The following is a 66,048-nucleotide window of genomic DNA, read 5'->3' as shown; positions in this document are numbered from 1 at the left end:
GTTGTTAGATACATAAGTTGGTCAAACTATATGATATAATGATATGATATGCTATTTTCTTTCCTTAAATAAAACCTACGGAATTACCATAAATGACTAATATATATATGACAATTAATGATTTTAATAATAAAGATTTGATAACAATTTATATATCCTCCATCATTTTTTGTTTAATTTTATATTATTAAAATAAATTAAACAATCAAATTAGCTATAAAAGTAAAATTTAGATTTTTTCGTATATGTTATATTTTGAATTTTTAAAAACAACAATAAATGACTATAACTATTAAAATTATTATGTTAAAAATTAATGATCAATGGTTTAACATTTTTATTATAAGAAGATACACATGATTTTAAAACCATATGAGTAAAAAATATCATTTAATAATAAAATAAAAAAATATATATATATATAGATTAAACACTATATACCATAAGATTACATAAATATTTTAATATTAAAACTTTCAATGAATTTTCAAGAACATTTATAAATTATAAACTTATTAAAGATTTCAGATTGAAAATTTTGTTATCGATGATTTAAATATTTTGTTATAAAATGATATGAATGATCATAGAACCGTATGATTATAAATTCTTATTTAATAAATAACTATATAAAATATACTATTCTTAGAAAAATAGGTTGGTCCTTCTTAACTTATTTTACACTTTTTATTAAACTAACTATCGAATTGATAAATAATGTACCAAAAAATGTTTTGCACTTTCCTTAAATAAAAGCTACGAAATTACCTAATATGATTAACATATATGTGAAAATTAATTATTATGAATAATAAATATTTGATAACAATTTTTGTATCTTAGTTCTTTTTTAAAATTTTATATTATTAAAAGATATTAAAAATCACATTAAATATATAATAAAAAAAAATTATATTTTTTTTATATGTTATATTTTGAATTTTTCAAAACGTCTATAAATTATTAGAAATTTGAAGATCCCCACTCTTAAAATTTTGTGATCAATAGATTATTTTTTTTGTCATAATAAATTACAAATGATCATAAAATTGTATTAATATGAACTTTTATTTAATATTATAAGAAGATACACATGATTTAAAACCATATGAGTAAAAAATATCATTTAATAATAAAACATATATATATATATATAGATTAAACTATATACCATAAGATTACATAAATATTTTAATATTAAAACTTTCAATGAATTTTCAAAAACATTTATAAATTATAAACTTATTAAAGATTTCACATTGAAAATTTTGTTATCGTTGATTTAAATATTCAGTTATAAAACGATATGAATGATCATAGAACTGTATGATTATAAATTCTCATTTAATAAATGACTATATAAAATATACTATTCTTAAAAAAATAGGTTGGTTCATCTTAACTTACATTATATTTTTTATTAAACTAACTATCGAATATTCGAATTGATAAATAATCTACCAAATTTTGTTTTTGCACTTTCCTTAATTAGAAGCTACGAAATTACCTAATATGATTAACGTATATATGAAAATTAATTATTATGAATAATAAATATTTGATAACAATTTTGGTATCTTAGTTCTTTTTTTAAATTTTATATTATTAAAAGATATTAAAAATCACATTAAATATATAATAAAAACATTTATATTTTTTCTTATATGTTATATTTTGAATTTTTCAAAACGTCTATATATTATTAGAAATTTGAAGATTCTCACTCTGAAAATTTTGTGATCAATAGATTATTTTTTTTGTTATAATAAGTTACAAATGATCATAAAATATAACGCATATGAATTTTTATTTAATAAATATTCAAACTAAATAATATATATATATATATATATATATATATAAACTAATGATTTAAAGCAACAAGATTGGCTGATCAATTTAGTTGTCCAGTTGAAATCTTTCAAAAGTATGTGAAAGATTAAAGTCAAAGTAAATATGGATTTAGAATAGTAGTTATATTTTACTAACCAAAATACCGAAAAAAACCGAACCGAACCGAAACCAATATGATATCTGGATTGAACACCCCTAATCCAAATGAAGCAAAACTATTGTTTCATTCTCCAAAATATAATAAAAATAATAACTTAATTCCGCGCAAGGCGCGGGTCTTATCCTAGTATAGTATAAAACTATAACGACTATAGACGATAGAATTATGATCGGGGGAGAAGGACGTCAACTACAAAGTCAAAAGGTTAATTTGACCATGCTTCTTTCAGTCTTTCTTGGTTGTATTTACTTGCCCTCGAAGATCATGATCTTGTGAGTGGACCGACTGCTTTGCTTCCACAAGTCCATTATATGCTTGGGCTTAGTTATCATTATACTGTTGTAGTTATCAGAGCCTAATATATTGGGCTCTCTGTTCAAGCAAAGTTTCCAAACCCTTCAAAAATGAAATACCAATTTTATAGCACGATTTGCTTCTTTTTTTCATAATATATATATAATCAGTTTCCAATCCAATCCCTTCATAATAGTTATTTGTTTTTTCGAGCCTCAAAATTTTCATAGCTAAGCGGTAGCGGCCCTGGACATAAGCATTAGAAGCATCTGATTCCGACTCTTGATAATTAACAGAAATTTCGGTCTATTTATAAAATATCTCAGTAGGTTAGATGGTCAAGCTAGGTAAAAAATCTCTTCAACGTGATGGGTTCGACACCACCAGGCGACCGATTTTTTATTTTTGGGCTTCCAACCTTTGTTTTTGTAGAGCTTTTCAGGACCGGGCCTGTAACTGAGAATGTGTATCGGCCAGACATGAACATGAACACGAACATGAAGACGTACAAGTTAAAACTAAAAGATGGATGGGTCTAAAAGAAAGTGCATTCATAGTATATGATAATTGGTATTATGTGTGTAAGTATCAACATGTAAATACTTAGTTACATAGTATATAACAACCACATGTATAGAGATACATCTAACATTCATCTAAACTTATGAATACGCTGTATATAAATGATTGTACAGCCTCATCTTCAAATTAATGAAAACAATATCTTACATAACATCTAATATAGAATCAGACCAATGAAGCTTCTCGTTCTCTGACTGACGTCTCAGAGAACTTAACTTTCTGGAAAAATCCTATCTTCAGCATCAAATTTTCTGAGAACGTTACTTCACAAACCTAATAAAAGATGTGTCTCAACAGAGTAGAACTCCTCTAGCATTAAAATCATCAAAATTCACAACAAATCTTTAAACCATCATAAAATGAATGGTGTTAGGACATTTCAACCCACTTCTATATTTGACTACAAATGATATTATATAGACATGTTTTTTTCTACCCAACCTCACTACTATTTTTTTTTTTTGATATTTCTCTATCGGCTGATCCGACCGGCTCCATTAGGAACACACTTAAAGCTACATAGTGGAATAGTTTGAAAGTGTACCACACTGCATGATCGAAATACCTCCGATTAATGCCAAAAGGTTGACCGATCGTTTGTTATGGCCCACATATAAACCATTTGGATCGAAACCCAAGTTTAGACTGGTCAAGTAACAATAATTTTAGTTCTCAGTAGAAATTGAACTCATGACAAACATGGATATACACCGAGTCCCAAGCCTATTTTCTATATTAGAATAAAAATAACATCTTTCTATTCTAAAAGCATACATTAGAGATAAATCTCTATAAAGGAATTTTTTGTTTTGAGAAATATATTAGAGATTCCTTCCTTACAACCTTTTCCGAACTATGTAAAGAGTGCAACGCTAGTCTTCAATGTTAGATAACCAGAGAAGGCTTGCAGATAATGCGGAATATACCGTCTAAGTTTCTATCTTCGGTTTGCGGTAACTCGACTTTGAGTGTGATGATGATAACTTCTTCCGATCCAGTGATCACTCTCTTGCAGCTAAGTTATCAAGTGTTAACAGTATTATGTTTATACTTTTACAATATTTTTCATTGTTAGAACAAAAGTAACACATTTTAATCATCATAAAGTAAAGTTTGGTGGTGGTGAATCTATAACGGACCAATTTTTGTATATATCAAAACACGTGTAAAGTTGAGGGCATGCACGTGTAGAATTGCACAAGCAGCACGACGTCGCGAGGAAGAAGTGCTAAACATTACAATTACACACAGACTTCTAATTTCCTTGTTGTTTGTACTTTTAATATGATCAGTTTGAGTCATTACAAGTTGACATCGATATCTAGAACTAAAACACAAATTGTTATACGTATACATGTATGATTGCCAATCATTACAATATAATTACAAGTTTCATGTTATGCCACTTACTTATCATAGACCCCCATTTCACGTCAATGTTTTTAAACTTAACCTTCTCTCCGATGTATTTACTTATATTTGTTTCCGTATGTACAAAGAAGAAGAAGTACGTACGTGTGCTGATTTTGATATGGAGGTGGGAGGCATGGGTTACTCGTACTGTCACACATCTTTTAGTACTTTTTTTTGTCGTCCATCTTTTAGTACTTTATTGCTAAGAAGATGACCTCATAACAAAAACAAAAAAATATGACCTCACTCAGAAAAAAATATTTAACCCCACTCAGAAAAAAATAAGACGACTTAGTTAAGACAACTTAATAAAAAATGAAATTACCTGCATTAATTAAACCTATATCTATATATATTAGAATGACATATATACTCAAAGTAAATAATTATACGGATCGATGATGCAAATTTTTAGATCAATGGGTTCTTGAACCATCTTTTTGAGAGTCTGGTGGCGTGAGTTTGAAGTCTAACCATGCCATGCCATATTTTAATCTATGGAAAACACTGATATATATATATATGTAAATTATTCAACTGTAGTTATTATATTCAATGCTAATGCATCAAAATTTATATTTTTATCGTCACAAATAAAGTACCATGTCATGTTTTGGAGGTACAGCGTCCTGTCAAACTTTGAGTTCCAGAAGGAATCCTCATGCTCATCCATCCATGATATTTTAGAATAATTTCTGGGAATTTCAGAAACACGTATATTACTATATTGGGATTTGATTTTACATACACTATTAAAAAACAACTTTGGTCTTATGTGTTATGTATCACATCTTGTCATTATAAATATTTAGTCAAATTTTCATAATTCATTAAGGTTAATTGTGTCATACTTAATTTGGTTACAAAATATGAGTAATAATTAAAAAATTTCAAAACAGTACAACTTAAAATATTCTTATATATATTCTAAGCTTTAAAAAATTTAAAATATTTTGATATCTGATTATTTGAAATTTAATTAAATATTTCCTTTTTATTAACAACATTTTTAAAAAAATATTATTCACTTTTTAAATAGGAAAAATAGTATTTCAGTTCAAAATATTGTGAGAAATTAATTAATAAGTCATTTTTATTTACTTAACAAGAAATCAAAATTCAATAATATTTTATATTAATCATTTATAAATCTAATAAAAAAGACAATTAATAAATATTAAAATAACTTAATATCCGTATTACTTATAAATTATAAAATCGAAGTAAATACATATACAAAATAAAATCAATTCAGAAATTCTACAATATACTTCAACTTAATAAAATCAAATATGTCGTTCATATGGATGCAGAGCTACCAGTGTGGTTTGCAGAATCTTCGTGAATCTGCTAATGTTGCTGACAAAAAAATAATCAAATATTAGATTTTAGATATTAATAAATCATAATTAATTTTATAATCTAAAATATATATTTTCAAAAATAAATCAATTTATTTTGATTGATAAAATAAAATATTATATATTATCTAATAGAGTAAAAATCTATAAATTAATAATTTTGGACTTTTATAATATTAATTTATCGAGTTATTAATTTACAGAAATTTTATTTTAAAATTTATTTATTTTGAAGTATATTATTATGTAAAAATAGGAAAATAATTAATTTACGATATATATATTAATTAAAATTTAAAATTTTTATATTGTTGTTATTCGGTTATTTGGTGTATACGAAATATTTTCTGTAAATGTAAATATATTTTTAAGTGTAAAATGAAAAAAAATAAAAATCAATATATTTAGAAACTTTTCAAAAAGTTAAAGAGAGTTCAATGTGAATAATAACAAACTATACAATATATACATTAATCATTTATTCTAAAAATGATTATCTTATTATCTTTTCAAATTGTGTCATATTTTATACTGATCCAATTCGGGCCTACTAAAATATTATTAATTTATTATGTTTATTAATTTACCGAATATTAATTTATGACTGTATTCAGGTTATTTGATAATAAGATGGATCATATAATATTTGATGATTTATGATTACGTTTTATGTGGGTTATTTGATCGAATATGTAAAATATTTATAAAGTATATGAGGTGGGTTAAATGAAGCGTATAGTTAATTAATATTACAAACCCTTGAAACAAATTTTAAAATCTAAAACAAGTCAAATAAGTTATTTTGTTTTAATTTTAATCACTACAATTAAAAAATATAATTAATCAGAGATGGGTTATATAAACATAATAACCTATCTTAGTTTTCATACAGTTATATTTATATAAATTAATTTAATTATCTGTAATAATTAAAACAAATAAATATTTTAATAAAATATGTAAATTATGTGTAAAATTATAATGTTTTAAATAAAAATATTTGAACAGGCGATTCCCATGCTTTGAAATGCATGTCAAAATCTAAATTGATTAAGGTTCAAGATTAAAAAACCCTTAATTTTTTTTAATTATATAACGTTAACTTACATCTCATTTCACAGAGGCTTCATTGATGTTTATTAATGAGATATCTCATATGTTGTTAATTTAACATATAGATGCAAATTGAAACTTTATTTATGTTTATTATAGTTTGTAATAGCATAACTAATCAGATATTTTTTTTAAAAAAGTTATATCAAAAACAAAAGCTTTAAATATATATGTTGACGATGTTTTATTGATAAGTAATAGTGTGGATATCTAAATATATGTATAAAAAATACTGAAAAGAGTACAAGAAATTATGAAAGTTGAAGAAGAAGGTTATAAAATTCACATATAAACTAAATTTTAAATAGTAAAGGTGTCGTATTAATTATAAACAACAAATAATGGATCTGAAATTGATTATCTTACTCCTATTGGTGTAACTTTTGTTTGTGGCATGGCCCTTGTGGTTCTTCTGTCATGCTTGTTATACTTATACACAATAACATAGTATTTTCTCCACTCTCAATTTTAGAATCTTCGGATCCGTGGATGCACTGTAGCCTAATAGTTAAAGGTTAAAATCTTATACATTCATGTTTGAGATTTAATTTCCAGACTATGCAATTGTAGTAGATTATATGATGTGAAGTTTATTGAAGGTTCCGGAGTACTGTTGGCAAAACCGTTCGTCTGATGCAGAGAAAGCATGTCCATCGAATATGTCATACATGTAGAAGCGTTTGTCGATCCAAGTGTTTCAAAAAGAGCTTCATCGTGGAATCCTTATCCGTGGAGCATCAATATCGCATATGTTGTAGATAGTTGGTTATAATATCTAATAAAGTTAGAGATTATACAATGATGTAATGTGTTATCCAGTGTTAAAAAAAAATTGCTGAGATCAAAATTCTAAACTCAAAAATCTTATTTGCATAATATATATATAAGATAATAAAAAGTAAAGATATAAAATATTTCAATGATGCTCATACCGATATTTTTTTTTAAGTCATCATCAGTTAACCTCGCTGGTTGTTTTGTTTTCTTTTCACAAGAATACTTGTACATGTGTATCAAAAAAAAGAAGCGTATTCACAATGATCACTTGGATGGCAGTTCACATCCGTACTTTCCATGCTTTGGTTCTGTGTACGAATGAAGTGCCTTAAGTTAATTAATAAAAGAGTTTTATTGAATGGAGTGGAAAAACTTAAATATAGTTTTTTTTTTTTGAACATTTTGTAACTTATATATAGTTAATAACTATATCGTATATAGTTGGTCCCTTCGTGGACACCCAATAAAATATAACATCTGACGCAAGGGTTATATCTATGATCATATATATAGGATCTCCTAGTAATCAAATCATAACACACAACAATTGTATACACCAAGTATAATTATATAGAGAAAGTGGGACGTTAAGAATGGGGAAAGGAAGAGCACCATGCTGTGACAAGAGCAAAGTGAAGAGAGGGCCATGGAGCCCAAAAGAAGATCTTACTCTCATCACTTTTATTCAGAAACATGGCCATCACAATTGGAGATCTCTTCCCAAGCTTGCTGGTCAGTATAGTCTCTCTATATATTCGTACATGTTTCAGTGATAATATATAGTAAAAGGTCGGAGTTATAATTAATTAAATGAATGATAGGATTGATGAGGTGTGGGAAGAGTTGTCGACTGAGATGGATAAACTATCTGAGACCGGACGTGAAGCGAGGGAACTTCAGCAAAGAGGAGGAAGATGCCATCATCCACTTCCATCAAACCCTTGGAAACAAGTTTGTCTACACAAATCTATAGCTAGCTACCATATATCTTTCGTGCTTTGCGATAGAGATTAATTAATTTGACATATATATTTGATCAGGTGGTCAAAGATCGCGTCCTTCTTACCTGGAAGAACCGACAACGAGATAAAAAACGTGTGGAACACTCATCTCAAGAAACGACTCTTTCCCAACTCATCTTCTTATTCATCCATCTCTTGCCCTAATGATCGACCCACAGAAGCAGATCAAAAGAAGAACTATGCCATCGTCCAAGAAGAACGAAATTCTAGGGATAATGAGAGCCAAGACCCACCTTCGTCGTCTCATCTCCACGGCAAACATATGCACACAAAGCCAGAGCTTGATGAGGTTAATGAACTCCACGAGATCCAACTCCTTCTCGACCATGACGACTTTGATGATATAACCTCAGCGTTTCTTCAAACAACCGAAACGTTATTTCCAGTGCAACCACTAGACTCGCTTCTTCAGACTCCCACCTTAACCGGGTTTCACAATACAGGCGGAGCGACTCAAGAGGCAACCGAACCACAATCATTTGATCATTCTCAACCGGAAATTCCATGCGGATTTGAAGAAACAAACGGAGAATTTGACTTGTGGTCGCAGCCTAGTCCTAATAGTGAGGAGTTCGACGAGTGGCTCAGCTTTATGGACAACCAAACTTACTTTGATGACTTTACTTTGTTCGGAGAAGTATGCCTATGAATATATGCACGACCATAATGCATGATGAGCGTTGTCTTAACTTTTGCATATTGCAAATATCACCTGTATTTATAAACCTATATGCATCATATCTTCAACTATGACATTATACGTTGATGACTTCACTTTGCTAAATTCATCAAAATAACTAAACGTTTCGGTGTAAACCAAACCCTACAGAAGGTGAGGAGAGTTGTGAAGCTTCGAGTTATATACATATATGACTCAAATTGACTTCTAATCTTTAATTGATTTTACGTATAACTTTAAAAATATTAAGAGTAATTGTTTTGTCCGCACATGCGAATATAATCTTCTGAGTTATTTTTGGGTTAACCAACCAATAGAATTTCATTATTTCAAATTTGATATCTTTTAAAATAAGAAACAAAATATTGTCAAATTATATTACTTTAAAAAAAAAAAAAAAAAGTAAAACAAAATAGTATTTAGCAAACACTAAACCCTAAATCCTAATCACTAAACCCTAAATCATAATCCCTAAACCCTAAACCCTTGGATAAATCCTAAACCCTTGGGTAAACCTTAAACCCTTGAATAAATCCTAAACTCTAAATAAAAAAACACTAAAACTCTAAACCGTAAAATCCTAAACCCTAAACCCTTTTGTGTTTTAGCGTTTAGTGATATTGATTTTGAGTTTAGGATTTATCCAAGGGTTTAGGGTTTACCTAAGGGTTTAGGGTTTAGTATTTAGGGTTTAGGATTATGATTTAGGGTTTATTGTTTTGCCGACGACGTTAAACATATATTTTTTGTAATTAGTATTATTATTTTATTTCTTTTTACCTTTTAATTTAAAAAACATAATATAATTTGACAATATTGTGTTTCCTTTTTTAAAATATATCGAATATGAAATAACATAATCCTATTGGTTGGTGAACCCAAGAATAAGTCTAATCTTCTTATGAATATTTATTGGTTCAAATCAAACCAGCACAATAAGTTATTATATATGTCTTCAGAAAAATTAAATCAAACATCAAATTATTTATATTTGTTAAAGTTTTTCATTTAAAACACTCAAAGATTAAATATATTTTGGAAAATATCTCTATGCAATTGTTTTTACTTGATTAATATTTGATTATAAATTAATGTTGTATATCTTAATTAAAAAAATTATAATAGAAAAATATTATTTCAAGATAACAACACAACATATAAGAAATATCTTATTTTTTTAAATATGATATTATTAATATAAAAACCATTTTAATTATATAATAAAAAAAAAAATATATATATATATATATATATATATATTCATTAAGAAAACAACACAATATATAAGAATTGTCTTATTTTTATTAAAAAAATATATGATATTATTAATATAAATTCGTTTTTAATTATGAAATAAAAATATATAAATTTGTAATAAGGGTAACTATGACATTAACCAGTTTATCTTTTAATGTGAGAATTATCTTGCAAAAAATTACTTCGCAAATACTAGTATAGATTTGGGCGCAAGTGTTTTCACTTTATATGGATCAAAATTATATTTGTACGGCAAAATATTAAATAGTGCCTGAGACTCTGTGGTAGAATGGGAAGGGACGGGTTTGGGACATTCACATGTTTTAGGTTTGATCCGTCTGTTTTGCGAAACTAAGTAACATTGCTCCACGACACCATATGAATATGAAATTTTGCTTTCGGTCATTATCTATCCATAAAATGCACATTCCATTGGAAATTAGTTTGGATTCTTCTATAAGCATGCATGTGATACCTTCATGTTAAATTGTTAATAAAAAAATAAATAGTTATTCGGCAATTAATGTTATATACTGTATAATTTTATGACATTATTATTTATTTACTCGACTGTCACACAATAAAAAATGTTCATAAAAAAACTTTCAAGAATTTTTTTCACTATTCTGGAAAACAAAACAAAAACCATTTAAGGTGGGATTCTACATAGTAAAAATGGCGGGCACGCATGTATTTTCAACTTTTATATGGATCAAATTTTATTTTATATAAAGAATTATTAGGTTTGACCGGTAACCATCGTAAGAACAATAAGAACGGGTAGAAATAGAATGAGTAGAAATAACATTTTAGGAATGATGAAGAATTAATGATGGTTCATTATCAAAATTAATAAGGAATAAATTGTTTTAATTCTCTACAAACAAAGAAATGAAAAGGAAAACATATTTCTCATGAATGGTAAAAAATTTAATGAATGCTAAGGAACATAGTGTTCTTCCTCGTTCCCTTCGTCACCATTCAAAGCCATTGTATTTGGTATTTAATGTTTTGTGTTATATATTGTTTATGTATCTTGTAACTTTATAACATTGTTGCTGCCAAAAAATGTATCTTGTTTAAAATATTATTTTATAATTTTTTTTCATCAGGTATTAATCAGTACCAAAATATTCTTTTAACATTTGGTAAACGAGTATAATTATCTGAAATTTAGATCGTTTATTTTTGGTATCACGTAGTTCAGATAGGGGATTTTAAGATCTATTAAGAACCAAAAAAAAATGGTTTGGATAGATTGGGTAGTCCTCGGTTCAACTTTTATATGGATCAAAATTTATTTTATATAAAGAATTATTGTGTTTGTTATTTAATGTTTGGTATTATATATTGTTTATGTATCTTGTAACTTTATAACTTTGCTATTGCCAAAAAAAATGTATCTTGTTCGAAATATTATTCTACAATATTTTTTTATCAGATATTAGATAGTACCAAAATATTCTTTTAACATTTGGTAACCAAGCATGCAGGGCCGGCTCTGAGATTTGGGAAGCCCGTGGCTGTATCTATATAAATATTTTTTTTTATAAATTTGGGGGCCTAAAATTTTTTTTGGAGTCCTATTTATATGTAATTTTTTCAGAAAAATTGGGGGCCTGTTGCAAATATTTCACTTAGAATGGTCCAGGACCGGCCCTGCAAGCATGTTTAACTGAAATAATTAGATGTAGATCTAGGCATTAAGATATAGATGCAGTTTGGATCGTTTAATTTTGGTATCATATACTTCATATAGAGGATTTTAAGATCTATTTAAGAACCAAAAAATTGGTTTGGATAGATTGGGTAGTCCTTGGTCCCGTTGGGTGATAGTAAAGAAGGAACATGTATACTGTATAGTGTATATTAGAAAAATTCAGGTTAATTTTGGTTTGATTTTATCGGATAATTCAAGTAAAATATCAGGTAATTTGAGTGCATCATATGTATAACATTTTTAGATATTTAGATATTTAAAAAAAAAAAAAAAGATATTTAGATTTCAATTTCTATTTGCTACGTAAAATATATTATGCTAATTTATAATCAGTTAGCACATTGGTTATAACACAATAATTTCGGTAGATTTTTATTTACAACCATATTGTGGGTTTTGGTAACTTTTTTAGATCAAAATAAATATTATATTTTGTATTCAATATATTTTGTATTTTATTGAATATATTGCATGTTTTTCAGAGCTTCCAGATATGGTCGTCGGTTAGACGCATCTTAATGCGAGCTAAGGTAAGAAAGTGGTGTTATAGTGGAGGTCTTTGTGTCGGAGCTAGAGCGGGGTTGCAGGTCAAGTGGAAAATCATACATCTGATGACACTAGTATACTCGCTACCACTTTTCTCGCACCAGTCTACAGATTGTTAAGCATTGCGAATGTGTACGTTTTATTATACACTGCAGATGTCGAATCAAGCCAGATGGTCTGTCCTTCAATCTTACAATCTGCTCAAGTGGCACAAGGCGGCACATCGGGCCGCTGTTGAAGCTTTGCAAGTGGGAAGTCCTCTTAGCATTGTGATAAGAAGGATTGAGGAAGCTATGTCTCCAAGCAGGTGACTAAAGCACCAGCGCTTTCTGTTATTCAATTACTCATAAGGACGGCACCATAATTTGGAATTTATCGAGACAGAAGCAGATAAACTACCTGGCTGCAACCGATGTTGTATTTTTGGATCCATGTTCAAGTAAGTTAAGTTTTTATCCACTGAGGGAGATGTTGAGGACGTGATAATAGTAGTTCTCTTGCCTTATTCACATGTTCTAGCAAGCTTTTGATAGCTTCAAGAAATTGGTTGTAGATTAACAATCACTTGAAAACTGTGTAGTTAGTTGCATTATTGTATCTAAACATAAAGTGTGCTAATACAAGCAGGGACCTCTATTATTCTTGTTGTTGCTTTTATTTAATTTTGAGAAAGGAAACTTGCATTGCTGTTTAATCTAAGTTCAGTCAAACGATTATTTATATGTTTTGTGGGTGTTAACGAAGACGTTTTATTTAAGTTATCGGATGAGTTGCAAGAGTTCAGGTCTGGAAACGGGAAGAAAAATCTAATACTTTGGTCGAAACAATGATCGAAGAGATAAATCCTAGTTCTAGCCGTTTTAGTGTTGTGTGCTTGATTTCGGATGCCGTTCTCTTTTCTCCTCGTCCTCTCTTTATATTCGATGTCCCAAAGTGCTTCTCGGTCTTGACCTAGTTCGGCTGGACCAAAATGGTCTCGGCCGAAATGTCATGGGCGAGATGTCCTAATCTGGACCGGAAATCAATATCTGTTGGACCTTGACAAGGGAATGTAACTCTCCTCCAACAATTGCCGTACACACTTTGATGATGATATGCACCATTATACTAGAAATGGAAAACACCATGAGGACAGTGTTAGGTTAGTTGATGGATAAAGAGAGTAACCCAATAGTTGCCAGCACAGCAGAGGAGATCTACGTTTCTAGGATACAACCAAGCTATTACGTTCATGGTGTTGCTCTGGATTCACTGGGGACGAAGGCATCATCATCCCCTCCTGCTGCAGTAGTATGGCAGAGAGCCTTCCACCGTTGGTATGGTCCCTTGGTTACCCCTAATCCCGCTTCTTTCAGCTCATCCCTGGGGATTATGTCAACCAAGAAATCAAACACGTCTGCTCTCTATTAAATGGAAGTTGGGGATTCATAAACTTGCATAAAAATGAGCGCATGCATGCATGCCCGAAGGCAACTTGCACAAACAGAACTTACAAAAACCACAGCAGCAAAAATGAGTTGGGAAAAAGAGTAAAGATAAAATACTAAATTTTATTATAGTTTTTAATAAAAAATATTTAAAATATTAATTTTTTTTTAATAAAAATATTAAATTTTATTATTATTAATATTATTCGTGGGTCTAGCGGATCACCCGCATATTTAAGCGGGACAGGTGCATGTTTCATATTTTCTTTTTGCGGGTTGATGGTTCAATTTTTTGAGTCAAAAAATCACTCAACCCGCGGGTTAGCGGGTCAAGCGGACGGTTTGACCTGCAACCCCGCTCTAGCTCCGACACAAAGACCTCCACTATAACACCACTTTCTTACCTTAGCTCGCATTAAGATGCGTCTAACCGACGACCATATCTGGAAGCTCTGAAAAACATGCAATATATTCAATAAAATACAAAATATATTGAATACAAAATATAATATTTATTTTGATCTAAAAAAGTTACCAAAACCCACAATATGGTTGTAAATAAAAATCTACCGAAATTATTGTGTTATAACCAATGTGCTAACTGATTATAAATTAGCATAATATATTTTACGTAGCAAATAGAAATTGAAATCTAAATATCTTTTTTTTTTTTTTTAATATCTAAATATCTAAAAATGTTATACATATGATGCACTCAAATTACCTGATATTTTACTTGAATTATCCGATAAAATCAAACCAAAATTAACCTGAATTTTTCTAATATACACTATACAGTATACATGTTCCTTCTTTACTATCACCCAACGGGACCAAGGACTACCCAATCTATCCAAACCAATTTTTTGGTTCTTAAATAGATCTTAAAATCCTCTATATGAAGTATATGATACCAAAATTAAACGATCCAAACTGCATCTATATCTTAATGCCTAGATCTACATCTAATTATTTCAGTTAAACATGCTTGCAGGGCCGGTCCTGGACCATTCTAAGTGAAATATTTGCAACAGGCCCCCAATTTTTCTGAAAAAATTACATATAAATAGGACTCCAAAAAAAATTTTAGGCCCCCAAATTTATAAAAAAAAATATTTATATAGATACAGCCACGGGCTTCCCAAATCTCAGAGCCGGCCCTGCATGCTTGGTTACCAAATGTTAAAAGAATATTTTGGTACTATCTAATATCTGATAAAAAAATATTGTAGAATAATATTTCGAACAAGATACATTTTTTTTTGGCAATAGCAAAGTTATAAAGTTACAAGATACATAAACAATATATAATACCAAACATTAAATAACAAACACAATAATTCTTTATATAAAATAAATTTTGATCCATATAAAAGTTGAACCGAGGACTACCCAATCTATCCAAACCATTTTTTTTTGGTTCTTAATAGATCTTAAAATCCCCTATCTGAACTACGTGATACCAAAAATAAACGATCTAAATTTCAGATAATTATACTCGTTTACCAAATGTTAAAAGAATATTTTGGTACTGATTAATACCTGATGAAAAAAAATTATAAAATAATATTTTAAACAAGATACATTTTTTGGCAGCAACAATGTTATAAAGTTACAAGATACATAAACAATATATAACACAAAACATTAAATACCAAATACAATGGCTTTGAATGGTGACGAAGGGAACGAGGAAGAACACTATGTTCCTTAGCATTCATTAAATTTTTTACCATTCATGAGAAATATGTTTTCCTTTTCATTTCTTTGTTTGTAGAGAATTAAAACAATTTATTCCTTATTAATTTTGATAATGAACCATCATTAATTCTTCATCATTCCTAAAATGTTATTTCTACTCATTCTATTTCTACCCGTTCTTATTGTTCTTACGATGGTTACCGGTCAAACCTAATAATTCTTTATATAAAATAAAATTTGATCCATATAAAAGTTGAAAATACATGCGTGCCCGCCATTTTTACTATGTAGAATCCCACCTTAAATGGTTTTTGTTTTGTTTTCCAGAATAGTGAAAAAAATTCTTGAAAGTTTTTTTATGAACATTTTTTATTGTGTGACAGTCGAGTAAATAAATAATAATGTCATAAAATTATACAGTATATAACATTAATTGCCGAATAACTATTTATTTTTTTATTAACAATTTAACATGAAGGTATCACATGCATGCTTATAGAAGAATCCAAACTAATTTCCAATGGAATGTGCATTTTATGGATAGATAATGACCGAAAGCAAAATTTCATATTCATATGGTGTCGTGGAGCAATGTTACTTAGTTTCGCAAAACAGACGGATCAAACCTAAAACATGTGAATGTCCCAAACCCGTCCCTTCCCATTCTACCACAGAGTCTCAGGCACTATTTAATATTTTGCCGTACAAATATAATTTTGATCCATATAAAGTGAAAACACTTGCGCCCAAATCTATACTAGTATTTGCGAAGTAATTTTTTGCAAGATAATTCTCACATTAAAAGATAAACTGGTTAATGTCATAGTTACCCTTATTACAAATTTATATATTTTTATTTCATAATTAAAAACGAATTTATATTAATAATATCATATATTTTTTTAATAAAAATAAGACAATTCTTATATATTGTGTTGTTTTCTTAATGAATATATATATATATATATATATATATATTTTTTTTTTATTATATAATTAAAATGGTTTTTATATTAATAATATCATATTTAAAAAAATAAGATATTTCTTATATGTTGTGTTGTTATCTTGAAATAATATTTTTCTATTATAATTTTTTTAATTAAGATATACAACATTAATTTATAATCAAATATTAATCAAGTAAAAACAATTGCATAGAGATATTTTCCAAAATATATTTAATCTTTGAGTGTTTTAAATGAAAAACTTTAACAAATATAAATAATTTGATGTTTGATTTAATTTTTCTGAAGACATATATAATAACTTATTGTGCTGGTTTGATTTGAACCAATAAATATTCATAAGAAGATTAGACTTATTCTTGGGTTCACCAACCAATAGGATTATGTTATTTCATATTCGATATATTTTAAAAAAGGAAACACAATATTGTCAAATTATATTATGTTTTTTAAATTAAAAGGTAAAAAGAAATAAAATAATAATACTAATTACAAAAAATATATGTTTAACGTCGTCGGCAAAACAATAAACCCTAAATCATAATCCTAAACCCTAAATACTAAACCCTAAACCCTTAGGTAAACCCTAAACCCTTGGATAAATCCTAAACTCAAAATCAATATCACTAAACGCTAAAACACAAAAGGGTTTAGGGTTTAGGATTTTACGGTTTAGAGTTTTAGTGTTTTTTTATTTAGAGTTTAGGATTTATTCAAGGGTTTAAGGTTTACCCAAGGGTTTAGGATTTATCCAAGGGTTTAGGGTTTAGGGATTATGATTTAGGGTTTAGTGATTAGGATTTAGGGTTTAGTGTTTGCTAAATACTATTTTGTTTTACTTTTTTTTTTTTTTTTTTAAAGTAATATAATTTGACAATATTTTGTTTCTTATTTTAAAAGATATCAAATTTGAAATAATGAAATTCTATTGGTTGGTTAACCCAAAAATAACTCAGAAGATTATATTCGCATGTGCGGACAAAACAATTACTCTTAATATTTTTAAAGTTATACGTAAAATCAATTAAAGATTAGAAGTCAATTTGAGTCATATATGTATATAACTCGAAGCTTCACAACTCTCCTCACCTTCTGTAGGGTTTGGTTTACACCGAAACGTTTAGTTATTTTGATGAATTTAGCAAAGTGAAGTCATCAACGTATAATGTCATAGTTGAAGATATGATGCATATAGGTTTATAAATACAGGTGATATTTGCAATATGCAAAAGTTAAGACAACGCTCATCATGCATTATGGTCGTGCATATATTCATAGGCATACTTCTCCGAACAAAGTAAAGTCATCAAAGTAAGTTTGGTTGTCCATAAAGCTGAGCCACTCGTCGAACTCCTCACTATTAGGACTAGGCTGCGACCACAAGTCAAATTCTCCGTTTGTTTCTTCAAATCCGCATGGAATTTCCGGTTGAGAATGATCAAATGATTGTGGTTCGGTTGCCTCTTGAGTCGCTCCGCCTGTATTGTGAAACCCGGTTAAGGTGGGAGTCTGAAGAAGCGAGTCTAGTGGTTGCACTGGAAATAACGTTTCGGTTGTTTGAAGAAACGCTGAGGTTATATCATCAAAGTCGTCATGGTCGAGAAGGAGTTGGATCTCGTGGAGTTCATTAACCTCATCAAGCTCTGGCTTTGTGTGCATATGTTTGCCGTGGAGATGAGACGACGAAGGTGGGTCTTGGCTCTCATTATCCCTAGAATTTCGTTCTTCTTGGACGATGGCATAGTTCTTCTTTTGATCTGCTTCTGTGGGTCGATCATTAGGGCAAGAGATGGATGAATAAGAAGATGAGTTGGGAAAGAGTCGTTTCTTGAGATGAGTGTTCCACACGTTTTTTATCTCGTTGTCGGTTCTTCCAGGTAAGAAGGACGCGATCTTTGACCACCTGATCAAATATATATGTCAAATTAATTAATCTCTATCGCAAAGCACGAAAGATATATGGTAGCTAGCTATAGATTTGTGTAGACAAACTTGTTTCCAAGGGTTTGATGGAAGTGGATGATGGCATCTTCCTCCTCTTTGCTGAAGTTCCCTCGCTTCACGTCCGGTCTCAGATAGTTTATCCATCTCAGTCGACAACTCTTCCCACACCTCATCAATCCTATCATTCATTTAATTAATTATAACTCCGACCTTTTACTATATATTATCACTGAAACATGTACGAATATATAGAGAGACTATACTGACCAGCAAGCTTGGGAAGAGATCTCCAATTGTGATGGCCATGTTTCTGAATAAAAGTGATGAGAGTAAGATCTTCTTTTGGGCTCCATGGCCCTCTCTTCACTTTGCTCTTGTCACAGCATGGTGCTCTTCCTTTCCCCATTCTTAACGTCCCACTTTCTCTATATAATTATACTTGGTGTATACAATTGTTGTGTGTTATGATTTGATTACTAGGAGATCCTATATATATGATCATAGATATAACCCTTGCGTCAGATGTTATATTTTATTGGGTGTCCACGAAGGGACCAACTATATACGATATAGTTATTAACTATATATAAGTTACAAAATGTTCAAAAAAAAAAAACTATATTTAAGTTTTTCCACTCCATTCAATAAAACTCTTTTATTAATTAACTTAAGGCACTTCATTCGTACACAGAACCAAAGCATGGAAAGTACGGATGTGAACTGCCATCCAAGTGATCATTGTGAATACGCTTCTTTTTTTGATACACATGTACAAGTATTCTTGTGAAAAGAAAACAAAACAACCAGCGAGGTTAACTGATGATGACTTAAAAAAAAATATCGGTATGAGCATCATTGAAATATTTTATATCTTTACTTTTTATTATCTTATATATATATTATGCAAATAAGATTTTTGAGTTTAGAATTTTGATCTCAGCAATTTTTTTTTAACACTGGATAACACATTACATCATTGTATAATCTCTAACTTTATTAGATATTATAACCAACTATCTACAACATATGCGATATTGATGCTCCACGGATAAGGATTCCACGATGAAGCTCTTTTTGAAACACTTGGATCGACAAACGCTTCTACATGTATGACATATTCGATGGACATGCTTTCTCTGCATCAGACGAACGGTTTTGCCAACAGTACTCCGGAACCTTCAATAAACTTCACATCATATAATCTACTACAATTGCATAGTCTGGAAATTAAATCTCAAACATGAATGTATAAGATTTTAACCTTTAACTATTAGGCTACAGTGCATCCACGGATCCGAAGATTCTAAAATTGAGAGTGGAGAAAATACTATGTTATTGTGTATAAGTATAACAAGCATGACAGAAGAACCACAAGGGCCATGCCACAAACAAAAGTTACACCAATAGGAGTAAGATAATCAATTTCAGATCCATTATTTGTTGTTTATAATTAATACGACACCTTTACTATTTAAAATTTAGTTTATATGTGAATTTTATAACCTTCTTCTTCAACTTTCATAATTTCTTGTACTCTTTTCAGTATTTTTTATACATATATTTAGATATCCACACTATTACTTATCAATAAAACATCGTCAACATATATATTTAAAGCTTTTGTTTTTGATATAACTTTTTTAAAAAAAATATCTGATTAGTTATGCTATTACAAACTATAATAAACATAAATAAAGTTTCAATTTGCATCTATATGTTAAATTAACAACATATGAGATATCTCATTAATAAACATCAATGAAGCCTCTGTGAAATGAGATGTAAGTTAACGTTATATAATTAAAAAAAATTAAGGGTTTTTTAATCTTGAACCTTAATCAATTTAGATTTTGACATGCATTTCAAAGCATGGGAATCGCCTGTTCAAATATTTTTATTTAAAACATTATAATTTTACACATAATTTACATATTTTATTAAAATATTTATTTGTTTTAATTATTACAGATAATTAAATTAATTTATATAAATATAACTGTATGAAAACTAAGATAGGTTATTATGTTTATATAACCCATCTCTGATTAATTATATTTTTTAATTGTAGTGATTAAAATTAAAACAAAATAACTTATTTGACTTGTTTTAGATTTTAAAATTTGTTTCAAGGGTTTGTAATATTAATTAACTATACGCTTCATTTAACCCACCTCATATACTTTATAAATATTTTACATATTCGATCAAATAACCCACATAAAACGTAATCATAAATCATCAAATATTATATGATCCATCTTATTATCAAATAACCTGAATACAGTCATAAATTAATATTCGGTAAATTAATAAACATAATAAATTAATAATATTTTAGTAGGCCCGAATTGGATCAGTATAAAATATGACACAATTTGAAAAGATAATAAGATAATCATTTTTAGAATAAATGATTAATGTATATATTGTATAGTTTGTTATTATTCACATTGAACTCTCTTTAACTTTTTGAAAAGTTTCTAAATATATTGATTTTTATTTTTTTTCATTTTACACTTAAAAATATATTTACATTTACAGAAAATATTTCGTATACACCAAATAACCGAATAACAACAATATAAAAATTTTAAATTTTAATTAATATATATATCGTAAATTAATTATTTTCCTATTTTTACATAATAATATACTTCAAAATAAATAAATTTTAAAATAAAATTTCTGTAAATTAATAACTCGATAAATTAATATTATAAAAGTCCAAAATTATTAATTTATAGATTTTTACTCTATTAGATAATATATAATATTTTATTTTATCAATCAAAATAAATTGATTTATTTTTGAAAATATATATTTTAGATTATAAAATTAATTATGATTTATTAATATCTAAAATCTAATATTTGATTATTTTTTTGTCAGCAACATTAGCAGATTCACGAAGATTCTGCAAACCACACTGGTAGCTCTGCATCCATATGAACGACATATTTGATTTTATTAAGTTGAAGTATATTGTAGAATTTCTGAATTGATTTTATTTTGTATATGTATTTACTTCGATTTTATAATTTATAAGTAATACGGATATTAAGTTATTTTAATATTTATTAATTGTCTTTTTTATTAGATTTATAAATGATTAATATAAAATATTATTGAATTTTGATTTCTTGTTAAGTAAATAAAAATGACTTATTAATTAATTTCTCACAATATTTTGAACTGAAATACTATTTTTCCTATTTAAAAAGTGAATAATATTTTTTTAAAAATGTTGTTAATAAAAAGGAAATATTTAATTAAATTTCAAATAATCAGATATCAAAATATTTTAAATTTTTTAAAGCTTAGAATATATATAAGAATATTTTAAGTTGTACTGTTTTGAAATTTTTTAATTATTACTCATATTTTGTAACCAAATTAAGTATGACACAATTAACCTTAATGAATTATGAAAATTTGACTAAATATTTATAATGACAAGATGTGATACATAACACATAAGACCAAAGTTGTTTTTTAATAGTGTATGTAAAATCAAATCCCAATATAGTAATATACGTGTTTCTGAAATTCCCAGAAATTATTCTAAAATATCATGGATGGATGAGCATGAGGATTCCTTCTGGAACTCAAAGTTTGACAGGACGCTGTACCTCCAAAACATGACATGGTACTTTATTTGTGACGATAAAAATATAAATTTTGATGCATTAGCATTGAATATAATAACTACAGTTGAATAATTTACATATATATATATATCAGTGTTTTCCATAGATTAAAATATGGCATGGCATGGTTAGACTTCAAACTCACGCCACCAGACTCTCAAAAAGATGGTTCAAGAACCCATTGATCTAAAAATTTGCATCATCGATCCGTATAATTATTTACTTTGAGTATATATGTCATTCTAATATATATAGATATAGGTTTAATTAATGCAGGTAATTTCATTTTTTATTAAGTTGTCTTAACTAAGTCGTCTTATTTTTTTCTGAGTGGGGTTAAATATTTTTTTCTGAGTGAGGTCATATTTTTTTGTTTTTGTTATGAGGTCATCTTCTTAGCAATAAAGTACTAAAAGATGGACGACAAAAAAAAGTACTAAAAGATGTGTGACAGTACGAGTAACCCATGCCTCCCACCTCCATATCAAAATCAGCACACGTACGTACTTCTTCTTCTTTGTACATACGGAAACAAATATAAGTAAATACATCGGAGAGAAGGTTAAGTTTAAAAACATTGACGTGAAATGGGGGTCTATGATAAGTAAGTGGCATAACATGAAACTTGTAATTATATTGTAATGATTGGCAATCATACATGTATACGTATAACAATTTGTGTTTTAGTTCTAGATATCGATGTCAACTTGTAATGACTCAAACTGATCATATTAAAAGTACAAACAACAAGGAAATTAGAAGTCTGTGTGTAATTGTAATGTTTAGCACTTCTTCCTCGCGACGTCGTGCTGCTTGTGCAATTCTACACGTGCATGCCCTCAACTTTACACGTGTTTTGATATATACAAAAATTGGTCCGTTATAGATTCACCACCACCAAACTTTACTTTATGATGATTAAAATGTGTTACTTTTGTTCTAACAATGAAAAATATTGTAAAAGTATAAACATAATACTGTTAACACTTGATAACTTAGCTGCAAGAGAGTGATCACTGGATCGGAAGAAGTTATCATCATCACACTCAAAGTCGAGTTACCGCAAACCGAAGATAGAAACTTAGACGGTATATTCCGCATTATCTGCAAGCCTTCTCTGGTTATCTAACATTGAAGACTAGCGTTGCACTCTTTACATAGTTCGGAAAAGGTTGTAAGGAAGGAATCTCTAATATATTTCTCAAAACAAAAAATTCCTTTATAGAGATTTATCTCTAATGTATGCTTTTAGAATAGAAAGATGTTATTTTTATTCTAATATAGAAAATAGGCTTGGGACTCGGTGTATATCCATGTTTGTCATGAGTTCAATTTCTACTGAGAACTAAAATTATTGTTACTTGACCAGTCTAAACTTGGGTTTCGATCCAAATGGTTTATATGTGGGCCATAACAAACGATCGGTCAACCTTTTGGCATTAATCGGAGGTATTTCGATCATGCAGTGTGGTACACTTTCAAACTATTCCACTATGTAGCTTTAAGTGTGTTCCTAATGGAGCCGGTCGGATCAGCCGATAGAGAAATATCAAAAAAAAAAAATAGTAGTGAGGTTGGGTAGAAAAAAACATGTCTATATAATATCATTTGTAGTCAAATATAGAAGTGGGTTGAAATGTCCTAACACCATTCATTTTATGATGGTTTAAAGATTTGTTGTGAATTTTGATGATTTTAATGCTAGAGGAGTTCTACTCTGTTGAGACACATCTTTTATTAGGTTTGTGAAGTAACGTTCTCAGAAAATTTGATGCTGAAGATAGGATTTTTCCAGAAAGTTAAGTTCTCTGAGACGTCAGTCAGAGAACGAGAAGCTTCATTGGTCTGATTCTATATTAGATGTTATGTAAGATATTGTTTTCATTAATTTGAAGATGAGGCTGTACAATCATTTATATACAGCGTATTCATAAGTTTAGATGAATGTTAGATGTATCTCTATACATGTGGTTGTTATATACTATGTAACTAAGTATTTACATGTTGATACTTACACACATAATACCAATTATCATATACTATGAATGCACTTTCTTTTAGACCCATCCATCTTTTAGTTTTAACTTGTACGTCTTCATGTTCGTGTTCATGTTCATGTCTGGCCGATACACATTCTCAGTTACAGGCCCGGTCCTGAAAAGCTCTACAAAAACAAAGGTTGGAAGCCCAAAAATAAAAAATCGGTCGCCTGGTGGTGTCGAACCCATCACGTTGAAGAGATTTTTTACCTAGCTTGACCATCTAACCTACTGAGATATTTTATAAATAGACCGAAATTTCTGTTAATTATCAAGAGTCGGAATCAGATGCTTCTAATGCTTATGTCCAGGGCCGCTACCGCTTAGCTATGAAAATTTTGAGGCTCGAAAAAACAAATAACTATTATGAAGGGATTGGATTGGAAACTGATTATATATATATTATGAAAAAAAGAAGCAAATCGTGCTATAAAATTGGTATTTCATTTTTGAAGGGTTTGGAAACTTTGCTTGAACAGAGAGCCCAATATATTAGGCTCTGATAACTACAACAGTATAATGATAACTAAGCCCAAGCATATAATGGACTTGTGGAAGCAAAGCAGTCGGTCCACTCACAAGATCATGATCTTCGAGGGCAAGTAAATACAACCAAGAAAGACTGAAAGAAGCATGGTCAAATTAACCTTTTGACTTTGTAGTTGACGTCCTTCTCCCCCGATCATAATTCTATCGTCTATAGTCGTTATAGTTTTATACTATACTAGGATAAGACCCGCGCCTTGCGCGGAATTAAGTTATTATTTTTATTATATTTTGGAGAATGAAACAATAGTTTTGCTTCATTTGGATTAGGGGTGTTCAATCCAGATATCATATTGGTTTCGGTTCGGTTCGGTTTTTTTCGGTATTTTGGTTAGTAAAATATAACTACTATTCTAAATCCATATTTACTTTGACTTTAATCTTTCACATACTTTTGAAAGATTTCAACTGGACAACTAAATTGATCAGCCAATCTTGTTGCTTTAAATCATTAGTATTTATATATATATATATATATATATATATATTATTTAGTTTGAATATTTATTAAATAAAAATTCATATGCGTTATATTTTATGATCATTTGTAACTTATTATAACAAAAAAAATAATCTATTGATCACAAAATTTTCAGAGTGAGAATCTTCAAATTTCTAATAATATATAGACGTTTTGAAAAATTCAAAATATAACATATAAGAAAAAATATAAATGTTTTTATTATATATTTAATGTGATTTTTAATATCTTTTAATAATATAAAATTTAAAAAAAGAACTAAGATACCAAAATTGTTATCAAATATTTATTATTCATAATAATTAATTTTCATATATACGTTAATCATATTAGGTAATTTCGTAGCTTCTAATTAAGGAAAGTGCAAAAACAAAATTTGGTAGATTATTTATCAATTCGAATATTCGATAGTTAGTTTAATAAAAAATATAATGTAAGTTAAGATGAACCAACCTATTTTTTTAAGAATAGTATATTTTATATAGTCATTTATTAAATGAGAATTTATAATCATACAGTTCTATGATCATTCATATCGTTTTATAACTGAATATTTAAATCAACGATAACAAAATTTTCAATGTGAAATCTTTAATAAGTTTATAATTTATAAATGTTTTTGAAAATTCATTGAAAGTTTTAATATTAAAATATTTATGTAATCTTATGGTATATAGTTTAATCTATATATATATATATATATGTTTTATTATTAAATGATATTTTTTACTCATATGGTTTTAAATCATGTGTATCTTCTTATAATATTAAATAAAAGTTCATATTAATACAATTTTATGATCATTTGTAACTTATTATGACAAAAAAAATAATTTATTGATCACAAAATTTTAAGAGTGGGGATCTTCAAATTTCTAATAATTTATAGACGTTTTGAAAAATTCAAAATATAACATATAAAAAAAATATAATTTTTTTTATTATATATTTAATGTGATTTTTAATATCTTTTAATAATATAAAATTTTAAAAAAGAACTAAGATACAAAAATTGTTATCAAATATTTATTATTCATAATAATTAATTTTCACATATATGTTAATCATATTAGGTAATTTCGTAGCTTTTATTTAAGGAAAGTGCAAAACATTTTTTGGTACATTATTTATCAATTCGATAGTTAGTTTAATAAAAAGTGTAATATAAGTTAAGAAGGACCAACCTATTTTTCTAAGAATAGTATATTTTATATAGTTATTTATTAAATAAGAATTTATAATCATACGGTTCTATGATCATTCATATCATTTTATAACAAAATATTTAAATCATCGATAACAAAATTTTCAATCTGAAATCTTTAATAAGTTTATAATTTATAAATGTTCTTGAAAATTCATTGAAAGTTTTAATATTAAAATATTTATGTAATCTTATGGTATATAGTGTTTAATCTATATATATATATATTTTTTTATTTTATTATTAAATGATATTTTTTACTCATATGGTTTTAAAATCATGTGTATCTTCTTATAATAAAAATGTTAAACCATTGATCATTAATTTTTAACATAATAATTTTAATAGTTATAGTCATTTATTGTTGTTTTTAAAAATTCAAAATATAACATATACGAAAAAATCTAAATTTTACTTTTATAGCTAATTTGATTGTTTAATTTATTTTAATAATATAAAATTAAACAAAAAATGATGGAGGATATATAAATTGTTATCAAATCTTTATTATTAAAATCATTAATTGTCATATATATATTAGTCATTTATGGTAATTCCGTAGGTTTTATTTAAGGAAAGAAAATAGCATATCATATCATTATATCATATAGTTTGACCAACTTATGTATCTAACAACATATAAAAATCGAATGTGGACCTACTTATTTTTCAATTGAATGTAATTGACTACCTAATTGAGTGCCACCTATGCATTGGGGCCTATTTTAATTAATACAAAATTGAGGTTACATCTTTTCAAATGTTTCTCAATTAATATATAGGGGATTCCCCCGATTTGATTGCATCATTGTGTGGATATATACAACGACAACTAATCGAATTCAAAACATACATCTATTTTATTAATTTAAAGTCATTTGAAAATATATTAGTCTTTTTTTTTTTGTAACACATTCATTCATTCATTCAAACTTTAAAGACCCCTAAGGGTTGAGTTCAATACAATAGTTTCAAGGCGCAAAGCTTTCTTAGCCAAAGCATCGGCAGCTTTGTTTTTCTCCCGTGGGATCCACCTGAACTGAATCAATTCAAACTCTGAGATTAAGGCAACAATGTCAGAAATAATGCCATAAAGTTCTGGACTTGGTTTCCTTGAGGTAATTGCTTTGACAAGCAAACCTGAGTCTGTTTCACATCGGAGGCGTTGGATCCCCAACTCTCGACATTTCTGGACTGCTTCGCGCATGGCTAGTGCCTCCGCTACCAGAGGAGACGCCACGTAGTAGCAGTGTGCACCAAATTCTGAACGCTCTGAGTTCTTTTGGACGGTCCATCCAAGGCCTGCAAGTCCTGTGTCTGCTCCCCATGCTGCGTCTGTTTGTAAGCAGTGGCAATTCTCTACTGTTGTCTCCACTCTAGAGTTTCTTCGGGGGTTGTTGACAGTTGGTTCCTGTGCATTTAGCCATTCTCTCGCAGCAGCTACAGCCCGGGTGATGACATCTTCTGGTGAGGCCGTTTTCTTGTTGAAAAGGAGGTTGTTGCGTGCAATCCACAAAGACCAGAGAAGCCAAGGGGTAAGTAGAGCAGACGTGAGGCCAATTGGAGGAAGGCAGTTCAGCCTTAGCATGTTCGCCCAATCCACAGGAAAGTCTATCAATCCGCTACCTTCAACGTTTGGGGTGATGGGAGCTAGTGCCCATACCCTTTGAGTGAACTCACATTGAAAGAGTAGATGATGGATAGATTCAGTGAGACCGCATCGCACGCATTTTGGATCACCGGCTATATTCCTCGAGATTAATCTTTCTCCCACTGGTAATGCTCCTTGGAAAACCTTCCACAGAAACAGTTTGATCTTAGGGGCAATTTCCAGTCCCCAAATCCCTTTATTCAAGTCAAACTCCGCCTGGTGGTGCTGTTCTTCGTGTTGTCGCATCCTTTCATACGCTGTCCAGTAGCCAGACTTGGTAGTGTAGTCGCCCGTTGCGGTTTTGAGCCAGCTAAGTTTATCAGCCGCCCCTGTTTTGCTCAGTTTTATTCTGAGGATAGTATCTTCGTACTGAGGGATGGTGGCTTGGATCTTTGCTCTGTCCCAATCATGTTGGATAGGGTCAATCAGGTCCGCAACCTTTAGATGAACTAGGAGTTCGGGTGCCGGTCCAATCGGACGCAGTTGGTTTGCATTATCCAACCAGGGGTCGTTCCATACTTCTATATCCTCACCCGTACCCACTGTCCAGCCAGTGTTTGCTGCGAGGAGGTCACGACCTATCATAATTCCACGCCACCCATGGGATGCGTTGGACCTTGTCTCAACTTCCAAGAAACTCTCGTTGGCGCAATACTTGCCAAGAAGTACTTTGCACATCAGGCTTTCCGGGTGGTTTAAGACTCGCCAGCTTAACTTAGCCAGAAAGGCGTCGTTGTAGCATTGTACGTCACGGAAACCTAATCCTCCTTCCGAGGCATGTTTTGTCATTGTTGACCATGCGACCCAAGCCATTTTCCGTGTCCCGTCATTGCTGTCCCACCAGAAGCGCGTAAATGCGGATTGTATTCTTTTGCAAAGAGAGACAGGGAGCTTGAAGCAAGTCATCGAGTGGGAGGGGATTGGCGTTAGGACGCTTTTCAGCATGGTGAGTTTCCCGGCTGTAGAGAGGAATCTATTTGACCAGCTCTTTGCTTTCTGTTTTATTCTCTCCACAATCGCAGTGAAGAGATCTTTTTTCCGTCTACCGAAGTGTTCGGGCAAGCCAAGGTATTTGCCAATACCTCCCTCTTTCTGAATCTGCAGCACGTCTTTGATGGCTGTCTTTAAAGGTCCCGGCGCTTTGGAAGAGAAGGTGACAGTCGACTTGTTTGGGTTGATTGTCTGACCCGACGCTAACTCGTATTGTTTCAGAATAGAGACCAGAGCCGAGCTGCTGTCCTTGTCCGCTTTAATGAAGAACATAGTGTCATCGGCAAAGAGGAGGTTGTTAACCTGAGGGCAGCCCCTGGCTACTCTGATCCCCTCTATGCTGCCGTCCGCTTGCGCATTGTTACACAGCCCCGAGAGCACTTCACTACACAAGATGAATATGTATGGTGATAGTGGGTCTCCTTGTCGGATTCCCCTGCTCGGTTTAACTCTTCCTCTAGGCGAGCCGTTGATGAGGAAGGCGTAGGTAACAGATGTGATGCAAGCCATGATCAGGTCGACCCATTTTGCGTGGAATCCCAGCCGCAATAATACTCTCCGTATGAAGCCCCATTCGAGTCTGTCATATGCTTTGCTCATGTCAGTTTTCACCGCCATTGAGACTCTCTGTTTTGCTTTGGACGTCTTTAAGTAGTGGAGGACTTCATGTGTAATAAGGACGTTATCCGAAATCGCTCTCCCAGGGACGAATGCGGACTGGTTTTCCGAGATGACCTGAGCTAGCAGTGGTTGCATACGCTTTGTCAAGATCTTGGAGAAGATCTTGTAGTAAACGTTGCACAAGGCTATGGGCCTGTAGTCCGAGACGGCTTTCGGATTCTGGATCTTCGGGATTAGTCGGACAAAGGTTTCGTTGATCTTCTCGGGTAGAAAGCCAGTTTCGAAGAATTGCTGCACCTCCAGCACTATGTCTACTCCAATAGAATCCCAGTTCGAATGGAAAAAGCTCGCAGAGAAACCGTCCGGACCGGGCGCTTTGTCGGCGTGAACTGAGAAGATTGCGTCTTTGATCTCTGTTGCGCTGGGGATGGAGACAAGTAGCCCATTGTCCTCCGCTGTAATCTTGGGTGTCAGGGCCCTTTCTACTATATCCAAGTCGTCTCTACCAGCGCTGGTGAACAGGTCCTTGAAGTAGTTTATTATCACTGTGGAGATCTGCCCCTCCTTATAGACCATATTCCCCTCGGCGTCTTCGATTACGGAGAAGGAGTTTGCACGCTTTCTATTTTTTGTGTCTGCGTGAAAATACCCAGAGTTGCGATCCCCAAGTCTGAGCCAGAGTAGACGGCTCCGTTGTTTCCAATACGCTTCCTCATCCGCGTAAGCTTTCTTCAACTCCTCAGAGATTTTTCGGATCAGTACTAGATCATTAGCTGTGCTTGAAAGGGCCTCTTCTAACTCCATCTTCTTTTCTACTATTTTATCCCTGCTGTTGAGATGCCTATTCTTGTGCCATATGGAGATTGCACTTCGAACCCGAGCTATGCGATGGATGATTGGTTTGTTGGCTTCTTCTTTCCACGCATCTACTATAACTTGGGTGGCTTCAGGGTTATCTTTTAAACGCCTATCGTATCTAAAAAGCCCCTTCCCCTTTTTCTTTCCTGGTTCAAATACATACAGTAGTGGTCTATGGTCAGAGCCTTCGTACGCCATATACATGCTTCTTACTGTTGGATATATTTCCGCCCATTTGGAGTTTGCAGCGGCTCTGTCTAGCCTGCAGCGTACATAGTGGATTTCTCTCTGTCCGCGCCATGACAGGGGGTCACCCGAGTATTATAGATCATAGAGTCATAGTGGATTAGTCAATATTTACTTTATATAAAAGTAATTTAAAGTAATTTATCCTATATTAGTCAATTGTATCAATTTCATTAATTAGTAACTTAATAAATTACGTATATATTTAGACTATTTAATATGTAGTATTGTCTGTTTTCTTTCTGTAGCCCATTGTATATATATTGTCTTATTTTTGTAGTTGCTTAACAATTGTACCTAATCATATACATATACATTTACATTAACTGGACAAATATACATTTGAACAATTGCATTACAAACTTAAGATATAAACATTTTAGATTAGGCCATGCTTTCGGCTGTTGGTTATAAAAGTATTAGGCTTTTGCTATATACATAAACTTGTATAATACACAATTATATCATTGATATGTTCAAATGATCCTTAATAAGCTATTTTGCAAATTCAGATGTGCAAAGTAGTATTCAGGGGTCGAATCCACATATATTTAGGATCACTAAATACTTTTTGGTTTTTGAATTAAGCTAAAGAAATATGAGGGTAATGCAAGTAAAAGATAAAAATTCAAATGGTTGTATGTTCATATAGGAAAAGCTCTTGACTCAGGGAAGTTCGCAAAAAATCATAATTGCAGATCAAACAGATGGGTTTATTAAAACCAATTCTTGAACATAAATCAACCAACTTTCGTTCCAAAGATTTTCTATGTCTAGATCCTAGAATTCCAAATTTATTTGCAAATTCAAGAATTCAGACAAGCATTAAGCACATGTTTCTTAAGAAGACTTCTAACTGAGATTAAATATTTAATTTTTTATTGTTAATTGCAAAACTAACCTATACATACTTCTTGCGACATCGAAGATTTTGGTCAATTGCAAACTAACATGATTATCAGAGAAGATTTTTATAAAGAAAACTTCTCTTTTTTGTTACAAAGAAAAGTTAGAAGACTTTTCTAGAAATTTTCTACGGAAAACACACAAAATAGTCAATTACAAAATTAACCTATCAATGACCACAAGACTTCTCTATAAGTCTTCTCCATCGAGAAAAGAATTCTTCTCCGTGAACAGATCTTGTAAAACGAATATTGTACCTATAACCCGTGAGATATGTTGATTATCTTCTCTAAGCACACATAACATCACCACAAAAGATACCCACTCGTTTCCAAGAATCAAGAACTTGAATGACTCCATCAAGCTCACAAATTTTGTAATCGAAGTGTTGGTGGGGTTTTTTGGATAAAATTAGTGAGAAAGTGAAAAAGAAATGGTTTGTGTGGATAAGAAATGAGGATATGAAGAGTATATGGATTTTATGTGCATTTAGAGCTTGAAATTGGTTGTTCATGATGGTTGGTGTATTGATGATAATGACAATATTGTAAATACCTGATGAAGATGAAAATAATAGTAAAACAATCGTTTTTGGAAAAAAAGGGCATTTTTGTGAATAACTTGAATTTTTCATATGAATAGGACAAATGAAAATTCCAAACTAAAAACAAGTTACTTTTGCATTTGACTTCAAGTTTTAGTTTTTTTTTGCAAAACTCTCTTTTACTATTTCATTCTCAAAACAATACATATATATATACATTAGAATAAGTTTCGAAGGTACCATTTACGAGTAAGATCATGGGAAAATTACACAGTCCTTCAAATTATTCGAACTTGTGAATAAACACCGTAATTTATGACATTCAAAGCTCTAAAACTTCAAGTTTCGTTGGGATGATTTTCTTTATACCTTACGGCCCCAAACTGATCAGTACACAAGATAGCAAACGGTATGAAAAAACAACAATGATCCTTGGTTTTGAAACCAAGAAATAGCATCTCTCATGAAGAATAATTTTGATAAGAAGAGTGTATCCTATAACTAAGAGGAAGATGGAAGACAAAGCTCTTCGGGAGCCCCCCCCCCCCCCCCCCCCCCCCCCTCCAAAAAAAAAGAACTTAGATCCGATGATAGGTGATGACAGTTGAGCAAGCTCTTCGGAAACCCCCAAATAGTTCTTCAGGAGCCCCCCCCCCCCCCCCCCCCAAAAAAAAGGTTCAGATCTGGTAGGGCCAGCGACTAATAAGGTGAGGTTTCGACCGAGGAAGACCGGCGAATATGAATGGTTTGGCGATGTACGAGGCTCCCACGACACTGGAGAATATCTGACTGGAAATGTAAGAAGATTTCCAGTCAATCGAGGACGGGGAAAAAGAGAGTGATAAATCTACGTTATATTCAGTAGCAGTCACCACATAGGATGAGATGTCGTCTTCAGAAGGAGCGATGAATGTTTCATAAGAAAAAGCGAAACATGACACCAATAAATGGCGGCTTTTGAGATAATTCATCGGAATTTAGCCAAGACGATTTTAGATCTGTTGAAGCCACTAAGTTGACTGGCTGGACATACTAAAGCCTTGACCATATATGATGATGTTGAAACCAAAAGAGAGGAGGAATGCACGTCGAGTGGGGAGACAGGGAGCTGTCTTCGATGCAGCTGCTTCAATACTTGGATAAACAGATGAGGAATCATATATCTTCTCTACAAGGAGGAAGATGCAAAAAGCTAGGAAGTGCGATGAAAGTGTGTTTCGGTGGTAGATAAAAAAAATTCTTAAAGATAATGGAACTCTGCTCCTAAACTTCTTTTGATCTTAAAGTATAGATGCATATTTTGTAATTTTTTATATGAATAAATTTAACATTCATTCAGAAAAAAAAAGAGGTTACTATGGACCGGTAAAGATGGCTGCCACTCCTTAACCAAGGTACTCAAACAAGAAGAGGTTGGAGTCGACAAAGAGTGAGACATCGAGGAAACCAAGACAACACGATCAAAAAATGAGATCTCCGAAGAGACGTCACATAAAAGGATGAGAAGAACCGAGGAAATAAGAACATGTTGATCCTAATATCACAGTCAAAGGCCGGAGAGAGGTCACATAAAAGGATGAGAAGAACCGAGGAAATAAAAACATGTTGATCCTAATATCACAGCCAAAGGCCGGAGAGTGGCTTGACACAAACCAACAAAGATCTAAAAGCCTGCAACTGGGAGGATAAACATAGAAGAAGACGTCGACCAGGCGGTGGAAACTAAGTAAACTCCGAAGATGTGGTGCTTTGGGAATCGTGTTTGTGTGTCTTTTTTTGAACTACCAATAAATTATTGATGAAGCCTTAAGCATGTGAAACAAAGTTATGATTACAAAGAGCTGATTTGGCTATAGCATCATTTGTAGAATTCATACTCCTAGCCCCTAGGAATAAAAACAAAAGATAGAGTAATAAACGAAGATGAGAGGTCTTCGATAGTTTCGAGGTGAGTGCATTGATCATCACTTGATTATCTGGACAGAGACAGAATTTGAGAAGATGGAGTGATTTTTCCTGAAGGAGAGCCTCCCTCATAGCCAGAGCCTCAGCCATAAGTGGTGAAGTGACATAAGGCTCTCTAGTTGATCATTGTCCTAGTCTGACATTTAGTTTATAATCAGTTTTTGAATTAAATTGGAAACTTGTTGAGATACTGATGTGGAGTAAATGCATTGAATTTTAGCCTTAATTTATTTAACTGATTTATGCTATCGATTTGATTACTTATCGTACAATTCTTCTATCAATGTGAACATAGCCAATTGGGTGAACCATATTAAATTTATGTATCGTTTACTATGTTGCATTTATCATCTACTTTGTGCATTATATTGTTTTCTCGCATCTGTTATAATAGGAAGAGAGTCGTTGATTTGGAAGTAGGGGATCCGGATCTAACTGTAGCATATGAAGAGTAAGAAGTGAAACGTGGAATAGGGGTAGCGTTCTTGTTGTGACAATCCTTATACATACTTCAAGATCGAAACTTTTTAGTTATGTTATTGCATCTTAATTATAGATATTCTGTTTTCTGCCACCTCAATGTGTTATGTTTGTCTTCTGTTTTAGGTTCCATGCAGAATGTTTCATCAGACTCTACCGTATGCTCAGAAGTGTCTTCAACAACATATTTGTAATCCTCGAACTTGAAGTGTGTTGGTTTTTCTCACGTAAACGTGTTCATCGAAAATCCACAGTACGCAGCGAGTGCTGTAAAAGGAAAATATTAGTTTGCATTAAAGTCATAGTTTTTATGAGAAACGTTCTCCTGTTGACACATCAGCGTTTTTTTAAATTTCTCGTGAAGACGACATTGTTAATAAACTTTTAAGGTAAGTTTTAAAAGTGATTCTTCTTTTAATATACAGTGCATAAGATACTTACAGTACAGGCGAGAAACTCTGACCAAACGCCCATTTGACTATTGTCATTTCTCCTGAATGCGTTTGGTCTCATTCCTTTTTAAATCATTATCTCCCCAAAAGGTGAAGGTGGTGACGGTTGCGCTCGCCGCCATTGTTGATCGTTGAAATCTCCCCTGGGGGGAGAGCGCGTGAACCCTACGGGGATCCTGGATTAGTAACTTAGTTGTTGTTTATTGAGATTAATAATTAATTCAAGTTAATAAGCAACTTGCATCTCTTCTCCTTCGTCTTCTTCTTCAAAGTCCAACGAAACACCTAAACCTTATTATTCGCGTGTCTATTTTTATTACTTTATTTGTCGTTGAAACAAAACCTCCGTTCGTTCCGGTCTCTCTCTCACATCGACGATGGCCAGGCAACGGCGGCGGTCTCTGTGTCTTCTAATCACAGTCTGGTTCCTTTCCGGTTCGGTACATGTGGTTCGAGCTCAAAACAGAACCGGAGCCACTACTGATCCAGACGAAGGTGTGTCACAGTCTTCTTTTTTCTTTCAAAATAATCGTCGTAGTCTTGTAGGTCTTTTTTGTACCGGTTGGTTAGTTTTGAAAATTAAGAAATGGTTTGATTAGTAGTTAAGTGTAATTATAATTAGATAGAGATTTTTAAGCTAAGGAAGATGAGTCTATTAATTTAATAAACAGCTCGAGCTTTGAACTCCATCTTTGCCGCTTGGAGGATCCCTGCGCCCAGGGAATGGAACATCAGCGGCGAACTTTGCTCCGGCGCCGCCATGGACGACAGCGTCACCATCGACGACAAAGCATACAACCCTCTTATCAAATGCGACTGCACTTTCAACAGCTCCAAAATCTGCCGCATCACCGCCCTGTACTCCCATCAAATAGCTATATTTAATTATCCCTCTTTTTTTTTTTTTCTTGATTTGATTTGATTTGATGCAGCAAGGTTTATGCGATTGAAGTTGTAGGACCTATCCCTCCCCAGCTCTGGACTTTGCACTACCTCACTAATCTGTACGTATGCTTCTTCCTTTTTTCCCTATTCAATTATAGATATGATCTGATCACATTCACACAAATTATGTCTTTCAGGAACTTGGGTCAAAATGTTCTTACAGGCTCCCTCCCTCCTGCTATTGGTAATTTGACTCGTATGCAATATATGTAAGCCTCCTCTCTCTTCTTCACTTTCTCTTTCTCCACCAACATTCCCTCTCTCATTCTCAACTATTCATCACGTAGGACTTTTGGGATCAATGCCTTGTCTGGCCCTGTTCCCAAGGAAATTGGTTTGCTTAAAGATCTAAGATCACTGTAAGCTTTGCTTTGCCTTTTTTTGCTCAGATATTATATAATGTTTTCAGACTACTTCTTTCTAGAAGACTTTGATGCTTCCTTATCTTGTATACAACATGCAGTAGTATTAGCTCAAATAACTTTTCTGGTTCTATACCACCTGAGATTGGGTCTTGTACTAAACTACAGAAAATGTGAGTCTCCTTTTTCATTTCTACTCAGCTAGTATTTTTTTTATGTAATCATTTCCGATATGCAAACTTAAAACTTCCATATCATTTATATAAGAAGAATATACTTGTACTACTGCAGGTATATAGGAAGCTCTGGACTCACAGGGGTAATACCTCTGTCATTTGCTAATCTTGTTCAGCTCGAAGATGCGTAAGCTTCTTTTTTTTTTTTAATGAATTTGCTTATATAAGTCTTATGGTTGGATTACTACATCTTCTTTTCGTTTTTTCCTAAATTATGCTGGACCAGTTGGATTACGGATCTGCAAGTTACAGGTCCAATACCGGATTTTATAGGAAACTGGACCAAACTTACTACCTTGTAAGAACATTTCCTTCTTCTTTTTTCAGAATTATATAATGGATTTGTTCCTCTTGATTTTTATTTTCTACATTAATCCTTCTCTTAGTAGAAGAAAAGGCCTCGTTATTTTCCAAGTTTGAGATTCAATACATGTTTTACTACAGGAGAATTTTCGGAACTGGTTTGAGTGGTCCTATACCGTCATCATTTTCCAACTTAACTTCTTTGACCGAACTGTATGTGTTGTTCCCATTGGTGTTATAACGATATTTTTTTTTCATTCATTCCCTTTCTCCTCCACATATATATAGCTCCTATTCTAAATGTACGTAGGAGGCTTGGTGATATATCCAACGGCAGCTCTTCTCTTGAAATCTTCAAAGACATGAAATCTCTAAGTACATTGTAAGACCACTTCTATTCAACTTATTTTAGTTCAATCTTTGATCACATTTGTGTAGTATTGAACTGTTTCTGATATATGTTGCAGAGTATTTAGGAACAGCAATCTCACTGGGACGATACCCTCTTTTATCGGAGAATTTTCAAGTCTGCAACAAGTGTAAGTACACCATGTGTGTTTCTTCAATGTTATGATTGCTATTCTGTAAGTAGAGTGTGATTATATGTGAAAGTCACCAAAAGAGAATACGAAATGATCTCAAGTTGCTGATAATATAATGTCTTATTTTCCTTCTTTCACTGCTAAACGTGGATAATTTTAATGTATTACCGTGTAATTCGTGTCTGTTTTCCAGTGATTTAAGCTTCAACAAACTAGGTGGACCAATTCCAGCTTCACTTTTCAATTTAAGTCGACTTACTCACTTGTAAGATGATATGTTTTTTTGCTTTGTTTTCCAGTGATTAAAGATTATACCTGTCGATGTTACAAAAAATAAAAAAAGATTATACCTGTCGAAATGGTTTGATGTCTTCACTCCTCTTATTAGGTTTCTTGGGAACAACACGTTGAATGGTTCATTGCCTTCTCAAAAGAGTCAGACTTTGAGAAATATGTGCGTAACGAAGGTCCTTTATAAGTGTTTCGCCTTTGAAAGCCACCCCTAATTGTTGGAGGGTTTGTTGAAAACAAATCCTCCTGATATAGGCTCAAGTTTCCTTCAGCTATTAGTCGGCACTTATTCAATTTGAATAAGGTTCCAGTGGATTCTAATCAATGTTCTTTTATACTAACAGAGATGTGTCGTACAATGATTTGTCTGGAAGTCTTCCTTCATGGGTCAACTTACCAAACTTGAAACTGTAAGTAAAGAAAACACCACTTGTGTTATTCAATCTCGGAAAAAATTCTCATTAGGTTTCTTCATATCCAGCATGAAGTTTCCTATTTATAGGAAATATATATATATTACATTCATAACAAAAATGTATTTTATTTGTGCAGCAACCTCGTTGCTAACAATTTCTCCTTGGAAGGTCTTGACAAGAGGTGATTTTCTTAACTATGTTATTGTCGATGATGCTTGTTCCATCATGACCCACTTTTATGTATTTCCTGCAAACGGTTGCAAATGTAGACGACTTATCATTTCTTTTCTTTTTGGTTAAAAGTGTTTTACCAGGACTGAGCTGCCTGCAGAAAGACTTCCCTTGCAATCGAGGCAAAGCATTATGTAAGTGTAACAAATGGACAGTGCTTGTGTGTACTGTTGGAAAAAATTGCTTATGATTTTTTTCGATTTTATTGATGTCTAGATTCTGAATTTTCGATCAACTGCGGAGGCCCACCAATACGGTCTGTGAGCGGAGCATTATTTGAGAGGGAGGACGAGGAGCTGGGACCAGCTTCTTTTGTCGTGAGTGATGTTCAGAGATGGGCAGCCAGTAGCGTGGGACTTTTTGCCGGAAGTAGCAGTAATGTATACACAGCGACGTCACAATCACAATTTATCAACACTTTGGACTCGGAGCTTTTTCAGTCAGCAAGACTTTCTGCATCTTCCCTGAGGTATTATGGGTTGGGGCTAGAAAATGGAGGCTATACAGTAACACTTCAGTTTGCTGAAATTCAAATCCTTGGTTCTTCTTCAAACACTTGGAGAGGTTTAGGAAGACGACGTTTTGACATTTATGTCCAGGTCTGCACTACTACTTAATCTAGCTTTCGGCTTTACAAGTTAAGTTAACTTGTTGTTGTTGTAATATATTATAACCTTTTGCTCTGTTTTTCCAGGGAAGACTTGTTGAAACAGATTTTGATGTACGCAGAACAGCTGGTGACTCTACTGTTCGAGCCGTTCAGAGAGTATATAAAGCAAATGTAACTGAGAATCACCTCGAAATTCATCTTTTCTGGGCTGGAAAAGGAACATGTTGTATCCCCATTCAAGGGGCGTATGGGCCTTTAATATCGGCTGTCAGTGCAAAATCAGGTAACACAAGAAATGGCAAATCCTTTGTTGTTTGATATATTTCTGTTCACAAGTTCCCTAAGTGTTGTTATCCAGATTTTACACCAACTGTGGGCAATCGGCCACCATCAAAGGGAAAGAACAGGACCGGTACTATTGTGGGTGTCATTGTTGGCGTAGGACTCTTAAGTATCTTAGCGGGTGTGGCTATCTTCATCATCCGAAAAAGAAGAAAGCGGTACACAGATGATGAAGGTATACATGTAAATATGTAATAAGAACACAAACTTGAATATCATCTTTCAAATTGGTTCCTTTTTTTTTTTGTTCTTGCAGAGCTTCTTAGTATGGACGTAAAGCCTTACACCTTTACTTACTCGGAACTGAAGAGTGCAACTCAAGATTTCGATCCCTCTAACAAGCTTGGAGAGGGAGGATTTGGGCCCGTTTATAAGGTATGTCCCATTTACTTGCCGGAAATCACAATATATATGTGATACCTTTTTAATATGTTTTCTTTCGAATAACACCTTCAACAGGGAAAACTCAATGATGGAAGAGATGTAGCAGCGAAGCTGTTGTCGGTGGGATCCCGGCAAGGGAAGGGACAATTTGTTGCAGAGATTGTAGCGATTTCCGCAGTTCAACATCGCAACTTAGTAAAACTTTATGGGTGCTGCTACGAAGGAGATCATCGTTTGCTCGTATATGAATACCTTCCTAACGGAAGTCTTGATCAGGCTCTATTTGGTACGCTCAAAAAAAAAACATGATTTATCGACCTATGCTTCTCCCAGCACTCATTATGCCGTTGATTTTGATGTTGCAGGGGATAAGACCTTACATCTTGATTGGTCAACTCGTTATGAGATATGTCTTGGAGTTGCCAGGGGTCTAGTCTATCTCCACGAGGAGGCGAGGCTTCGCATTGTACACAGGGATGTGAAGGCCAGCAACATTTTACTGGACTCTAATCTGGTCCCAAAAGTTTCTGATTTTGGGCTGGCAAAGCTGTACGATGACAAGAAAACCCACATAAGTACCCGAGTAGCAGGGACGATGTAAGTATTCCCCAACCCTGACTTTTGGTTTGCAACACAGTTATGGATTTTTTAAGACGTGTTGTTGGGACCAATGCAGTGGATATCTTGCGCCAGAGTATGCCATGCGCGGACATCTATCAGAGAAAACTGATGTGTATGCCTTTGGTGTTGTGGCTCTTGAGCTAGTGAGTGGAAGGCCAAACTCCGATGAGAACTTGGAGGACGAGAAAAGATATCTTCTTGAATGGGTACGTTAACTTGCTTGTTATAATTTGATTGATCTATTCCAACACTTATCTGTAATCAACGTAGGGAAGATTTGCTGTGCTCTTCAGCAAAAGCTGATGTTAAGTTTGTGTACAGGCATGGAATCTACACGAGAAAAGTCGTGAAGTGGAGCTTATCGATCGTGAGCTAACTGAATTCAACATGGAAGAAGTGAAGCGCATGATAGGCATTGCTCTGCTGTGCACTCAGACATCACATGCCCTGAGACCACCAATGTCAAGAGTGGTGGCCATGCTTTCGGGAGACGTTGAGGTGAGTGATGTCACCTCTAAGCCAGGCTACCTAACCGACTGGAGATTTGACGACACCACGAGCTCTTCTCTTAGCGGATTTCAAACCAAAGGGACTTGGGCTTCTGATTCCTTGTCCACGAGCTTTGTGGCGCCTGGCTCCGAGATATCACCCGGAAGCGCCGACTCTAAACCGATGCTTGGAGTGAAGATCAACGAGGGAAGATGAGAAAGACCCTTCCTTATCTGTAACTAACTATAGAGATATATGTGTTTTGTGTAGGTGAATGAGGATCACTATTTTCTTCGTTTGATTAGAGAAACGTATATCACTTTTGATTCAATAATGATAATTAAGCTCTTTCGGTTTTCCTCAAATCTGTTGAGAGAGAAATTTGTAGCGGAGTGAAGTTGATACTTTGCTATGGGAAGAAGAGTAAGACTGTGCATTATGTGTTGTGTTCCCAAAACTGCATAGACAAAGTGATTCCACGAGAGCAGACTAGACTCATGTCATGTTTTAGAGGTTCAAGTTGAAGAGCATATAGTCCCTACTAATTAGTTCCGTTGTCTGCACGGCCCACATATATAACACAAAAAGGGTCGCGTGGTAATGTAAAAACAAACAAAAAAGTTGTCAAAAGTCTTTACTTGTACACAGAGACTTTTGCATATTCACAAGTCAAGTAGGCATTATTGATGGTATTGTTCATATAGTACAATGCATATATCTTGTCTTGATGTAATAAATATCATGAGCATGGAAATTACTATAGACCATAAATACCATCATGGAGGAAAGAGCGACGAAGGAACGAACGAAAAGGGACAACAAAATCAACACAAAACTAATAATGATGTGACCAGTGAGGAGAGTGTAGTGCAAAAAAAAAAAAGGACCGATGAGCACTGATAGAGTAGTGCAAACACGGTGGTACTGGTCCACCACCCTATCACTAATTATTAAAGAGTTGTAAATCTCTCCACTCATTCAGTCATTCTTATCGTGTGGTGAAAAGTTGTCAAACCACATTACAAGTCAGTGAAGAAATGTTATTATAAGTCAATGGAGCCTAAGGATAATCATGGCTAGAGAATTTAAGGGAGCTTTTTCTTGAAAAGTAAGACAGACCACCATTGTTTCTAAACTAAACCCACACACACAAAAAAATAAAGATAGAGTAAGAACCTCCGTCGACGAGGATGCCCACGTGCCTGCACCTCAGTGTCTGGTTCATCTTGTGTATATTCGGTTCGATTCACCTGGTTCGATCTCAAAACCGAACCGGAGCCACTACTGATCCCGACGAAGGTCTGTTAATTTGTTAGTTGAACACTTTGTAACCAACTAATTAAGTGTGGGGCTATTGGTTGGTGTATTTTGATGGATTTGAAAATCCAAACTAAATCTAGTGTTATTGGTTCTATGATTTTAAAATATGTATTGAAATCATGTGTTATTCATTTAATGATTCATAAATTCTAATTCAAATCAAGTGTTATTCAATCATACGGATTTACTAATAGATTTGATTTCATAATGTATTTGAATGGATTTGCATGAATTTCTTTGTTAAAAATACAAAAGGTCCAAATTCGAGGGAAAACCTCCGGATTTGTAAATACTAATCTGAGAGAATTTGAAAATTTGTATACTTTATTTGGATTTATAAATACTGTATGGATTTCTAAATCAATCAAAATATATAACTGTTAATTTGCTTGGTTAAGTACTGAAAGTACGTACTGAGCCGTTGTGGTGTGGTGTAAAACAACAGCGCGAGCTTTGAACTCCATCTTTGCCGCTTGGAGGATCCCTGCGCCCAGGGAATGGAACATCAGCGGCGAACTTTGCTCCGGCGCCGCCATGGACGACGGCGTCACCATCGACGACAAAGCATACAACCCTCTTATCAAATGCGACTGCACGTTCAACGGCTCAACAATCTGCCGCATCACCGCCCTGTACAGTACACACCCCCTCTTTCCCCCTATATATATATATATATGTTGTCTTTGTGCATTCATTCACCCACTGAATGTTTTACCATGCATGCATGTTGTTGTTGTTTCAATATTACACAGCAAGGTTTATGCGATGGATGCTATAGGACCTATACCTCCACAGCTCTGGACTTTGACACTCCTTACAAATCTGTACATATATATTTGACTTTACCTGTTCCTTGTCTTTTTCTTTTATCATTTATTTTTATTATTGTTATCATAAAAAAAAAAGAGCACAACACACATGCATCTGTCTTTCTTTCAGGAACCTGGCTCAAAATTATCTTACGGGCTCCCTTTCCCCTGCAATTGGAAATCTGACTCGAATGGAATGGCTGTAAGGCCTCGTATATTGATTGAAACCTCTCTAGCTAGTTATTTATCTCTCACACTTCCAACTCTGTTAGGACTTTTGGGATCAATGCCTTGTCTGGCCCCGTTCCCAAGGAAATTGGTCTGCTTACAGAATTGAAATTGATTGAAACCTCTCTAGCTAGTTATTTATCTCTCACACTTCCAACTCTGTTAGGACTTTTGGGATCAATGCCTTGTCTGGCCCCGTTCCCAAGGAAATTGGTCTGCTTACAGAATTGAAATTGCTGTAAGCTTCTTCTTCATTCTTTTTCTTTTTTTTAAGAAAAAAAAAAAGAAAGTCACAAATGTCAGATTTTGATGCTTCCACCTATCTTTTATACATTTTTCTGCATGCAGTGGTATTAGTTCAAATAAATTTTCTGGCTCTATACCAGCTGAGATTGGGAATTGCACAAAACTACAGCAAATGTGAGTCTGTGTATCTTCTACAAGCATTTTTTATGTATATTCATTTCCTAGTTATAAAGTCTTAAACCTTGGACATCATTTTTATTGTTAATATTCTTGTCCATTTAATTACTTCTTACGTACATCTGTTAATTAATGCAGATACATGGATAGTTCTGATTTCACCGGGGCCATACCTTCATCATTTGCTAATCTTGTGGAGCTGCAAACCGCGTTAGATTTTGTTTTATTGAATTTAGCTTTACCGTTAACTTTTCCTACGTGCCACTTCACATTTTTCTACTTAATGTTGTATCAGTTGGATGATGGATCTGGGAGTTACAGGTCGTATACCTGACTTTATAGGAAGATGGACCAAACTTACTGCCTTGTAAGAAGATTTCATGTTTTACAAAATTTATATAATGGACTTGTATCTACAAGCATTGCTCTTGTTAAATTTGAGATTCTATAATTGTTGCAGGAGAATTGTCGGAACTGATTTAAGTGGTCCCATACCGTCGTCATTTTCCAACTTAACTTCTTTAACAGAACTGTATTTGTTGTTTACATTGGTGTCACAACCATTCATCTTTCTTTTATTCCAAGTCTCCTCTACATATTTAATAGCTCATGCCTATTCTAAATGTACGTAGGAGGCTTGGTGATATATCCAACGGAAGCTCTTCTCTTGAGTTCATCAAAGACATGACATCTCTAAGTGTACTGTAAGCCAACTTCGCTTAAACATCTTCTAACCTAATTCGTATATATATATGATCGATCACATTATAATGTACTTGTCTGTATTTTACATATTTCGCAGAGTATTGAGGAACAGCAATCTCACTGGGACAATACCCTCTTATATTGGACAATTCTCAAGTCTCAAACAAGTGTAAGTACAACATAAACATGTCCTGAAAACTCCAAGCTGCTTCATGGTCTTTTTCGTTTAAAATAGTGTGATTCTTGTCTATTTTCCAGTGATTTAAGCTTCAACAAACTACATGGACCAATTCCGGCTTCATTGTTCAATTTAAGTCAACTTACTCACTTGTAAGATTGATATGTTTTATGCTTTGTTTTCCAGTGATTTAAAGATGATAATTGTCAAAAAAAAACAAAAATTATGTCTTCACTCTTCTTATTAGGTTTCTGGGGAATAATACGTTGAATGGTTCCTTGCCCACTCAAAAGAGCCAGACTTTGAGCAATATGTGAGTAATCAATTCCTTTATATTTGATCATCTTTGAAAGCCACAAAGTCCTGATATAGACTCAAGTCGTGTACAAGATATATATATATATAATCAGGAAACTGTTTTGGAATAGATAATTAACATATATATACTTTCAGAGATGTTTCGTACAATGATTTGTCTGGAATTCCTCCTTCGTGGGTCAACTTACCGAACTTGCAACTGTAAGTAAAGAAAACACTAAACCTTCTCCTTGTGAGTTTTTTCAATCTCAGGACATAATTTCGTAGTGTATAATTCATTATGGAGCTTCCTTTTTGTAGAAAATATTTACTAGAATCATAACAAAACCATATATGTTATTTGTGCAGCAACCTTGTTGCCAACAACTTCACCTTAGAAAGTCTTGACAACAGGTGGTTTTGTTAAATATTTTATATGTTCTTGTGGATGCCTGAAATTCCAACATTATATTTATCTCTTTTCATTTCATAAAAGGGATTTACCAGGACTGAACTGCCTGCAGAAAAACTTCCCTTGCAATCGAGGCAAAGCATTATGTAAGTATAACAAAGAGATATTCTAATAGTCATTTTTATACATGTGCTATGGATGGAAAAAGATAATCATAAATGTTCTTCTATTGATTTGTGTCTAGATTCTGACTTTGCTATCAACTGCGGAGGCCAACAAATACGGTCAGCTAGCGGAGCAGTATTTGAAAGGGAGGACGGGGCTCTTGGACCAGCTTCATTCGTCGTGAGTGATGAACAGAGATGGGGAGCCAGTAGTGTAGGACTTTTTGGCGGTAGTAGTAATATATACATAGTGACTTTACTATCACAATTTATCAACACTTTGGACTCGGAGCTTTTTCAATCAGCAAGACTTTCCGCATCTTCCCTAAGGTATTATGGGTTGGGGCTAGAAAATGGAGGCTATACAGTAACACTTCAGTTTGCTGAAATACAAATTATTGGTTCTTCTTCAAACACTTGGAGAGGTTTAGGTAGAAGACGTTTTGACATTTATGTTCAGGTCTGCACTACTTCTTGATCTAGCTTTTCTGCTTTCTTGGTGGTGTAATAACCTTTTTGCTCTGTTTTTCCAGGGAAGACTTGTTGAAAGGGATTTTGATATACGCAGAACAGCTAACGACTCTACCGTCCGAGCAGTTGTGAAAGAATATAAAGTTAATGTATCAGAAAATTACATCGAAATTCATCTTTTCTGGGCTGGAAAAGGAACATGTTGTATTCCCATTCAAGGTGCTTATGGGCCATTAATATCTGCCGTCAGTGCAAAACCAGGTAACAAAACACAACTGGCAAGTTATTATTTTGTTCCTTCTGACACAAGTAAATACCTAAGTGTTACATATATGGTTGTTCAGATTTTATACCAACTGTGGCTAACAAGCCACCATCAAAGGGAAATAACAGGACTGGAACCATTGTGGGTGTCATTGTTGGCCTGGGACTTTTGAGCATCATTGCGGGAGTGGTTATCTTAATCATCCGAAAAAGAAGAAAGCGATACACAGATGATGAAGGTAATAAACTTGAATTTTTTAAACGTTCAAATTTGTTCACTTCTTAAGAACCGGATTGTTGTTGTTGTTGCTGCAGAGATACTGAACATGGACGTGAAGCCTTACACTTTTTCTTACTCTGAACTTAAAACTGCAACTCAAGATTTCAATCCCTCAAACAAGCTTGGAGAAGGAGGATTTGGGCCTGTTTATAAGGTATAAATGAGACTGACCAAAAAACAAAAGATTTTATACTTTATTTATTTATTATTATATTAACACATTCAACAGGGAAACCTGAATGATGGACGAGAGGTGGCGGTAAAACAGTTGTCGGTTGGATCCAGACAAGGAAAGGGACACTTTGTTGCAGAAATAGTAGCAATTTCTACAGTTATGCACCGCAACCTAGTAAAACTTTATGGATGTTGCTATGAAGGAGATCATCGTTTGCTCGTCTATGAGTATCTCCCCAATGGAAGTCTTGATCAGGCACTATTTGGTAGTGAACAGAGAGATAACGTTTCTATCTCCTGCTTTATCTATCATATCTTTGCTTTTTTGCTCAGAAGCTAAAATAGTCTCGATTTGGGTGTTGCAGGAGGTGATATTAAAAAGACTTTACATCTTGATTGGCCAACCCGTTTTGAGATATGCATGGGAGTGGCTAGGGGTCTAGCCTACCTCCACGAGGAGGGGAGTGTTCGAATAGTACACAGGGATGTGAAGGCCAGTAACATTTTGCTTGACTCTAATCTGGTCCCTAAAGTCTCTGATTTTGGTCTGGCAAAGCTATACGATGACAAGAAAACCCACATAAGTACCAAAGTGGCTGGGACCGTGTACGTATTCCAAAACCCTAAACTTCTTTTTTTTTTTTTGTAATTATGGAATTATTTATAACACACATGTTGTTGTAAATAGTGGATATCTTGCGCCCGAGTATGCCATGCGTGGACACCTAACAGAGAAAACGGATGTGTACGCCTTTGGTATTGTGGTACTTGAGCTAGTGAGTGGAAGGGGAAACGCAGATGAGAGCCTTGAGGGTGAAAAAAGATATCTTCTCGAATGGGCGTGGAATCTACACGAGAAAAGTCATGAAGTGGAGCTTATTGATCGTGAGCTAACTGAATTCAACGTGGAAGAAGTGAAACGCATGATAGGCATTGCTCTGCTGTGCACTCAAGCATCTCATGCTGTTAGACCACCAATGTCACGAGTGGTGGCCATGCTTTCAGGAGACGTTGAGGTGAGTGAGGTGACCTCTAAGCCAATCTACCTACCCGACTGGAGATTTGATGACACCACAAGGTCCTCTTTCAGCGCCTTTCAAACCAAAGACACGGGCGCTTCTGGATCCTACTCCACCAGCTTTGTGACGCCCGCAGAGAACGACTTTAAGCCTATGCTTGGAGTCAAAATCAATGACGGGAGATGAAACTGTCTCATATCCTCTTTGATGATGGCTATGGATATGTTAAAGTGTATATGAAGGAGGATTTATCACAATGTTCTTCTTTGGTTGGATAAACGTACTTTTCCCTTCATGTTATGAAAAAAAGAAGAGAAACATATTTCATTTCATCATCTTCTGGGATATATTTGCTACAAATGTATCCTTTTGTCTATTGTAATATAATTTTACTTAAACCATTATAAACTCTTACCACTTATGAATACAGAGCATCAAATTTTAGACAAAAAATAACCTGTTTCACTTTATTTTCAATAATCAAGTGCTTTCAAAATCTATTGGTTGGGTTGTTCAACGTCGATTTTGACTTTTTGTGTTATTTCGAATGCGAACTTTAAGACTAAAACTGAAGATTTTCTACGGATTTTTTCTCTTTTTAGCTACCTCTATCTTTCATTATGTTTTATTCATATTAGCTTATCTCTTAGAGCATGTGCATTGGGGTCTCTTAAATGGGTCTGTTAAGGGAATTGGGAATTAAAAAAAAGATAAACTGCCATTAAGTTAAGGGACAGATCCTAATTAGGGGATGGAAGGAACGTCTCTTCTGGGCCACGTGTTGGGATAGTATTGGAGGTGTGATTTTGAGAGGAAAACAAAAGTCGAAGGCGACGAAGAAGTCGGTGGATTCCGCGAGAAAGAGTCTCGGTGGTCTGATCGTGGGAGAATCTCGGCGGTGGCTTTCGTAGCCGAAGAATCGTCGGTGGGTTTCGTCGACGACCAATCTCTGTGGGCTCTCCTCGATGAAGAACCTCGGTGGCGTTGCTCGAAGAAGAATCTCGGTGGCTCTGAGCATCGGAGAATCTCTGTGGCTCTCCTCGACGGAGGAAATCAGCGGCTCTCCTCTACAAACAAACTCCTCGGTTGGCGCCTAGTTTAATCGAAAGGTAAAGCTCCAAAATTTAGATTTTAATTTTGAAATCCTCAATTTTGCATGTCTCAGATTGTGTTCATTCTTGGTCGCGTCGCATGTTTAGTCTGTTAATTCTCGATTCTGATAATGAGATCTTCATGGAACATGGAAAGCTTTCGCACTCTCTTGATCATTTCGTTTATTGATTTAGTCAATAAAAAAATTTCCATTCAATGAAAATCATGTGTATTAGTTCATGGTCTTTTGCACTTGAGCATATTCTCGTTACGTTTTGGGTCTCATGATGTAGATTCTTGAGAATGACGAACAGCTTTGATCAATTTAATATAGAAATCCTCTGTTTGATGTTTGTTGTATAAGTTCCTCTGTTTGATATTTGATGTTTGTTGTATAAGTTCCTCTGTTTCACTTATAAGTTGTAGTCTCGGAGTTCTAGTTTCAGTTTGTGTTTCATGGTCTGGTTCTGTAATGGAGTTTATGTATTGCAGTAGTAACAAAGTTTGTATTTGTTGTTTTTGTTGTCGTTTTAAAAAAAAACACAAGTATTAAAGTTGGTGTTTGTTGTTGTGATGATAAATATCAGTGATGGTTTTGTGGTTTGATCAGTTCTTCGGCTTTGATTTTCAGGTTGATGGTTTGGTCAAAGAGAGCATAGGGAGCATCCTTCTATTTTCAGGTTGATGGTTTGTGGTAAGTATAATGGTTTGGACAAAGAGATCATGGGCTCAGTTCACATGAAATGTCTTCTACAGGCGTTGTAGCTTCGTAGTTAAATATTTTTTTATTGTTAAGAACCTTACTTAAGAAACTACTAATAAACCACTTAATATTTCTTTAAAATTTTATGTTTAAAAATAAGTTAAATATTTTTTTATTGTTAAGAACCTTACTTAAGAAACTACCAATAAACCACTTAAATTATGTGTCTCTTATTAAAGTCTCTTAGCTTAATTTTAATAGTTTAAAAATCACTAAGATCCACTAAAGAAGAGATCATGGGTTTTAGCAATATACATGTTCTTAGCATTTGTTGTTCAAAAAGAGAAAAAAATGACCCTGAAATTTGTAAAAGATAAAAATTGTTAAAGACATTACTAAATTGTCTACATCACCCAAAATTTTTGACCGACTCTACGGACTCTACTACTGCATCAATTACTTCCCTCGTTGCCATTTCTATTGCCACCTTCTGATAAGCAAACACGTTGTCAGACAATTTTGTGAGCTTCCGCTACAGAGTACAGACACAACACAAGTGTTGTCAACGACATGTGAATTGTGAATTTGTGATCGTTCCATTAAAAGAAGAACACGTTGTTGTGATTTGTGAGAGCAACATTATCCCTAACAACTCTATTGGGGTGATTAAACATTTTTTTAGCATTAAATATGTGTTAAGTACCTTTTTAAAATACTTCTAATTTTTTGACCTCCAATGCAAGTTGCTTATTTTGGGGTGCTTAAAAAAAATTATTAAACATTGTTTTATATAAGATTAAATCTATTTATTATATAAAACATTGCTGGTGTTTAACCAAGAGCTGATGAGAACCTCATCATCTGTTTGCGACCAAGACCTCCGTTCTTTACGTTGCTTCTTGCTCGAGATTTGAATCTTCTGTGGCTTGCGTGCCAAATAAAAGAATGGGAGAAGATTCTAAACCTATGCCACTATCTTGTTGACTTTAAAGAAGATCAACAAAATTTAAATTCAAGAATATGCCTTACGTAATAGAAAAGAGAGATGGAAGATAAGAGAGATGGAATGCGAGTTTGATAGATGGAAGAGATGAAGTTAAACGCATTCATTTTAATAGAGGAGATAAAGATAAGCGCATTCATCACTCACACAACCAATATTCTAACTAACCATCACTTCTATTTATCACACAACCATATTAATTACAGAGTTAAAGCAAGACAAGAATCTCGGTTTCTAGCTAACCATCACTTCTATTTATTCTCCAACCATAATCTAGTTCACTAAGTAAAAACATTAACTATCTAACTCAACCGTAAAGCTTTCAAGCAGTTCATTAGAAGAAGACATTTACATGTATTGCGAAGACCAAATGTACTCCTCTGCTTTGAGCTTCCTTCGTCTTGTACCCTCGACCAAATGTACTCCGCATGTTAAGACACAAACACACAGAAAGTAATCAAAAAAAAAAAGCCAAAACTCATAGAAATAAACATTGCTTCATATCTGAAACACACAGAAACTAATCAAAAAGGAATTTGATCCACCCATCTTAATTGAAACAAACTTGCAACCAAATTACTAAGTCAGAACATATCAAAACGATTTTATCGAAGAAAGAACATCAAATTTGATCCTTCCATCTTAATTGAAACAAATCCAAGTTGAAACAAACATACAAACAAATCTATTTTCTTCCATCCATATTGATTGAAACAAACTTGCAAACCAATCATATTTGATGAAACCATCTCAATACAGGACAAACCGCATCAAACAAATCAAAATTTACAAAATTTTATGAACTTGAAACAGAAGCTTTACCTTCGCTGAACGCCACCTACGTCGCCATCGAGGAGAGCTCTGTCGCCGTCGAGGAGAGCTCCGTCGCCACCGATACACCGAATCAACGAGAAAGAAGAAAGGCTTCGTCTCCACCGAGAGAGAGCTCCGTCACCACCAATACACCTAACCAACAAATAACAAACACAAAACAGCCGATCAGAACAATAAGATTCATAATCTAAACACATGCAAAATCGAAGAACACAAGAAACGCTTACCTTTCGATTTGAGGAGAGCCAGCGTCGCGAGAGGTCCGTCCCCGTCGAGGAGAACCACCATCGAGATCGTCGACGCGGAACCACCATCGAATCGCCTTTCGGGAGAGAGGATTCGCGAGAGAGAGAGAGAGAGAGAGAGAGAGAGAGAGAGAGAGAGAGAGAGAGAGAGAGAGAGAGAGAGAGAGAGAGAGAGAGAGAGAGAGAGAGAGAACCAAGTTTGATTTGTTTCACGCGTAACCGAAGCTCCCCCTCCCATGTCTTGACACGTGCACACTAAGCGGTGAAACACTAAGCGGCATTGTTTCACGGGTTTAATTAAACGCCGTGTCTTCTCCTTTCTTATTTTTTTTTTTTTAATTTAAAATTAACCCTAAGCAATGGCCTAAGCACCTGTGGTCTGAGCTCCCAGCTTCTCGTGATGATGGGCCTCTATAAGCTAAATAAACTTCCACGCCATTAAATAGGCCTACGTTGAATTCGGGAGGTAATTGCATGGGCCGAGCCCATTTATTAAGTAGCCCATGTTCAAAGCAGTGCCGATGGTATTAAAAGCGGTGAAACCCTAGTTGAGTTCCGTGTTTGATTCAGATATAGGTTTAGGGTTTTAGCCTCTCTCTCCTCTCCTCAAACAACCAAAACAAAGAATGGCTATGTATCTTCTCTACGAGTCTTCTTCTGGGTATGGCCTCTTCGAGGCGCACGGTCTTGATGAGATTGGACAGAACACTGAGGCCGTCCGTAGCTCAGTCTCCGACCTAAGTCGCTTTGGCCGTGTTGTCCAGCTCACAGCGTTTCACCCCTTTGAGTCTGCGCTCGATGCCCTCAACCAAGTTAACGCCGTCTCTGAAGGTATATCATATATTCAATTTATTGTCACGTTGTTGTGGTGTTTGTGTGAACTCGAACCACCACTCTGCCTTGACTTTTTTGCATAGGATACTCTGCTTGCTGTTGATGTTGAACTTTGTCCTAGGAAAAGCTTCAATTTTTAATGGTTGATTAGTGTTGAGCTTTGTCTCTTTGGATGAAATTATTTTTGGGTGGCAGGTGTTATGACTGATGAGCTTAGAAGTTTCCTGGAGTTGAATCTTCCTAAAGTCAAGGAAGGCAAGAAACCCAAGTTCAGCTTAGGAACCTCTGAGCCTAAACTCGGTTCCCACATTTTGGAAGCCACCAAAATCCCCTGCCAGAGCAATGAGTTCGTTCTTGAGCTTCTCCGTGGTGTGCGTCTCCATTTTGACAGGTTCATCAAGGACCTCAAGGTGTCTACTCTTTTTTTTTTTCTTCCTCTTTGTTTTATATACCTTGTTTGCCTTGTGTGTACTAATGGATGAATCTGTGTTTTTATTTATTGAATGTAGCCTGGCGATCTGGAAAAATCTCAACTTGGGTTAGCTCACAGCTACAGCAGAGCCAAGGTCAAGTTCAATGTTAACCGAGTGGATAACATGGTTATTCAGGCCATTTTCCTCCTTGACACCCTTGATAAGGATATCAACTCCTTTGCCATGAGAGTCAGGTTTGTTTCCATTCAACCTTTTATGTGTGTTTTCAACTTGAGTAAATATTGGTAGATGAACACTGTTTGTAATGTTGTTGTTACAGGGAATGGTACTCGTGGCACTTCCCCGAGCTAGTGAAGATAGTAAATGACAATTATCTTTACGCCCGTGTTTCAAAGATGATTGATGACAAGTCAAAGCTGACAGAAGACCACATCCCCATGCTTACTGAAGTCTTGGGGGATGAGGATAAAGCAAAGGAGGTCGTCGAAGCTGGGAAAGCATCCATGGGTAAGTGACCTAAGCTCTACTGGATTCATTTGTGTTTGTAATGTCTCGATTGTTCTAAGACCTTTTTTATTTTCATCCCTGTGCACAGGCCAGGATTTATCACCGCTTGACTTGATCAACGTACAGACCTTTGCTCAGAAAGTTATGGACCTCGCTGACTACAGGAAGAAGCTCTACGATTACCTTGTTTCTAAGATGAGCGACATTGCCCCTAATCTGGCGGCTTTGATTGGAGAAATGGTCGCTGCCCGTCTGATTTCACATGCTGGAAGTCTCACTAACCTTGCTAAATGCCCATCTTCCACCCTCCAGATCCTTGGAGCCGAGAAGGCGCTTTTCAGGTGCGATATCTTCATAGAGGAGGGGATCTTTTATCTATTATATATAAGTTTATTGTATAACATTTGAACCGCCTGTGGTGGTGTCTCAGGGCTCTTAAAACACGTGGAAACACACCCAAGTATGGGTTGATCTTCCATTCGTCCTTCATTGGCCGAGCATCTGCCAAGAACAAGGGACGTATCGCTCGTTATCTTGCAAACAAGTGCTCTATAGCCTCCCGTATTGATTGTTTCGCTGGTAAGAATCAGAAACTCGAGCTCTTTAATATTTTGAGAAATGTTGTAACCTGATTGATGTTGTTGTTGTCCTGATGCAGATGGTGCAACAACAGCATTTGGTGAGAAGCTTAGGGAACAAGTAGAGGAAAGGCTGGACTTTTATGACAAGGGTGTTGCTCCGCGTAAGAACGTGGATGTGATGAAGGAGGTGATAGAGAATCTGCAAAACAAAGGTATAATCTTGAAATAAGATTTGTGCAAAGAGTAGTGTTTTGGTGGTGGAGTGTGTGTTTGATCCGTGTGCCATCCTTATAGATGAGGAAGGGAAGGATGCCTCAGGAAAGAAGAGCAAGAAGAAGAAGGCAAAGGGTGAAGAAGAAGAGGAGGCGGCAGTGGATGAGGAGAAGTCGGAGAAAAAGAAGAAGAAAGAGAAGAGGAAGATGGAGACAGAAGAGGAGAATGAGAAATCAGAGAAGAAGAAAAAGAAGAGCAAGTCTGCTGGAGGAGATGAGGAGACTGAAGATGGTGGTCAGAGCAAGAAGAAATCGAAGAAGAAGAAGTCCAAGAGTGAGGAATAGGGATTGGGATGGTGCAACTTAACAACAAACTCTTATGTATTCTATTGTTTTTTGAGCTAAAAATGTTTCTTTTTTTGCTGTGTTTCTTAGTAAAACTCTGCTACGGGGAATTTTGTGTGTTTGGTCCGAAAACGATTTGGTCCATTGACACTAATATGAATGCGTGGTTTTATCAATTTATCAGCAGTATAAAAGGTAAGGTTGGGCCTGAGTTGACTGTTAAATGGGCCATATAACACCCACCAACCCAACAATAGTGCCAGATGCGCGGGATCTTCAGTTTAACATTTTTTTAATCAAAAATGAGTTCATCAATAAATAAATAAAAAAATGCCCTAATTCTCTAGAATCATACGATTTGTATAGAAAGCTGATTCATATCCAGCTTATGCTTCTTCACTCGCTATTATTATTCCTCTCTCTTCTTTCTGGAATTTGGGGTTGATTTTGGATCAAATCTAAGCTCTGATTGGGATGGCATCGGCGGCGTCAGGGAAGGTGGAGAAGGGGCACCAGCTCTACAGGGAGGGCAAGTACAGGGAGGCTCTTCTCTTCTACACCGAGGCTCTCTCGGCGGCTAAGTCCAAGTCCCAGAAGATCGCTCTTCACAGCAACCGCGCCGCCTGTTATTTGAAATTGCACGATTTCAAACAGGTTTTGGATCAATCAATCAATCAAAAGAGAATCCATGAGTTTAGTTAGATTCGATTGAGAAATTAATAGTTGTGTGGAATTATTGTTCAGGCAGCAGAAGAATGCACGTGGGTGCTGGAGCTTGATCAGAAACACAGCGGTGCTTTGATGCTCAGGGCCCAGACTTTAGTCACTCTTAAAGATTACCATTCTGCTCTTTTTGATGTCACCAGGCTCTTGGACTTGAACCCTGATTCTGATGTTTACCAAAACCTCGAGTCTCGCTTGAGGACGCAGTTGGTATGCTATCCCCTCCCTTTCTTCTCTTGCTTTCCTCTGTCCTGTTTGTGGCTTTATTGATCATGTCTTTTTTTTTCCTTGGTAAGGAAAGTCCCTTGCTCCAATTCCTGAATCTGAAGCAGAGTTGGAAGACGATGAAGAACAAGAAGACACAGCTGAACAGTCAACTAGGAAAGATGAGATATTAGATAAGAGGTTTGAGTCATTAGTTTCCATCACAAGACATGTAAGAAACAAGGGGGAAGAAGTCTTTGCACCTAAAACACCTGAGGTTAGAGAAGACAAGAGCAAGGACGATGGGTCATTCTCCAATGCATGGCAAGCCATCCCTAAGCCCAAGGGTCATTCCACACTCGATTATGCCCGTTGGAATACAGTTCAAAACCACGACTCCAGCGAAGATGATGACAGCGATGAAGACAGTGACGAGGAGGATCAGCCTCAGTACAGATTCCGTGTTAGAACCGTCGGTGTGCGTCCTGTGAAGTGATAAAAAAAGGTGTAGATCATAGGGACGTGGATGGTTTCTTTCTTTCCTTCACTACCCTGATATTGTTGTTGTTGCACACAAGAGCTGTGAAAAGAGAAAAGCCAGCCATAAGATAGCAGCAGACTGTTCATGTCCTGTGAAGTAGTGATGTGATGTTATACATTTTCGTTAAGAAAACACATGTATAAGTCTAGATGTGATGTCACAGTATACAAGAGGACCATTATCAAATGAAATATTTCCTTGTTCTTTTGGTCAATGCTGTTTCAATATACAACCCTATAAAACTTTCTGTACAATTGATGTTTTCTTTTGTTTTCACTACTTTGATTTAGAACCGATCAGTAATTAGAAAAAAAGGGTCAAAAAGGTAATACAACATCTCTGTAAATTTACTAGCACATTTAGAGAAGATGAAGGCATGTAGCATAGGTGGGCTCATAGATACTGAATGGTAGTGCAGACATGGCTGAGGGGTGTTGAGCTGGCAAGAGGAAAGGAGATGACAGAGAGCAGAAGATTAGTGAAAGAGTATATATAGAAATTTCTGCCTTTCTTGTTGTTCATCTTTTTGTTAGACTTGGTCATTAGGCTCTGAAGAAGGCAGATTCAGAGAGTTTATAAATCATGTGTAAATTTAGAATGTTTTGATTGGCTTTTCAAGTTTTTTCATTGTCAAACTCTGAAAGTCTGACTCGCTTGTGTTATTATAATGTTGATTAACAAACAGGTTTTGGTATTCAGATAAAGATAACCTACAACGTTTGTATATGTTGTACCCTGAACCTTGGCTGTGCTGTGTAAAACTGACTAGAGAAATTGCTCTGGCTGTTTGGTCGTTACTTCATCATTATGTTTCTCACGGCAACATTCATTGCAATACGATACTAAATAAATTAGACATGTGAGAGGAGATGATACAAGCAACTCAATTTGAAAACTATTCCACTATGTTTTTTGGTTTGTCTTCAGTGAAAGAATCTTCTCCGACATCGAGCTGATCCAAGTTCTTCGTATTCAGCCTTGGTGACACACATAGACTCAAAATCTGGGCTCGAAGCCAAAAGTGAACCCCCTCTCCATACACCTAGTATGGGGCTGCAACCATAAATAAAAACAAAAATAGTTTGCAAATTATAAGAGAAGAGTTGGTGTTGGTGTTGGTTAATAGGAAAGGATTGTTTGAGTTTATTTACTCCTCCTGAGTTGTTATCTTGACATCAAAGTGGTCTGGGACAAGTGGTCGAAGCTCTCTTTCACTGCATTAATAAAATCGTATTGCACACCACACCACTGATAAATAATTCATCGTATAAAAAAAATTAAAACTTACAGCCTCTCCTTAAGTTGAGGAAATAAAGTGCTTCCACCGGTTAAGATGATGCTGCCACAAAAAAGCAACAAACATCAGACACCACAGCTCATTAATTCAAAGTCAAAAAACTCATTACCTTTGGTACAAAACAGGTTGCAAGTAAGAATGGCATGAGCTAACAGCTCGGACAATGCACTCTGCAAGTCCCGCCTGATTCATCCCTGTCCAAAGTAGAGTAGCATCAACATCTATCTCTCCCGACAAACCTCCATCTCCTATATAATTAACAAGACTTTCTTTGTGTTGAGTGGGAGAACAAACCTAGATCTGCAGGGTGGAATAAAGTCTCAGGTACAAGAAAACGCTCATTTGTCAAGTCAATCTCCTGCATGCAAACCAACCATACAAGCTTCAGAACAAAAATCTCTACACAGAGAGAAGAGAATGAGGAATTTTTCTTTTTTACGTTTTTGTTCATGTCAGCCTTCTTCTTCTCACCGTCAACCTTATCCATGACACTGTTAGGTCCTTCATCTGATAACCCTAAAGTAAGGAAGTTGTTGGCAGATTGAGGATCTTTGAGATAACCTTTGGTATGTGTGACACCATCAGGAAGAACATACGTAGACTTTATCACGTTCCCAGTACGCCGCTCCCTGTTTACAATCTCTATACATAAAATGACTGATGAAGATTGAAGAACATAGAAAGAAAGAAAAAAGATAGAGAGAGAGAGAGAGAGAGAACCGAGCAAGGTTGAGATCACGGTGGAGGTCAAGAGAGACGAAGCAGAGCTTCTCTTTAGCATCATCCATCAAGAAAGTTTGATCCATCACATTTATGGATCGATAAGACACCAATTCCTTCAAGTAATTAGTGAAAGCTTTGCCTCCGAGATCGATCCTCTTGACGGCGTAGTTGAGCGTGAAGTTGTGGAGGACGGGGACGGCGTGAGTGAAGGAGAAGCCACAATCCACGACGAGGCTACACTGAGTCCGCGAGAGGATGGAGCCTGGCTGGCGACTAGCCTCGTAGAGATGGACGAGTGACTGAGGATTAGCGACGTAGAGGGAAGAGAAGCCGAAATCCTCGAAGACGAGCTCGTCGGTGGCGCGTTGGACGGAAGGGATGGAGAGCGGCGGCTCGGTGAGGAGGAGGGAGGAGGAGGTGGGGGTGATGCGGAGGAGAGATGTGAAGAGGTGTGACCAGATGTCGCGTTGCAGGTCGGGGTTTATGAGGTAGCCTCGGTCGATGGGGCGGCGTACGGCGGCGGAGGTGAGGTCGATGTCGACGTCTGCGTCGGAGAGAGGAGGAGGAAATATGAATTTCTTGGAGGAGAGAGGTTTGAAGAGGCAGTTCGGGATGACGACGAGGGGATCGCGCTCGCCGCCTTGGCCGGCTTTGATGAGGCCACCGCCGTTGTCTAGTACCACTATGTTGTTCGACATTTCGCGACGGCGGAGATGGTTTGTTTCTTCTTCGATAGTAGTTACTTGGTTTTGTTGCAGTAAACCATTCCTTGTTAGTAATTTGTTAGTTGGTTTTCTAGTAAACCATTTTAAATTGGTAACTTTACAGGTTTACTCTAACCGGAGAACGGACCACATATTGAGATTTTTGTCTATATGCAACCCATTCGTGAGGACTGAGAATGTAATGCAGAGTCTATAGTAGTCTCTTAAGCGTATGTTCGAATTGCTCAAAACAGTCGAGAGCAATCAGAAAAAGGAAAGAAAGATCCAAACATGTCTGCCAAAAGTTTTGTAAAGCATTCACTTCAATGGAATTCAAAGCTAGCTTATGAGAAGATGCCCCATTGCCTTTCACCTATCCCTTCTCTCTCTTCTCCTCCCCTTGTCACTCCAACGATCGTCTCTCATCTCTTCATGGCGTCTCCTTCTTCTTCTCTCTTCATCTTCCCTACTCTCTCTTTCATTTCTTTCCCTGTGTTTCTTCTCCCTACTCACACCATCATCATACCTTCTGTCCCTCTCTCTCACATCTTCCCTATGATCTCTTCTACCATCGTACTTACTAGCTGCCTTGTCCTCCGTGTCACCTTCATCTCTATCTCTTCTTTTGCCTTCACCATAGACACGACCACTTCTCCCTTCATCTTTGTCTCGTCTTTTGCCTTCATCATAGCCACCAGGACTTCTCCCTTCATCTCTGTCTTGTTTTTTGCCTTCACCATAGCCACCAGGACTTCTCCTTCGAATCTTGTCCTTGTCATGACTCTTCTCCCTCTTGGGCCTTTCAGCTATATCTCCCTCAAACACCATATCATAGCCTTCACCTCCTCCGTGCTGTCTGTTTTGATCTTTTACGATGAACTTTGAAGCCTGATTACCACCACCCACACAGTCCTTGGCTACATGATCCGTCGACCCACATTTGAAACATCCATTCCCTGTTACACCATTTTACCCATGTTAGTTTACATCATCATCAGCCTTCCATGTCTCTCATGAGTCTCAAATACACATAATAAAGAGGTAGAAGAGAAGAACAGGACTTACCTTTACCCTTTTGTGAGTCTTTCTGCCGGAACTGTGACCAAAGTTTGGACACACTCTGACTGAAGTCCACATGTATTCTTCTATCATCTATCAGAGCATTGTCCATCTGTAAAGCAACAACAATCACTTAAGACCCCTCCAAAATAATTCCACTTCAATCTTCAGTTCCTAAGCTTGCTACAATTTACACTAGTGATCCACTCGAAATTTACCTTATTATATGCTTGTTCGCATGCCGCCTTCTCCTCAAACTCTATATAACAAACACAAAACTCTCAGTAAACACTCATTTATACATACATATAGAGAGGAATCCAACAGTAACCATATAGCAGGACTCACCTATAAAAGCGTAGCACAAACTGTCACCTGTTTTGAAGTCCCGGATTACATCAGCCCTGCCATATTCAGACATGAAGATAAATAACACAGCTACAGAACAGTTGAGTTTTCAAAACGAATCAAGGAAATATCACTCACGATATGACAGTTCCAAAGCGTGAGAAAATAGTATGCAGATCCTCGTCCTGCATGAGACAAAGGCAGAAAAAAGAACAAAATTGTCACAAACAAAAAGAAGCGTTTTGCTGTTGGCTAACTCTAATATATAAAGCACCTACCTCAGTCACAGGATTCAGTTTGCAGACAAACAGCACATTTTCAGGAGGCTTGACCTCGGCCTCTGGGATATCTCCTATCTACAATAGCAATACATGATCATCAGGGATTAAAACGTTATTGGTATAACAACATCAATAAAGCTACAAGAGGACACTTACACTTTCAAGTACAACAGCACTAGAATGGGCAGCTTTCGCACGGATAATCTCCTCCAGTTCATCAGCACCAAGTTGTTCATCCAATGGAACCCAATCATCTTCAAGACGCACGTCAACTTCGACCTCTTCCTTGGGGTTTCCTTCCGGGGAAGCATCTGGTATCATGTCAGCCAATTGGGTGGGATCTTCAAAGGGATCTTCAAGTATATATGTGTGCTTGATTCTAATGTTTTTATAAGGTCTGTTTTTGGCATCAACATAAGCTTCGTTTATCCTAGTCAACGTGTCAAGCCCCTCGGCAATCTCCCCAAACACCTGAAAAAAAAGAGGAATATATTGTAAGTAACATACAAAAGAAATCAAAGGCAGATTAGGAACAACTGTAAAGTGTGCTTACAGTGTGTTTCCCATCAAGATAGTCTAGATCATCACGAAGTGTGAAATAAAACTGCAAAGAAACAGACAAAGTCAAAAGAGGACAGAATATTGGATCCACTCAAAGGAAAAATGAGTAGGGGGATACCTGGGAAGCATTGAGATTTTCTCCAGCACTAGCCATAGAAACAGTGCCAGTTTTGGAGTGTTTTAAATCAAGATGAATCTCATCTCGGAAAAAGCGAGCCTGCTCACCATACAGAAATCTGGGAAAATGCACAAGATGATTTAGGATAAAGTTGACAGATGTATTTAGAAAGTGAGGAAACAAGAAGAATCCTAGTTGATGCTTACTTGTAGATGGAATCACCGCCAAGTCCAGTACCAGTAGGATCACCAGTTTGGGCAGTGAAATCCTTTTGAACAGTGTGGAAGAGGCACCCATTGTAGTACTTGATCCTAACCAAACCAATAGAGAGAGATAGTGAGTATACCATTATATTAAAGAGATAGATGGTCAAAGAGAAAGAGAGACGTAGTTACTTGCAGAGCTTGAGGAAGTTCTTGCAAGTCAAAGGGCATTTAGTGGAGTGCAAATCGATGACAATGTCCCCAAGACTTGTCACAATAAGAACAGACATTGTTGTCTTCCTGAAACAACAAAAAAAAAAAAAAAAAATGAAAGTGAGAAGCAAGTAGGAAGCAGCTCTACACAAACTTAAAAACCAAGTTTGAAATCCACAAATTAACTATAACTCTCAAATCTGGGTTGGGTGATTGAAGAAAACGAATTACAGCACTGATTGAAGATTCTCCTATTTCAAAGCAAGCAGAGCAAAAATTGATTGCGAGAATAGATTCTACTTGTCTAAATTGTGAGCAACGAAAAAGAGGAGGAGATGGTGGGTGGGGGGGGGGGAGAATATACACGTACCTACCTACGTAAGGAAAGGAGGAGGAAGAGAAGTTCTTGTGTTCTTCTCGTCTTTTTCTGAGAATGTTCGAGAGAGAGGAGATCGATTAGATTAGGTTTGGTTTTGTTTTGGGAAGAAGAATCGAAACACTGGGAATATGCAGCTTCAACGTTCACACCCACACAGCTATAGTATGTTGACTTTGGGCTTATATGTAAAGGGTTAGCCCAGCCCGTTTAAGATTTTATAACCCTTAGCCTTTTATTTTTTCTAATCAGGATTTAGGATTTAGATCTCGGATGGGTTATTTATGTTGACATGTTGTACACTTGCTTGCTTAGATGTTACACTTAAGATCGTTTCTCTTAAGATACTGCAGGATTCTTCTTACGTTGATCATCTTGTCTTACTCTTTTCTGGGTTTGTAAATTTACTTGCTTAGATGTTGTAGACTTGTTTAGCTTTGTTACTTCTGAAAGTCTCGAGTGAGATTTTGTTCTAGTATTGGCAAAGAATTGTAGACTTGTTTAGCTTTGTTCTTATGACTGTGAATGTCTGATTTCTCGTGTGTTTTGTGAATGTATGATTGATCACTTTTACCAAGATGATGGAGAGGTTGTGGGGTGAGAACTTCTTTGACACTGCCACCAGAATGTTGGAGTAGCAAAAACAGTGGTTCTTCCTCCTGCAAGCGTGGGTTTGTCCAGTTCTGTTATGAACCCATCAAGAAAATCATTGCCACTTGCATGAATGACCAGAAGGACAAGTTGTGGCCTATGTTGCAGAAGCTTGGCCAACCGTACGAAGAGTATTCCGCAGGCGAAACAACGGCGTTTTTGACACGCCATATATCTCCCGTTGTTGTTTAAAGGAGAATCTTTCCTGTGAGGGTTTGGAGAGAAAAGAAGTGAGAGTGACAGAGACAAGTATTATATATATATATATACACACACTTCATTCTCAGCTACACCACTTCACCACCCGTACTCTCTTACCCGAGACTTGTTTCATTCACTGGTTCCATTTTGTAATGGGCTACAAAATGGGCCTGAGAACATATATTTATATATTTAGTTTTTTTTTTTTTTGGTAAAATGTTAATTATTATTACCAATTTTTGATAGACATTACACAGAATAACTAGTACCAGAAAAACCATAAACAAAACACAAGAACAACTACAGACAACAACAAATAACCAAGCACGGACAGCACAATGCAAGCAATTAACAGGATTAATAACGGGACGGGCTCGGACCAAGCAACCCGGGAGCTAGATGAGTAGTCGAGTGGTTGCCGCGAGCTACCGAAAGAAGGGCGCCCTTAAACCCTGAATGCTACAGTTCCTACAGCTTCCAACTGGTACGCAGAGCGCTTCCAAGCAAAGAATCCAAACACGAACTCAAAGCAGGAGAGGTAAAAGAGACCATCGGCGGTACGAGGAGAAGCCAAGAACCGACGATGCCGTCGTTCAGCGATTTGCGCCGGAGATTACCGCCTCCTTTGCATTCCACGGTGACCGTATACATCCATCTAACCGTGACCCGTATAGAGAAAACGGATCGGTACCGGACAACCCTCCGGAGGAGACAAAACCATAGCCGATCTCGGTACCAAAATATCTTTTGCTCTCACCTCTCTCGGACCTTCCGTTGCTTTTCTGATCTATTTTCCGGTGGCCGCCGGATCTTCGCCGTTCATCTCGTTTGTCTGTTCCGTCTCTGCAACTCTTCTCTCCTCTGTTGTCTCCGTTGCTCTGCGGCTGAGGGAGAGCGTCCTGCTTCTCAGATCTGGGAAGACCGAAAGCAGATCTAGGTTTACGGCGTTGGTGGTTGCTTGAGGACGGCTTCTCCCACTGCTGTGTTCAACCTCCCTCTGTCTAGGTCTCTCCCGGTAGTTTTACAGAGTCTCAGGTACGTTTCTCCGAGTGTGGTGGCGCGTGCAGCGCCTTCTTACTCCTCATCGGTCTCGTGGCGTGGTGGCTGGTTGGTGAGCGAGGGGTTGTGTGGAGTTGGGGCTCCTGGTTCGCCGGTTTCTGGCAACATCAGTGCCTCTCTGCTTTGTCTGAGGTGTTGCTGTCGTGTTCTCCGGTGGTAGCAGCGCGTGGGGTTTCTTTGGTGGTGGATCCGTCGGTCCGCTTCTCCGTGTTCCCCGGTGGCAGCGCGTTGGTATCTGAGCTCGTCTGGGTCGCTTAAGCTTCGGCTTGTGCTCCGGTCTTTGCTCTGCATTCTACAGATCTAGTGGTGGTCGGCGTGTGTGGCCTGCGACGTCCCGTACTCTTCTCCAATAAATCTCATCAGCTTTGTATCATGGTTTGTGTGTGGTTGCAGTTCAAGTAGATTGTTAGGAGCAATAATTGGACAGCGGGTTTTTAGTTATTCTTTCTGATGTCAATGTTACATAATATTTGACCATTTTTGGTGTAATATTTGATCTTTTTTTTACTGTTTATGTTTTTATTGAGAGAGGATTGTGATGTGCTTCTGCCTGGTTTCTGTAAGCATTTAGTTTTTTTTTTTTCCTTGTGTGTGAAAACTATTATTTTCCAACAGTATATGGTCACCAACCAATTATTGAGCGTGATCACAAGTACACGCTTTGTGTTTTCATATGAGTGTGTGGTTGCAGTTCAAGTGGATTGTTAGGAGCAATAATTGGACAGCGGGTTTTTAGTTATTCTTTCTGATGTCAATGTTACATAATATTTGACCATTTTTGGTGTAATATTTGATCTTTTTTTTACTGTTTATGTTTTTATTGAGAGAGGATTGTGATGTGCTTCTGTCTGGTTTCTGTAAGCATTTAGTTTTTTTTTTTCCTTGTGTGTGAAAACTATTATTTTCCAACAGTATATGGTCACCAACCAATTATTGAGCGTGATCACAAGTACACGCTTTGTGTTTTCATATGAGTGTATTGTAACTTTGATATGATTAGCGTTCAAACTTTCCCTTACGAAAAATAACCAATCATGTGGCACATCAAATCAGTAAAGAGAAACCTAGACCAAGAAGAAGCAACAATTATAAGGGAGGGTAGTCCACCTCAATAATTGTTTCATCATAATTAGGTAACTATTTCTGTCTCGTGATTCCAGAAAACGATTCGTTTTTTTTTTTTTTTGAAAAATACTCTCGTCTGAATCTTGCATAAAAATTTATGAAATGCATATGCAAACATATTATCGTACATACATATCTAACATGCATCTCTTTTGATGCAAAAATACGAAATAATTTTTTTTTACGGCCAGCTGTGTTTCATTGGTACGCATATCTCGCCTGTTGAAGTTAGTATATATTCATGCACCTCCAGAAAAACATTTCTTTTGCCTTATGCTAAGCTCACAAAGTTCATACTAAACCGAAAATTAATCATCAACTCTCGACATAAAATTATCTCCTTCCCTCACGTTAATAGTATTATGTTATGTAACCAACCACGTGATCTGATGTATAACCTGAGCATCAAAATAATCATCACGAAGACAACTTTCTATATATCATCCTTGAAAAGATTTAGTTATGTTGTGATGGATGTTTCATGTTTGATTTGGTTTTCGGGATGAAGAATCAGTTTGATTGTCCAGATAACTACTGACAAATTAACATCTTCCTTAGTCATCATTCAAGTTCGAAAAATCATTTGAAACATATCTCGGCGTTATGATAAAAAAATGCCAATTGTTTGGTTGATTGTGTGAAAGAAATACTTGGCAATTAATTGTTTAAAGATGTGTATATCGCTATAAAAAAGTACTAGATCTTGACGCTTTAATTTGTAAGAACATTATAAATTCATAACTAATTGATAATTGTTGGATTTAAAAATTATGGTCCCGTTATATATTATTGTTTGACTATTATTGTATTTGTAATACGAATAAAGGAATACTAATACATTCATATATTATTTTTTTTGTTTCATTGCTTACTTGATATTGTAATCCAAATATTATAACTATTTCT

The 66,048-nt window shown here is 35.0% G+C and overlaps 8 protein-coding genes and 1 long non-coding RNA gene across 11 annotated transcripts; 5 read left to right on the top strand and 4 right to left on the bottom strand.

Annotated features, from left to right (window-relative positions):
• The first annotated feature begins 8,147 nt into the window (after positions 1-8,147).
• LOC111203905 (transcription factor MYB72-like) lies at positions 8,148-9,557 on the top strand. Its single transcript, XM_048750251.1, has 3 exons — positions 8,148-8,286; positions 8,376-8,505; positions 8,595-9,557. The coding sequence occupies exons 1-3, from the start codon at positions 8,148-8,150 to the stop codon at positions 9,223-9,225; spliced, it is 900 nt and encodes a 299-aa protein (XP_048606208.1). The 3' UTR covers positions 9,226-9,557.
• Positions 9,558-17,814: 8,257 nt separating this feature from the next.
• On the bottom strand, positions 17,815-19,314 carry LOC106429076 (transcription factor MYB72-like). The gene is made up of 3 exons (XM_013869821.2): positions 19,086-19,314; positions 18,867-18,996; positions 17,815-18,777 (listed from the first exon to the last, which is right to left on the bottom strand). Exons 1-3 carry the CDS (start codon positions 19,222-19,224, stop codon positions 18,147-18,149), a joined length of 900 nt encoding a protein of 299 aa, XP_013725275.2. The 5' UTR covers positions 19,225-19,314; the 3' UTR covers positions 17,815-18,146.
• Positions 19,315-27,670: 8,356 nt separating this feature from the next.
• Positions 27,671-31,054, bottom strand: LOC125583393. The gene has a single exon (XM_048750250.1). The coding sequence runs from the start codon at positions 31,052-31,054 to the stop codon at positions 27,671-27,673; it is 3,384 nt and encodes a 1,127-aa protein (XP_048606207.1).
• Positions 31,055-35,518: 4,464 nt separating this feature from the next.
• Positions 35,519-48,386, top strand: LOC106429068. The gene is made up of 47 exons (XM_048750249.1): positions 35,519-35,944; positions 36,121-36,307; positions 36,382-36,453; positions 36,532-36,603; positions 36,682-36,753; positions 36,858-36,929; positions 37,048-37,119; positions 37,219-37,290; positions 37,437-37,508; positions 37,606-37,677; positions 37,763-37,834; positions 38,031-38,102; positions 38,226-38,291; positions 38,473-38,538; positions 38,681-38,725; positions 38,848-38,909; positions 38,992-39,374; positions 39,470-39,668; positions 39,744-39,902; positions 39,984-40,102; positions 40,187-40,397; positions 40,477-40,708; positions 40,788-40,938; positions 41,054-41,432; positions 42,395-42,520; positions 42,987-43,173; positions 43,294-43,365; positions 43,481-43,552; positions 43,745-43,816; positions 43,927-43,998; positions 44,140-44,211; positions 44,297-44,368; positions 44,462-44,533; positions 44,634-44,705; positions 44,804-44,875; positions 44,965-45,036; positions 45,132-45,197; positions 45,338-45,403; positions 45,551-45,595; positions 45,678-45,739; positions 45,838-46,217; positions 46,291-46,489; positions 46,573-46,731; positions 46,808-46,926; positions 47,002-47,212; positions 47,312-47,552; positions 47,635-48,386. The coding sequence occupies exons 1-47, from the start codon at positions 35,827-35,829 to the stop codon at positions 48,149-48,151; spliced, it is 6,195 nt and encodes a 2,064-aa protein (XP_048606206.1). The 5' UTR covers positions 35,519-35,826; the 3' UTR covers positions 48,152-48,386.
• A 385-nt stretch (positions 48,387-48,771) lies between these two features.
• LOC125583925 lies at positions 48,772-49,979 on the top strand. The gene is made up of 2 exons (XR_007320941.1): positions 48,772-49,074; positions 49,689-49,979. It is a non-coding gene; the product is annotated as an uncharacterized LOC125583925 (long non-coding RNA).
• A 2,412-nt stretch (positions 49,980-52,391) lies between these two features.
• Positions 52,392-54,931, top strand: LOC106429072 (nucleolar protein 56-like). Its single transcript, XM_013869813.3, has 8 exons — positions 52,392-52,673; positions 52,872-53,086; positions 53,186-53,343; positions 53,430-53,617; positions 53,706-53,958; positions 54,048-54,196; positions 54,276-54,410; positions 54,493-54,931. Exons 1-8 carry the CDS (start codon positions 52,469-52,471, stop codon positions 54,753-54,755), a joined length of 1,566 nt encoding a protein of 521 aa, XP_013725267.2. The 5' UTR covers positions 52,392-52,468; the 3' UTR covers positions 54,756-54,931.
• A 117-nt stretch (positions 54,932-55,048) lies between these two features.
• LOC106429073 (protein unc-45 homolog A) lies at positions 55,049-56,437 on the top strand. The gene is made up of 3 exons (XM_013869814.3): positions 55,049-55,409; positions 55,500-55,688; positions 55,780-56,437. Exons 1-3 carry the CDS (start codon positions 55,230-55,232, stop codon positions 56,176-56,178), a joined length of 768 nt encoding a protein of 255 aa, XP_013725268.2. The 5' UTR covers positions 55,049-55,229; the 3' UTR covers positions 56,179-56,437.
• Positions 56,438-56,989: 552 nt separating this feature from the next.
• On the bottom strand, positions 56,990-58,970 carry LOC106429084 (actin-related protein 6-like). Its single transcript, XM_013869828.3, has 7 exons — positions 58,241-58,970; positions 57,960-58,149; positions 57,815-57,878; positions 57,630-57,714; positions 57,512-57,562; positions 57,375-57,437; positions 56,990-57,276 (listed from the first exon to the last, which is right to left on the bottom strand). The coding sequence occupies exons 1-7, from the start codon at positions 58,939-58,941 to the stop codon at positions 57,147-57,149; spliced, it is 1,284 nt and encodes a 427-aa protein (XP_013725282.2). The 5' UTR covers positions 58,942-58,970; the 3' UTR covers positions 56,990-57,146.
• Positions 58,971-59,099: 129 nt separating this feature from the next.
• LOC106429083 (peptidyl-prolyl cis-trans isomerase CYP59-like) lies at positions 59,100-62,293 on the bottom strand. Of its 3 annotated transcripts, none has more exons than XM_013869826.3 (12): positions 62,101-62,293; positions 61,710-61,817; positions 61,521-61,625; positions 61,315-61,432; positions 61,189-61,239; positions 60,792-61,106; positions 60,633-60,710; positions 60,493-60,539; positions 60,355-60,410; positions 60,225-60,265; positions 60,013-60,118; positions 59,100-59,903 (listed from the first exon to the last, which is right to left on the bottom strand). In XM_013869826.3, exons 2-12 carry the CDS (start codon positions 61,805-61,807, stop codon positions 59,317-59,319), a joined length of 1,602 nt encoding a protein of 533 aa, XP_013725280.2. In that variant the 5' UTR covers positions 61,808-61,817; positions 62,101-62,293; the 3' UTR covers positions 59,100-59,316. The 3 variants fall into 3 exon arrangements, with proteins under 3 accessions (XP_013725280.2, XP_013725281.2, XP_022555994.2); XM_013869827.3 differs by having other exon boundaries at positions 62,105-62,257; XM_022700273.2 differs by lacking the exon at positions 62,101-62,293 and adding an exon at positions 61,962-61,980.
• Positions 62,294-66,048: the final 3,755 nt, after the last annotated feature.

This window comes from Brassica napus, chromosome C3 (genome assembly GCF_020379485.1).
Source record: "Brassica napus cultivar Da-Ae chromosome C3, Da-Ae, whole genome shotgun sequence".
Lineage (NCBI taxonomy): Eukaryota > Viridiplantae > Streptophyta > Magnoliopsida > Brassicales > Brassicaceae > Brassica > Brassica napus.
Note: the sequence above shows the minus strand (reverse complement) of the source record. Positions and strands in the feature narration are given on the sequence as shown.

Coding starts and splice junctions, on each gene's coding strand:
- LOC111203905 (XM_048750251.1), top strand. CDS start 8,148: ATGGGGAAAGGAAGAGCACCATGCTGTGACAAGAGCAAAGTGAAGAGA. Junction 8,287..8,375: donor ATCTCTTCCCAAGCTTGCTG/GTCAGTATAGTC, acceptor AATGAATGATAG/GATTGATGAGGTGTGGGAAG. Junction 8,506..8,594: donor CATCAAACCCTTGGAAACAA/GTTTGTCTACAC, acceptor ATATTTGATCAG/GTGGTCAAAGATCGCGTCCT.
- LOC106429076 (XM_013869821.2), bottom strand. CDS start 19,224: ATGGGGAAAGGAAGAGCACCATGCTGTGACAAGAGCAAAGTGAAGAGA. Junction 18,997..19,085: donor ATCTCTTCCCAAGCTTGCTG/GTCAGTATAGTC, acceptor AATGAATGATAG/GATTGATGAGGTGTGGGAAG. Junction 18,778..18,866: donor CATCAAACCCTTGGAAACAA/GTTTGTCTACAC, acceptor ATATTTGATCAG/GTGGTCAAAGATCGCGTCCT.
- LOC125583393 (XM_048750250.1), bottom strand. CDS start 31,054: ATGGCGTACGAAGGCTCTGACCATAGACCACTACTGTATGTATTTGAA.
- LOC106429068 (XM_048750249.1), top strand. CDS start 35,827: ATGGCCAGGCAACGGCGGCGGTCTCTGTGTCTTCTAATCACAGTCTGG. Junction 36,604..36,681: donor TTGACTCGTATGCAATATAT/GTAAGCCTCCTC, acceptor TTCATCACGTAG/GACTTTTGGGATCAATGCCT. Junction 37,120..37,218: donor CTTGTTCAGCTCGAAGATGC/GTAAGCTTCTTT, acceptor ATGCTGGACCAG/TTGGATTACGGATCTGCAAG.
- LOC106429072 (XM_013869813.3), top strand. CDS start 52,469: ATGGCTATGTATCTTCTCTACGAGTCTTCTTCTGGGTATGGCCTCTTC. Junction 53,618..53,705: donor AGCTGGGAAAGCATCCATGG/GTAAGTGACCTA, acceptor CCCTGTGCACAG/GCCAGGATTTATCACCGCTT. Junction 54,411..54,492: donor AGAGAATCTGCAAAACAAAG/GTATAATCTTGA, acceptor CCATCCTTATAG/ATGAGGAAGGGAAGGATGCC.
- LOC106429073 (XM_013869814.3), top strand. CDS start 55,230: ATGGCATCGGCGGCGTCAGGGAAGGTGGAGAAGGGGCACCAGCTCTAC. Junction 55,410..55,499: donor AATTGCACGATTTCAAACAG/GTTTTGGATCAA, acceptor ATTATTGTTCAG/GCAGCAGAAGAATGCACGTG. Junction 55,689..55,779: donor CTCGCTTGAGGACGCAGTTG/GTATGCTATCCC, acceptor TGGTAAGGAAAG/TCCCTTGCTCCAATTCCTGA.
- LOC106429084 (XM_013869828.3), bottom strand. CDS start 58,941: ATGTCGAACAACATAGTGGTACTAGACAACGGCGGTGGCCTCATCAAA. Junction 58,150..58,240: donor CGTGATCTCAACCTTGCTCG/GTTCTCTCTCTC, acceptor GATTGTAAACAG/GGAGCGGCGTACTGGGAACG. Junction 57,438..57,511: donor CCTCAACTTAAGGAGAGGCT/GTAAGTTTTAAT, acceptor TTATTAATGCAG/TGAAAGAGAGCTTCGACCAC.
- LOC106429083 (XM_013869826.3), bottom strand. CDS start 61,807: ATGTCTGTTCTTATTGTGACAAGTCTTGGGGACATTGTCATCGATTTG. Junction 60,540..60,632: donor AACTGAATCCTGTGACTGAG/GTAGGTGCTTTA, acceptor TGTCTCATGCAG/GACGAGGATCTGCATACTAT. Junction 60,266..60,354: donor TTTGTGCTACGCTTTTATAG/GTGAGTCCTGCT, acceptor TTTGTTATATAG/AGTTTGAGGAGAAGGCGGCA.